The 72,089-nt window shown below is 37.8% G+C and overlaps 1 non-coding gene across 1 annotated transcript; it reads left to right on the top strand.

Annotated features, from left to right (window-relative positions):
• The first annotated feature begins 44,350 nt into the window (after positions 1-44,350).
• TRNAP-GGG (transfer RNA proline (anticodon GGG)) lies at positions 44,351-44,426 on the top strand. The gene has a single exon. It is a non-coding gene; the product is annotated as a tRNA-Pro (tRNA).
• The last annotated feature ends 27,663 nt before the right edge of the window (positions 44,427-72,089 follow it).

Raw genomic sequence — 72,089 nt, 5'->3', positions numbered from 1 at the left:
TGTCATTTTTGAATTAACTGTAGAGAGATTCTGATTTTATTCAGAGTTGTTAAAGGTACCAAAGGAGTTTATTCATTAATTTCTTTAACATGTGGGGCATTGAGTCCTTTGGGGAAAGTAAGTTCACAGTGAGTGTGCTGAATAAATTTCCAATTTACTTTGTTTTAATTTGCATTAAAAGACTCTACTCTTAAAGCACTGGATCATTAACTTTATATAATAATTAGATATACAAATTAGAAAAGGAAGATTAAGTATCACTTGGCCATTAACTTGCTCACCACATTCATATTGACGACTTAGAAGTGTGTTTTAATTAGTCAGATACACTTCTTGTGCATAACTGAAGAAGCCTATTACTATTAAAGAATATTTAATTCATTGACTATTTTTTCTAATAATAAGTACATTCACAGGATGACTGTTTCTCTCCCCATTTTATTTACTGGCTTTTTGCCATTGAGGGGAGTAAAAATAAAGGGGAAAAATAATCATAAAAACCCAATCTCTGAAATGATTTAATAGCTTAGGTCGTGCACACAAACAGCTATAGCAGGGGTCCCCAAACTACGGCCGCGGGCCGCATGCGGCCCCCTGCGGCCATTTATCCGGCCCCCCCCTCCCCCGCTGCACTTCCGGAAGGGGCACCTCTTTCATTGGTGGTCAGTGAGAGGAGCATAGTTCCCCTTGAAATACTGGTCAGTTTGTTGATTTAAATTTACTTGTTTTTTATTTTAAATATTGTATTTGTTCCCGTTTTTTTTTTTTTTTTTTTTTTTTTAATTTTAAAATAAGATATGTGCAGTGTGCATAGGGATTTGTTCATAGTTTTTTTTATAGTCTGGCCCTCCAATGGTCTGAGGGACAGTGAACTGGCCCCCTGTGTAAAAAGTTTGGGACCCCTGAGCTATAGTACACACTATTAAACATATTTTCCACATCTATTTAGAATACTATATATGATATATAGTACAATACAAAGAAAGTCTTCTCCATCATTTAGTGAAACTGATAAGATGGTTCACAAAGTAAGATTTCAGTAAGTCACTTCAAAAATTAAGAGAAATCAATAACCTTTGGTTACTTTTCTGATACGGAAAACAACTGGTATCTTTGCATTATTATTTTTAAGCCAAACTGACATTACTCAAGAAAGATTTGTTTTCACCCCACAATGGTGATACCTAGTTACAATTTTAGTAAAACAAGGCAATTCGGAGAGCAATCTGGCAGAGTCAGGTTTCACAGGTATATCCTCCTAATTCCCATTCAGGCCTCGATGCAGTACCCTTTGCCTCCACAGCCCTCACCCTGGTTTTAGGTATTCTTTACTAGAGGAGAGGTTTCACACATGTGTACTATTTATAGATGGCATCACTACAGAATGGAGAGCAGGTTCAAATCAGAGTTTTAAGGTCAGGAAATAAGTATCATTTAAATGAGTCACCACTGCCACTTTTAGAAACTCTCGCACTTCCTTTAAAAATCTCCCTTTCAAGAATATGTCTATTTTTATTTTGGTAAATCACAAATAAAAACTAAACATATGATAGTTATGATAATTACTCAGTGTACTGCTATTTTTTATTTAACGTTACAAACTTTACAGCACCATTCAGGATACATTAATCTAGCCACCATTTGTGACTGTTTATTCTTAGTAACTGACCTACTACAGTCCATTTCAAGAATTTTATGTTCTAGAACATATATATTTTATCATGTTGATATCAACAGAAAATTTCAAAATTATGTAAAGAAGAAAAACCACATGAAAGCAATTAGCAATGGTTTCTAATTTATTCATTTATCTTACTTAAGTGCACAATAACTTTTGTCTATGTAGTTATAGAATTGTAATACTGTACACTTAAAAGTTGGATATTTTTGTGAAATAAAAATTGCGTTCACATCTTTTTTCAAATATAAAGAGCATAAATTTGATGTTATTTTAAAATAGCTTTTTAGATTGTTACTATAGAACTATAGGGCCCAGGGCATAGTAAATAATAGGTATTAATTTCAAAATCACCAAAATATTTTCTGGAGATTTCTGTTAGTTGGTTTAAGAATAATTTACAAATTAAAATATTTTAATAAGCAATTACTTAAATGAAGGAAATGAAAAAATAGAAGTGGGAAATGGAAAATTTAGAGGTCAGTGAAGCAAGGGGGAGCACGTGAAATAAAACAGGTAAAGAATGTAAAGAAAGTGAAGGTCAAAGAACTAGGAAAAGTTTATCCATTTCTCCAAACTTATAGTCATTTACCCTGAGACACAGCTGAACTATTTGCTCTATGTGTTTTAAGTTTACCTATTAAAAAAACAGGCCATATTCTCAATTCCAGACCCCAGGGCCTAGCAGACAGAAAGCCCTTCTCCTCCCCACTCTGTTTCAGTGGTGGTCTACTAACCTCTCATGGTCCAGCATGAAAGAGTTCTTTTCACTTGATGGCTTCATGTATGAGGAAATTTAAGGCATTTCTGTATGCATCTCTCTCCATCTCAGCTAAGAAGAATGTTCAACTGTAGTTTGGTCAAATTTTAAATAGTGGTAAAGTCACACTGTTTCAATATACCCCTCTTATCAACATTATCAGTAGGTATTAAAGGGGAAACAGAAACTATACCTCCCACATTAATGACAATACTGCATGTTTAGAAGATACCATGCGGTAGAGGACAAAGGAGGCCATCTTCATCCCCTTTTAAACTGTCTCGTATTAAACAAATGTGCTGCCCTGGCCGGTTGGCTCAGCGGTAGAGCGTCGGCCTAGCGTGCGGAGGATCCGGGTTCAATTCCCGGCCAGGGCACACAGGAGAAGCGCCCATTTGCTTCTCCACCCCTCCGCCGCACTTTCCTCTCTGTCTCTCTCTTCCCCTCCCGCAGCCAAGGCTCCATTGGAGCAAAGATGGCCCGGGTGCTGGGGATGGCTCTGTGGCCTCTGCCCCAGGCGCTAGAGTGGCTCTGGTCGCAATATGGCGACGCCCCGGAGGGGCAGAGCATCGCCCCCTGGTGGGCAGAGCGTCGCCCCATGGTGGGCGTGCTGGGTGGATCCCGGTTGGGCGCATGCGGGAGTCTGTCTGACTGTCTCTCCCCGTTTCCAGCTTCAAAAAATGAAAAAAAAAAACAAAAAAAAAAAACAAAAAAAACAAATGTGCTGTAAGACAAATACAGATTTACAAAAAAAAAAAAAAGACAAGTCAGAATTAGGTCTTTCACAGAGATCGACAACAGGGATCTTTCAAAAATCTTAAGTTGCCTTCCATATATTTAGGATAGCATCTGATGCATATATTATTTTAAAGAGCTATGTCCTATTACATAAAGCAAAGTTAACAGTTCGATTGGATGGAGACTGTGTCCACAAATGCCTAAAATACTATTCTCAACAGCTAAAACAAGAACAAATAGATATTATAAGTAAGACTTAGTAAATATTAGTTTAAATTGAAAACTATTTTATTGAAAACTACTTTATTACTTAAAGACTGAACCTATAAGGTAATGAGAGGTTTAATCCATATAAAGTGAATTAATTCTTTACACTGCCCTTTATTTTTTTTCTTTTCAAATAATTTAGATTTCATTAATAGAAATTTTAGTGAATGGCTCTTTAAAAACACTATTTTGAAAGTATAGATAAATATAAAGAGCAGGAGAATACAAGTTTTAGGGTGATTTGTGAAATATTGCCTTAATATACTTTTTGTAAGAATAAAAAGACTATATTTCATTTCCTTTTTCCTTCAGAAATATTTTGCCCTTTTTTTTTGATACTGCAAGTTCTATACACATACAGAGCACTTCTCCTCCTGCCCTGATGAAGTCCTCTAAAAATGTACAGAAATTGTTTAAAAGTTATTTAATTTATACCATTTTCACCCAAGCTTTGTAAAAATGTATGCAAGAGAAAGGAAGGTATTCAGTTTTAGTTAACAAGATAATTGCTCCTAAGTCGCCTTGAAGACCGAGGCAGTAGGCAGCTGCAAACATCCGACTGAAAGCCCATCTGTGGCTTCACAGCTTCCAGTCGAGGATGTTTACAGTCGCTCACTGTCATCAGGGTTACACCTTCTCTCTGATGAACCTGAAGAAGGGTCCCTAGCAGGTGTTCCCCAGATGTACAGGTAGCAATTCTGTATATTATAAAGGCTCATTAAAATAGAAATAGTCTAGAAAATGTCTCACATTCAAAACAAAAAGCTTCATGAATGTCTATTATTCATGTTCCAAGTTCCTATAAAATTTTGTGACAAACTAAGATGACATATGCAAATTGCTTTTATCCATTACTGTTAGCTACAAGGAACAAATAGGCAAAGGCAGGGTTACTTAAAGTGATTCCAGCATATATTATGTAATTAAAATCCTTCTTTTAGTGAAAGTGACCACACGTGAAAATGAAATCATGTTAACAACATAAAGTGCACATTTAACATTCAATACTACATTTAAGTGAATGTAGTCTTTTAACAAAAACAAAACAGTTTATTTCAAACATTATAAATTCTGACAAAAAGAAAGAAGACTTACGTGCTGCTTTTATATATCACTTTTGCTCTGAAATCTGCTTCCAGAGATTTCACATAGACAGCTGGTTTTTGACAGAGTAAGCAACAATCAGGAGAGAAACAGAAAGGGATAACAAGGTCTGTAACAGGCATAGATCAGTTTGTGTATCAAAATTTCCCACTGGAAAAACACAGAACCTATCACTTGCAACAGAGTGACGCACACTAACTCCAAATTTGAATGTTTTGAATTCCACTCCCATTCTCTTATGAAAATAAATGAGGAAAACTGAAGGTTAGGCTCTATCAGCCACTACTTTCCTGAAGTAATTCAAAACCCTTCCTAGTCCAGTGAAAGATGAAGCTGATACAGAAAAGAGGGTGTGCCTTTCCCCCAGATTTGTTTTTAGATGAAGTTACCAGAAGGTTCTTAAGTTGCAGAAGTCTTAGTAGTTTGTGATACCAAACCCAAAACAAAAACAAAATCCACACAAACAGTGCCATGTTTACTGAAACTTACAAATGTGAAGAGCTCCATAAACTACTTTTTTCAAAGCAAAGTGTAACTCTATCCCACTAAGGTTAAGAAAGTTAATCTTTGTGGCAGCAGGTGAAAACAAGCTGAATTATGTTGTGGCCTTTTTCTTTATTAACTAAGGACTTTGAACTATTAAAACTTCCTAGGGAACCACATTTTCTCAATGGGTCAAGTCACATAGGGGAACAAAGCAAACTTTATCAGTGCTGTGCAATTCTACATTCCAGAAATTCTTAGTACTTGGCATTCATATACCACTGCTGACTAGAGCTTGAGTCAGTTCACCAAACTCAGCCACAGCTACCAACCTTATGAATTTCCCACCAAGACACCCACTCTTTTTAAGTTAGTCACAAATTGACAGGCAGGGTACTCTTTAATTAAAACAGATAAATAGCAAAACTTACACCCTGTGAAGACATTTGTATAGCAGTAGGTGTTTACAAAAAGAAAATATTTTCACTCCCATAAATTTTTCTCAAAGTGACAGATCCCCTACTCACCTTGGAATCATGGCACTTTTAAACAGTAATTTCAAATTAAAAGTGAAAAACCTAAGTGACTAGCACTGCATCCTAAGCAAACAATCTCAAAGAACAATTCTGTGAACATGAGAAAGAGATATTAAACCTTAGCACAACTTTGAAAATTTGGCCTTTTGCTCAGAGCTCTGAAATAAATATAAAAAAATTCTCCAATTAAAGTACAAAAGACCTTAAGATCTTAGTTACAAGAGTTAATAGAAGAGCATTTACTAAGCACCAGTATAGTACTTCAGAGCCTGTATATATAGGCTTCCTTCTTAGCAAGACATAGCTAGCTGAAATCTATGTTAAAGGTAAAGCAGATTCATCCCAACAAGGCCCTGCACAATTTTGCCAATTTAAGTGAGACTCAACGTAAAACTATTTGCTTGTTTTCTAGTCATTGAGCAGTAGCAGTTCCATTTGGAACAGCAATCTCCAAGATGAAAGTGTCACAATTCCAGGACAGTTTCTTCTAATCCCACATACCTGGACTGCCTCTTACTCCTTCCACTCTGCCATTCTTATTCAAATAGGGAGGAGCAGAGTATGAGGATTTTGCAAAATCTACTGTCCTGGCAGAGAGTCGCTAATTTAGAAATACAGAACTAAACAAATCTGCTTAAAATTAAAAAAATCTTGCCACTAACTGAGGAATGTGACCAGTGACTCTATTTTAAAAACCATGACTTAAAAATAAATGTGGCAGTATTAGATTATTCAATTGTATCCTACATAGTAGACTCTGCCCTTTCTTATATAAACCTGAAAATGCTCACAGAAACTCACTTAGTCCAAAACCGTATGAATGCTGGCTGTTAGATCCTGTTAGACAAGCTCCCTAAAAGTCTTTCCATCCATCCAAAGTACAGCTCTGGATGTCTATAATCCAGGTTTTAAAATCTTCCGCATATTACTTTGTTTTAACTGCTTGAAGGATTACTTCTGGCAGTAGGCAGTTTAAGACTGGCCCCAGCCTGGCCTGTGGTGGCGCAGTGGATAGAGTGTTGACCTGGAGTGCTGAGGTCGCTGGTTCGGAACCCCAATATGAGGAGTAACTACTACGAGTTGCTGCTTCTTAAGAAGGAAAAAAAAAAAAAGACTGGTCTCAGAATAAGTTTAAAAAATTTTCTTAGCTACCCTATTCAGTTTTGAACCCTCTTTATTGACTCTATTATCATGTTATTTTCCTAAATTCTGCATAATTAAGAACAGCTTAAAATATTACAGCCACTGAAGCTCCCCTTACCTCCCTCTATTCATATGCCCAATTCTCAGGATTTTAGGATACTGGAGTATTTAAACGGCCCATACCTGAATGGTGAGATTTTAGGCACTTATCAGCAGGTTGTAAAAGTTATCATTATTTTATTTATTGAGTTATTTATACTAGGTCTCTCCTTTAGTCATGAAAATGCAAAGGTGCATATAGGTGATCTAAAGCCACTAGAGAATGATGCTCAGCTCTCTGGTTCCACCCCTCTTTTCCGGTATGGCCACCTCACCTCCCCCACACTGGCCTCTGAATGTTTGCACTGGCACCCTAGCAATGGGAGTGGTTCGTGTCAGCACAGAGCCCAGTGTCCAGCCTCTGTTCTGCATCCTTCCATCCACTATCTCTCTGGGGCCAAGGTCACAGGCAAACTATATCAATAGTGCTAGGATTTGGCCCCTATCCCTTCCTTCCAAAAACCCACAAAAGGCAAGAAACACAAGCAGTCTCTGCTTCCTTCTGCGGAAAGCATATAATAAACTGTTCTAAAACAGAAGTAGAATAAATGTACAAACAAAACTCTACCCTTTAAAGTTAATCTTTACCTTCTTCTATACTTTACATTTTGTAGTTAGCCCACAGTGTTTTTAGCCTCAAAGACTTCTATTTCTCACTATATTTTTTGCTAGGAACAGTGATGATGAACTTTCCCTTGCCTTTTTTTAAACATTTATAATGAATAGAAATACAGACCTACCTGGTCATTGCCCTCTTGTAACTGGCCGTAGGCTGTAGGAATGTACTGGGAACATTTTCCCATGGATTGTGCATGTGCACACATGGAAAATTAAGAAACTCAAATTCTAGGAAGAAAAGCATTATCTTGGATAGTACAGAGCTTTCACTATAATTTAGGCATAAAAATTAATAAATAAAACTGTTAAAAGTAGAAACAAATATCCAGATCCTTCTGTAATAAAACAATTCATTCAAACACTCATTCACTCACCATATATTTTATTAATTTGCAAAATTGCCTTTAAAACAGTACTGATTTATAATGGAGACCAGGGTTCTACAGACCTGAGCTCTCCAAGTTTATCAGTTCTGTGGCTGTTATCATCCTATTCCCTCATCCGTCAGGGGCCCCTCCTCGCCTACTGTGCCTGGCATTCTCACTAGGGAGGGGGATTCCAGACCTCAGGCTAATAAGGGACTTTCCATCCTGCTCCTCCCAGGCTTTCTCCCTCCCTTCCTTCAGGCACTTTGCTGTCAGCAGTTCCACAGTGACAACCCTCAGACCACCTGCTGGCTCAGCTCTTCCCCACTCAGGGGTTCCTGCTCCCTGAGACTTCACACAAAGAGCAACTCTTATCTAGGAATATCCTCCCAGTTCTGCTGAAATATAAGGTCCTATTTCTAAAGGGACATTGGAAATTTAGATGAATTTCATTATAATAATCACATGGCAGAATTCCAAATTCAACAGTCCTTATTTTTTTTAAATCAAAGCTATTAAATTCCCCCAAATAGTAAAAATTCAACATGAGTTGTAATACCTTCTGAGTAATGAGAAATTATTTTGGAGCAGGGGTAGTCAACCTCTTTATACCTACCGTCCACTTTTGTATCTCTGTTAGTAGTAAAATTTTCTAACCACGCACTGGTTCCACAGTAATGGTGATTTATAAAGTAGGGAAGTAACTTTACTTTAAGCAGAGTTACAGCAAGTTAAAGCATATAACAATTACTTATCAAGTACTTTATGTCGGATTTTCGCTAAGTTTGGCAGAATAAATCTTTATAAAACAACTTACTATAGTTAAATCTATCTTTTTATTTATAAGATAGTTATAAATATATATATCTTTGGTTGCTCCACTACCGCTCACCATGAAAGCTGGAACGCCCACTAGTGGGCGGTAGGGACCAGGTTGACTACCACTGTTTTAGAGGAACACATTCTATAACAGAAACTGCTTTTAAAAAATACTTTTTAGCCTGACCAGGTAGTGGTACAGTGGATAGAACGTGGAACTAAGACGCGGAGGACTCAGGTTGAAAACCCCGAGGTTGCCAGGTTGAGTGTGGGCTCATGTGGTTTGAGCAAGGCTCACCAGCTTAAGCTCAAGGTCACTGACTTGAGCAAGGGGTCACTCAGTCTGCTGTAGCCCCATCCACTCCCCGTCAAGGCACATATGAGAAAGCAATCAACAACTAAGGAGCCGCAACGAAGAATTGATGCTTCTCATCTCTCTCCCTTCCTGTCTGTCTTTATCTGTCCCTCTGTCACAATACACACACACACACACACACACACACACACACATATATTTTATACATTTCACAATTTAAAAAAATTGTTTCTAATTTAGGGCAACTATACATAGTTGATATTTCTAAGGATATTTTCAGCAAGTTAAATGATTCTGATGGTCTTAAAGAAAGATTTGAAAGTAATTTGCCACTTAGTTCGCTTAAAAAGTACTTTTAGAGAGTATTTCTTAGTAGTAGCCAAGGTTAGTCTTTAATTATTTTGTGTAAAGTACATTAGTAAATGCCATAGAACAACAGCCAGATTATTGACATACTTAGAAACTGACCCCTTCCGGAATTATGTAATCAGTAGAAAAGGTTACAAAACTGTCGTGGTGCAGAACATTAGCTGTCCCATCAAGTACAAGAAAAGACTCTATGTATGATAGAAATAACACCATGTCAAAAATTTAGAATAGAAATGTTTTTCCTTCCTACTTTATTGTATTTTATGTGTTCTTTAATGTGTATACTTTAATATATTTAGAAAAAACTGATTGACCTATTTCAGATATAAGAATTAATATCTCCCATATCTCAAGGTATGTGAAGACAGTAGTAGACATTTCTAAAGAATAGTTCTCCATCTAGGTAAATCTTTGAAAAGAGAGGTTATATTTATATAAACCCTGAGGGGACGATTCTGTGTGTGTATATATATATTGTGACAGAGAGAGGGACAGATAGGACAGACAGACAGGAAGGGAGAGAGATGAGAAGCATCAATTCTTTGTTGTGGCTCCTTAGTTGTTCATTCAATTACTATTGGTCTACTGGAGCATACTGTGTCTTACACATAGTAGGTGCTCAAAGTATGTGGGCTGAATTTTTTAAATGTTGATAGAAGAGTCTTAAAACACAACTTATTTATAAATTATCCAGCATCTTTCTCTTGAAAATGTATGAGCTCATAGTTCTTTAAAAAAAAATGGGTTTTTTTCCCCTTTAAAAGTGATGAAGTAGACAAAAGTTAATAACTGGTCCATGTTTAGAGCCAGAGCTATAGATGAAGACGTGATTCCTATCCTGTGGTTCCCGAGGATTGTTTTGAGGCGAGCTGATACTTCTGCCAAAGTGTAAAGTCAGGGAACACTGGGCCCTTTTGATGACAACTGGCACAGTCAGGTCTCTGACTGTCACTAGATCTATTTTCTCTGTGAATGGAAACTACGACACTTACACTTCACAGACCTCCTCTGAGAAATGACTGAGATATGTACGGAAAAGCATCATGCACATGTTAGCTATTTTTCCTTATTATTACTTTCTGCTTATGAACATGTTACAGCAGATTAATCAGAACAGTGTTTACTAAAGGAAATAAACTACTAATGTCATTCAGGCTTTTAAACTTGCTACATGATCTCATTTGACCTCACTGGACATCAATGTCCTCAACTTTAATAAGAGGGTTAATCAGATTCCCTCTCAAATCCTTCCAGTTATAAAATCCTATGACTCTTAATTCCTTCAATTGCTTGATTTATAAGGTAGGGGGTAGGAAGTGGAGTGGGAGAGGGAAGAATTTTTAAAAAATTAAACATACACAAATCACCGACACAATCTTCCCTTACTAGTGTGATTTTTCTTAAAACAAAGAAGCACCAATAATCCTGACTTCATTCACCATCACCTTCCACACCCACACATTTTTCATAAAAGTAGGACTATATATAGTTTGAGAGTATATTTACAGACAGAGTAGTTAGTAGCTGACTTATGAAGCTTTCAACAGAACTTAATTATCTCCAATACTGTCCTGGCACGGGAACTGGGCTGTAAGTAGCAAAATAAAAGAGGATCATATATCTTTTACTTGTAGTGAACAGTGACATAGCATATAGAAAACAGGGACAAAACAAAATTCTTATTCAAAGTTGAATCTGGAAATCAGGTTGCAAGACCTCTACACCATTCCACATATAGAAAGGGCAACTTGAAATAGCTCACTGCATGCCCAAACCAAACACTTTGAGCAAAGTTTTACTACAAGTTAATGTTTGACTCACTGTTTTGGGCAAACAGCAGCTTAGTTGTTCATGTGAAGATTTTTCCAGATTTTCAACAAAATAACTGTAAACTCACAAATAAAAACCATACTTCAATTCAGAGAACAGTCATGAAAAAATTCATGTTATGATTCCATCCTATTATATTCACCTAATTAATGTGCTCAACAGCAGGTTTGTACTAAATTTGAACCACTAGGGATAACCGATGATAGAAATACAGTGTGACTGGCCCTAATTGCATTTGTACACTTAGGCAGTAAGAATGGAGTTACACAGTCAACCAAACAGGGCAGCCACAGAAGCAACAGTGACAAACCACGAACCACTGTTCTGCTCCTCTCTCCTCCAGGGAAAAAAGAGCGCCTAAAATACACGAGATGATTTCCATTAGCTTCTAAAGGTCCAGGTTCCATTTCTGCCTAAGGAAACTTGGTGTGGTAGTAATTCAGGATGTACAAATGGGGAACATGAACAATGGAGGAAAATGAAAAGTCCTGTAATTATAGAAAAGAATGGACCAGCGGTGGAAAAATGGATAAATGAAAAAAGAGCAAATGAGAAAGAAAAACTCCCTTTCCCCCTTCTAGTCCCTACGGGTAATTTATTGGTGATTCTGGAAATGTTTAAACAGCATGCGATCACCATGCAATGGTCAAGAAAAAAATGTACAGTTTACTCTTTGTTTTACAGGTAGAGATCTAATCAACCTTGTTAAGACTAGGCCCTTCCACCTAGAAAATAACTATTTAAAAATAAATTTCTTCAAACCAATACTTTTATCATTTAGATTAGCTCAATATTTTGTTCATTAAACTAAGTATATTTTTAAGAAATGCTACTGAGGCCCTGGCCGGTTGGCTCTGTGGTAGAGCTTAGGCCTGGCGTGTGGATGTCCAGGGTTCAATTCCCGGTCAGAGCACACAAGGGAAGCAACTATCTGCTTCTCCAGCCCTCCCCACCCCCCCTCCATAGCCATGGCTCAATTGGTTTGAGCTTATTAGACCCAAATGCTGAGGATGGCTCTGTGGAACTTTGCCTCAGGTGCTAAAAATAGCTCTGTTGTGAGAATGGCCCCAGATGAGCAGAGCATTGGCCCCAGAGGAGGGTTGCAGGGTGGATTCCAGTTGGGTCACATGTGAGAGTCTATCTACGTTCCTCTCCCTTGGAATAGAAGAAAAATAAAGAAATGTTACTGAATAATGGACCTTTTTACAGAAAGCCAGGAAATGGATAAGGAGAAAGACTTCAGGGGGCCCTAAAATGAATCACCAGAAAGTTTAAAGGTAAAATTGATCATATTATTTTGGATGTTTTGGAAGCATTACAATTTTAATGATTCTATCCAAACATAATCATAATAAAATGTTTATATTTTATAATCAGTATAAAATATTTTCAGACTAGTGATCTAACCAAGAAAAGTCATTAAACATGATTTAAGCAGTATCCCAAAACTTCTAAATTCCCTAAAGAATTAACCTTAGTTTTATATTTTATGGAATGAAAGTCCCATACTTTTATTTTACCTAAACTGTCGATTAAGAAAGGAGAATTTATATATAAAAAGAGTACTTTAAATCCATTTAAAAAAATAACTCATGACCTCATACATGTCAGAATGGCTATCATCAATAAATCAACAAACAACAACTGTTGGTGAGGATATGGAGAAGAACGAACCCTCATGCACTGTTGGTGGGAATGTAGATTGGTGCATACTGTGAAAAGCAGTATGGAGTTGCCTAAAAAAATTAAAAATGAAACTACCTATGACTTAGAGATTCTACTTCTGGGAATACATCTAAAGAAACACAAAACATTAATTTAAAAGAATATATACACTCAATGTTCACTGCAGTGTTATTTACAATAGCCAAGATGTGGAAGCAGCCCAAGTGTCCACCAGTAGATGAGTGGATTCAAAAGCTATAGCACACTTACACAACTGAATACTACTCTACTGTAAAAAAGGAAATCTTACCTTTTACAACAGCATGATGGACCTGGAGACTATTATGCTAAGTGAAATAAGCCAGTCAGAGAAAGACAAGTACCTTATGTTCTCCCTCATATGTGGAATCTAATGAACAAAATAAACAAATGTAATATAGTAGACTCACAGACACAGAAAACAGACTGACAGCTGTCAGGGGGGGAGGGGTTTGGGGGGCCAAGTGAAAATGGTGAAGGGATTGAAACAAAGAAATAAAGCTCACAGACACAGACAAAAGTTTAGTGATCACTAGATGGAAATGGGGGGTGGGTGGGAAGAGGTAGGAAAGGGTTTAAGGAGATAAATGGTGATGGAAGGAGACGTAACTTTGGGTGGTGAACACACAGTATACAGATGATGTATTATAGGATTGTACACCTGAAAGTTATATACTTTTATTAACCAATGTCACTCTAATAAATTGAATAAAAAATTTTAAAAAATTGATATAACTACCTTAATTTAGTCTTTGAAAACACTAATTTAAAAACAAAACAAACAAACAAAATTCTACCACGTTGGTTGGTATTCCAGAGCCTGACACTCTTCATTTTTCTTATTATTATTTTCTTTCTTTCTAAAGCACTTCTTAAAATTGGTCAGGGTGTTTTTTAATGCACTCAGAAGTCCTAGGGCTCTGGAAGTTTTTTAATTAGTAAAATAAACATAGCAATCGAGTACCTGCAGTTCTGCTAACAGTATTGTTTGTATTCCAAATCTCATCCACAAAGGCTACAGAGACAAATATCCAGTATAAACAAATATTACTTAGATACCAGTGGCATCTCAAAGCAGCACACCCAAGTATCAAAATGCAAAAGGGAGAAATTTTCCACTCCCAGAGGGCATAACTCCCTGGTGATCCTCATGTCAGGAAAAGAGGGAAACTGCTTTTACCGGGAGGTTGGAGGGGAGGTGTCAGTGTGAAGGAAATCAGTAATTCTCTTTCTACATTTTTTCACCATTTTTTCCCTCATTAAATCTCTTCTTTTCCATGATGTCCCCCTCCTTTCTCCACATTTTCTCCTCTTAGCTTTTCTTTCATCTTCTTCCATCCCAACAGAAATGATACTTTGTCTTTTAATCTTGTTGCTTAACATCTAAACTTCCCACAATACACAAACATAACCACCACTGAATAATGTTTCAAAGTAATACACAACTTAGGGCAAGAAGAGAGGATGAAGGAGGCTAAGGTTAAGACTGGGAAAAAACATTCTCCACTGGTATTTGTAATGCCCAAGCATCCAGGAGAGACAGAAGCTCAACTCTTTAGGGGAAAGAAGCTTGAATCCTGAGAAACGCTAGGTGGTTAAGGCATCAAGGTGCACACAGCTCTGGCCAATCACAAAATTCCCCCTCACCAAGCTGACTAGGCAGCTGAAACTCAAGGCACCTCCCAGGCTTTTCCCTCTATGGCCCCAAACTTAATATTATATTGAGTAAGGAAGACATGTTTGCTCTTTAAGACTGGGCCCAGGTGAGTCCCTGCTCCTTTCTGAATAGGCTAATTTTCCCAAAACTCCTGAATTTCTTGTTGATTCTTAGTACTACTGTGTTATCTACTCTGCCTTCACTTATTACTCTCCCCCACTTCAGGCTCTATGCTAAAATAAAACTTGGTGCCTTAATGTTCTCAATTGTAAAATGATAGTAACTATAACTATATAATAACTAACTATAGAGTTAAAATGAACTAATACTTGTAAAGTGTTTAGAACAGTTTGGTATATGAAAGGATAAGAATTAGTTAAATAAAATGAAAATAAATTAATATATCCAGATTCAAATAACAGAAAGCAATTTACAATGGCAAAACATACTTCAAATAGAAAAGAAGAGCAAATATACAATGTCAACATGTGTCTGTCCAGTCAAATTACCAAGAGAGATACCTAAGGAACCAGGTTTTAGCTTAACGTTCTGTATTTAACCAATTCTAGCCTGGCCCTGAGACATTTAATTATTGAGGAAGAAATAAATCTATCTGTTGAAACCATAGTTTACAAAATGGAAGTGTGGGAATTCACCCTTGGTCCGGGATATCCTGTATCTGACTATTCATCCCTAAAGTCATTTGCACTTTTATGTATTATTTAGATGTTATTTGGAAGCTTCATCATATATTCTAAAAAGGACAGAGTTTGAAGTTAAATATTTGGACTAAGGGAAAACGACTAATTTTCCTTTGAAGGTGGGGCCATAATGAGATGAAAAAGTAGCTGTAATTTGTAAACTTGGGAACAGAAAAAAGGCAGAAGAAAAGATAGGACAATATAGAAGAAGAGATGATGAGAAAGCCAGCTTCATGAAATTAGACCATGTACTGTGTTTATGTGTGAATAAATAAATTACATAATGACCTCAAACTTATCAACAGGGAACAAAATGCATCTCAAATATTAGGGCTACATATTTGAAAGTATAAAATTGCCACATGAAAATAAAAGCTCTCATTTAAACTTCATCTTCCCTATTTAAAAATTGCCTTCAATACAAAAATGTTTTTAAAAAGATGCCTGAAATCTCAAAGATCAATTACCCAAAATTGGTAATTATAAGTTTTTATTTTCTATTAACATTTAGCAAAAAGTGTAGCTACTTTTCCATGCTCGTTAGAAATATTAATTTTGGAACCTGTAAGACAGCTAATCGTATTCAAAATTATTTCCATATACTGGTTTTATAAGTTTAATACTTAGAAACTTTTAAACATTTCAGCAAATGTTCTCTAGGCGATAGCAATAAAATGTTAAGCTATGAAAAATAAATATATTTAACTTTAAAAAAAGAAATATGTCATTTGTAATAAAATCAAATTCCAATCACAGAAATTCAAGGAATATTAGAGATTGCTATGAAAACAGATCCTCTGAATCTTTGTTTAATAAAAAGTAATAGCACTGCCAAAAGATTTTTAAAAGTTTATGTTAGAGTACGTACTATCAAAGTATAATATTAAGCTTCTTTAAATTTTAGCATTATATCTGAAAAAGTTCTGACTGCTGCCAGAAGAAAAGCACACTTTAACCAAGCAAAGCTTTCTATTTCTGTTATATTAAGAAGCCACACCCCATACAACTAATGACAGGAAAACATTTCAATTCAAACCTTTAGCACTAACCAGCCTGAAGCAAAATTTCAAAATATATACAAAAATAAAATACAACTCACATCTTCAGAGAAGAAAAGGAAACTCTGGCTAAATAAGTAGCAATTATGTTGAAGAATTTATATGCTAGGCACGACTGAATGTAAAAACACCAGGCAGTCAACCATAGCGTTAGCACTTTGAGTATGATTAACAGAATGAACTTTCAAAGGTCAATTAAATGTCAACACACTCTAAAGAGATATTCTTCTTAAGAATGGTCAAGGTATAATAGCACCTCATAACTTAGGGATACCCTTCTTAACTCAAGGGTAATATGCATGTGATATATATGCAGACTTACAACATGTCACCAACCACATTACTATATAAAGTCCCCTATCATCAGTTTTTCAAGTTATGAAATGATTAAGAGGAAAATATAACTATTTATTATATAGCACTTTCCCAATGAAGATGAACTGCAAAGTACATTATAAATGCTAAGACTAAGGTTTATCCCAACAGCTGGCCCCATTTATTCTATTATAAGAAGTCATTCACAAAGATAACCCTTTATTTTCCCTAATATATCATCTTACTACCTAATACAGCCCCACTGACCTTCCCTGAATGCTTATGCTTGAAAAGATTACTAAAAATGGTACATGGTATTCAAAAATTGCCAAGTTTAACATTAGAATTATGTGGGATAGACCCAATCCTAAAAGCATTGAGTGCCATTCTGGCATATTTATCCAAGAACTCAATAAGGGTCCTAATCCCATTCCATATAAGGAAGGCGCAGTTATCCTAGAACAGTGGTCGGCAAACTGCGGCTTGCGAGCCACATGCAGCTCTCTGGCCCCTTGTGTGTGGCTCGTCCACAAACTACCACGTGCGGGCACTACCTCGATAAGGAATGTACCTACCTATATAGTTTAAGTTTAAAAAATTCGGCTCTCAAAAGAAATTTCAATCGTTGTACTGTTGATATTTGGCTCTGTTGACTGAGTTTGCCGACCACTGTTAGAACCTCAGAATGAGAAGAGACAATCAACATTATTTGGCCCAAACCGCTCCAGTCACAGCTCAAGAAAAGGTAGAAGCACAAAGGTTGAGCCACCTGGCTTAGCTGCCACAGCTCCTTAGTAGATGTGAACTCTTTACTTAGTCCAGTGCTTTTTCACTACATCAAATCTATCATATACTTTCTCTCCATTTAGACTTTAAGGCCAGATTATAGCTGATCAAATAGTTCCTCCTGCCAATGGAATTCAGTAGATAGAACCTTTACGGTGTTAATGATCGGGGAAGGCTCTAAAGAGGTGGGGACTGAAGAATGGGTAGGAACGGGTGGTTTAATGAGGACAGCAATATGGGCTCTAGAGTGAGTGGGCCATGCTCCAGGAACTATGGAGAGAAAGCTTTTAGAGTAAATAAAATAAGACCCTGGTTTCAAGACCACTACATAAGCCAGGCAGAGGAGGTGCAATTTGATTGGAGGACAAATAGAACAATTCAAGGATTCTAATTTTAGAAAACTGATGTGAAGACAGCAGAGACTAGCATAGCAATATGTTTGCAAGACAGAATGGAGGTGGGAAAAAGAGAAACATCTGTCTAGAAATAGTAATACTATTTTACAGGGTTATTGTAAGGAAAATGTGAGCTGATGTGAGAAATGGCATTCTGAAAAGTGTTAAGAGCTCTAGCAAGTAAAAGTATTTTTAAAAGTCGGGGCAAGGGTCTCTCTTATCATGACCCTACATCTTGATGGCATATATATCTCCAAAAAGGCAAATTTCAGAGAAGAGTTAAATTCTAGATATACACCTATGGGGTCAGAGGTAGAAATCGCTTCCCTTCAATAATCTTAAAACCTAGATCCCAAGAGGAAAGACAGCTTCCACCCCAAGCCCCTGCAAGTTCAAGGATCACTGATATTAAAATACAAAACCAGGATTAAAAATCTGAGGCAGACCACATAGTACCTCTCAGTGTGAGTCAAATATATATATATATATAGTGCTAAATAAGGTGGTACAAAAAGGAAGGAGGGGAGAGGAAACAGCAGCTGAGCCAGGGCGATACATGAAGAAACCCCGGTATTAGCTGGCACTGCAGTCTGCATCCTTCTCCTTTCCCTCTGCTCAACAGCTACGATTTAGTGTGACCTTCCCTTGTGTTCAGAGCTACTTATCTCCTCTTGCGTTGTCTTGCTCTCTTGTCCCTCTTCTACAGCAATTTTCCAGAACTAAAAAGAAATAAAAATTTTAAGTTATTATAATAAATTAAAAGCTACATATATAGAGTATATACTGAGTGATAGTTATTATGTCACTAATTTGTATCTTACATAATTTATGATCTTACGTAATTCCCAAAACAACTCCTATGAGACAAGTACTGTTATCCTCATTTACCAAGTAGGGGTGAAATGTTAGAGGGTCAAGGATGCAGCTCCACATCATCTAGGTAATAAATGGCAAAGGAAGGATTTCATCAGGTGTGGTGGACGCCTCAGCCTATGCTTTGAACCTCTCTCCTAAACTCTTCTATTTCAATAAACAAGAAAGTCTTCACTTATATGTCAGGGATTTTATGAATACAGATAAAGGTTATAGGATCCATTATATGTTTGTAGTCGGAAGTTTTGACAACAGGCTGCAAGGGGTTTGGGTTCAGCCACATACTAGAAAGTAAAAGTATTTTAGCCAAATTATCAGATTTAGGACTTAAATCTTCAAATGTTAAGTGTTGAACTATGTTGAGGAGATGGCTTTCCATTCAGCATTCTTGCTCTCTCTCAGGCCTTCTGTACCTTGAGATCAATTCCCAATTATTTGCTTGAAACCTTATCATCCTCGTAAAGAGGTGGTGGTGGCTGGGACTGCCACTCCGACAAATCACACACAGGCTAAGGGTGGTGGTGACAGTGTCCCACAGTAGGAGGGGGGTCACAAGAGTCATGTGCCCAAAGCAGCCATAACTCTGCTTGTAGGTGGTGTCTTGGTTTGTTTGCAGAAGCAGTTCACGAGGGGGTCCCTGGTCATAGGGCCCAACTAACAGATGAAGTCAACATGTCTGGTGCTGGAGGGGTAGTGATCAGGGCAGCGAGCATCTCAGAATGCTTTTTTAATGCTCTTAGATTAAAGCAACAGTCACCATTAAACATTGGCAAGAAAGTTCTAACACAATTTCTTAAGATTTAGTGTGATTTAGCAGAATTTTGTTACAAATAGAGATTCTAGGTTCTGCTAACAGAGATTCTGATTCTTTACATGTAGGAAGGTACTCAATAGTCTGAAGTTTTGAAAGTACTACAGAAGATCCTGATACAGGTGGTCCAAGGAGCACTCTTAGATCCACTGCTCTAATCCCCTACAAGGCTAACTAACCAGCACACCTGCTCTGAAGAGAACACATATTCTACAAAGTTCATTTGTTCAAATATCAATGCTAGGTTCTAGGTTGAATGGTCACTTTTAAATAAGGCCGTTAGACTTTCCAGAGGTTTCCAGGCTTACAAATGTTCAGGGCTTACTTTCTGATATCACTAAATAGACAGATCCCTTGGGAAAAACAAAATACGAATGATGCAGTCCATAAAGGATCTCTTCACACATACTGCTTGTCTAGTGAAGGCTTTCTTGGCAAGATGCTATTTTCAGTGATTATTTTATATTTGGTGTAAGATTGAAGATAATTTTCCCACTGCAAATTTAGTTGATTTCAAAGATACATTTTCCTTTATGCAACTGCATTGAAAGGCTTATTTCATGCTATTTTAAAAACAAGTTTAAAAATCATCTAAGTCTGAAGTGAAACATTATGATATGATTAGGCCATTTAGTCACAATGCAAACAGCTACTGATTATTTAAGAAACATACCTTTTTAAGGTTGTGTTCTTCAAAGAAAGCTAGTCATAATAGGTGTTATGTTAAATCGACTGCCTATCTTTCCAGGTTTCAGAAACCTTAACAATTCTTTGTCTCTTTTCAAATCTGAATCCTTATTTTAAGCTGTAAACTTTCAGGCTAGATACTAGAATTAAGTTCACTTTTTCTGCGAGTTCATTTTTTGATACCCTCTTTCTTTCCCCTAAAGCATGATAATGATTCTCTTTAAGGCTGGGCCAAAAATATATTTTAAATTATTTTTATCTGAGCACTACAACTTTTATTCAGCAAATATTTGTTGAATATATTTATGCACTTACATTTTGGGGGGGAAAATAATCACCTTTTGTTGTTATAAGTTCCATGAGAAGATAAAATGCCCAGTGGAGCACCTGCCATCTAGAAAGCACTCTCAGGAGTGGCAGGAAAACTGGGGGAACTTATATATATGAGAACAAAATAATTTCCTTTGTATTCAGTGCTGACAAGTAGATGTTTAATATTTGAGAAAATTTTGGTTAGGAAAAAATGTCTGCTTTCACTAATCATGGAAATAAATGCAAGTCATCAAAACCAAAAATTAACACTCTATTGTATTACAACACAACCTGTGATGACATTTCAATACTATTACCAGTCCAAAGCTTTAACATTAATAATTTATCAAAATTATACATGCCACTAACACATCCCAACAAAGATTATGTAAGTGAGCCATCTTGGCCGTCAGTGAAACTGAACACAGCAGCTATTTTCAATCCTTCATTAAAATTATATCAAGATGTACTTGCATTATGGGTTACTGTTCCTGTAAGGAAGATTTACATTAGTTTAAGATTTACTTTGGTTATAATTTTCCTTCTCTGTCAGAAGTTAGAACCCCATCCCCTACTGCTCCCCACCTCCACCCCGAGTTTTCACTAGAAAGAAGCAATACAGAAAAAATAACAAGGAAAAACCACCTGCCCTTTTTACTCTCTATGTATAATAATGTAATTAAATATATGTTCTCCCCCTAAACTGCGTCCAGAATTGATGAAGGGATCGCTTGAGGCTACCTGTCACTTCACCTTCAAGCTTGGTTCTCTGTTTCCAGGCCTGACCCCGGCCCCTAGAACTTTAATTGGTGCAGAAAAGTAGACAGCTATTGAGAAGCGTTTTAAAAATAAGTAATGGGTAATTTATTTTTTTAATGGGTAAGTGAAAAAAAAAAAATTCTTAGAATACTATTTGAAAACATCAGACTTAAAAGTTACTTCTCAGTAGAATGAAAGGTGAATCCAAGCACGTGTACACAACTCCTGTAATCTCCTTGAGGCCCAAGGAAAATCTCAAACCCAGATGTATTTTTAAAAAGCGAAGACATGTATCTCTGAGTCTAGCCTCATATATCACCCATGAGGATATCTAAGTGGTTAAGTCATTTGTCCAAGGTCAAGCAGAGCCAGTTAGTTGCAGGCAGGGCTGGGGCGCGACCTTCTCATTTTTCCACCCCCAGCCCCCACCCGCCCGCGCAGGCCCCGGGTCCTGAAGGGTTCCCACGGCGACGGTTCGGGAGTCGGTGGCATGTCAGCGCCTCTTAAGCCCTCGCACTTTCATTTGTTCTCCCCGCCTGCTCTAAAAAGTATTAAAGGCTCTCCGCACGTCTCTCCCCAAGCCGAGGTGCCTCAAACCACAGAAGCCCGTCGCGTCCGAAGACAATTTACCCGCAGCCGCAGGCACGGGCGCCCTCGGACCGCTCCGGCCCTCCCTGCAGTCCCCGCCGTCCGCGCCGCGGCCCGGGCTGCCGGCGAGTCCAGAAAGTCACCGGCGGTGACCGCGGACGCCAGGGGCGGGCCGCGCCGCCCCGCGGAGGCGCCGCAAACTTTTCCCGGCTCGCAAGTTGCCCGGCTCGGCGTCCGCGGACCGACTTCCTCCACCGGCCGCGAGGGCGAGGGGGCGCCTCTCTCCCGGGCGGGGCCGGACCGGCCGGGAGGGGGCCGGGCGCGCGGGGGCACCGTCAAGTGGCCGCCGGGGGAGCGCGGCCGCCGGCACCGAGCCCGGCCGCATTGTCTCCGCGGCCTCGGACCCAGCCCCGGCGGCGGGGGCGGCGGCACGAGCGGGCGCGGCCGAGAGTTGTCCCGAAATTGCCACCCCCTTTTCGCCGCCGCCGCCGCCGCTCACCGGGGTCTTTGTGTGTCTCTCGCCGCCCTCGGGGCGCTCCGCCGCTCGCCTGACAGCTGATGGGCTCGCCACGCCGGGTCCCGCGTCCCCCGCCGGCGGAGCCCGGCCCGGCCGAAGGAGGAGAGGAGGAGGGGCGAGCGTTGACAGATGCTGTCTCCGAACGGCCACCACCCGAGGAAAACCGGGACCGGCCTCGGGAGACGCGGCCAAACACCCACCTGAGCACCGTACTCGCCCTTAGAGACCCCTTCCGCGCCGGGTCCCTCGCCCACCCTCCGCCGCCATCCGCCAGCCCCGCTCCGGTCCGGCGCCCGGCGCTCAGCTCCGTCGCCGAGCGCGCTCGGTCAGGACTCCTGGGGAACCCGCTCCGCCCCCTGGCTCCAGCAGCCTCCAATGGTCTAGACCTACAGGGGCAGTTCTGTCCAATCAACTGTCGGAAAACCCGGCCAGTCTCCGAGAGTGTAGCCAATAGAAAGCGACTCCGGCAACACACCCCGCCCCGATCCACTGGGAACAAATCGCTCAGAGCTCTCGGTGGGACCCGGATCCCGGCGCCCTGAGCTAGTCAGGTCCGGCCGGGCTGTGTCACGCAGTGAGAGTCTGTCAAGGGAATTCCGGTACTTAAATTACTATGTTATAATATAAGGTGTGGACGAAAATGGGAACACAGGGCGCACCACTTTTGTAGGTCATCTAAATCCCTGCCTGAACTTAAACTGCGAAAAGTTCACACATAAAGGAAAGGTGCACGAACACGTTGTAGCACTATTAACTGTTGGAGGTAAAGACTTTCTGTTTAGAGCACTGCGTTAAAGTAACCAGGCAGCGCTCAGATTAATGCACCCGCCGTCCTGAGCATTTGTATTCTTAATAAATTTGCCTGAAAGTCAAGTATCTGAAACAGAGGTTTCTATCCTCCAAAACGCAGGCGGTCGTGGTACTGCCAACAATTTTTTTTTTTCTTTCTTCACTCAAGAATGAAAATACAGGAGTTTTAGATTCAACTCATCTTCATTGTGAACTTGATTTCTGCAATAAAGTCACACACTATCTTAAATAGAAGTTGGATGGAATAGCTGAGAGAGAGAAGACTTGACTAAATCATTGCCTATAAATGACTCTAGCTCTTAAAGTACCTTGCAAATAATAAGCACTCCATTTTATAGTTGTTTATTTTATATGAATAGAATAACTCATTTGTTGTTGGTCATATAAGATTTGTAAACTTTATTGACCTTCTTACTGAAAGTGGACTACACTTTGATGAAAACAACAAAAAATTTAACATATTTATATGTTAAAATCAAATCACACTTATCTGTATTTCAAATAGTTGTCACATTCACTTTGTTTCCTCTGACAATAAACTTTGCCTTTAAACATTTTTGTCCACATGTGACATGTTCTTTCTGCATAGATTATTTTGGCGACCAAATTTGTTTTAAAGATGATCTGTACAATGAACCAGAATAAAGTAAAAATAATAATAGAGATCAAACAAGAAAAAAAATGGCTTATATTACCATTTTGCTTTTACAGTTGAAACTCAATACACCTTATTAAATTAGCTTCAAGGGATAGCATGAACCCCAAGACTAAGTCTTGTCAAAAGATTCTAGATTGACCTTGAACAAATCTTTTAATGACTAATTCTGTTATGAAAGAACAATAAACTCATCAAGGTGCTGTGGATGCAACCAAGATAGTGATCATAAAGGATTTTGTTCACTTTAACACAGCCTTAAGTGTGTTATTCTCCTTCTCTGCTTTTCAACAGCAAGTATAAAGATATCCACTATCAGCCTAGCAATATTTTCTCTGATTGCATATTTTTTCAATCTGAAAGTTTTCCCTCCAATTAAATGTGAATGAAACTCCTGCCTCCTGATTCTTGAACAAAGCAATACTTCCAGGTTTTCTCCCTTATCTCTCTCCTTTTCTTTAAACTTTTTTTTTTTTAAATGGAGAAGGTGTTAAGAGAGAAATTTAATTAATGTTGCCTATGGCTGTCAATGTGCATAGTTTTACATGGAAGTTGTTAATGGCTGGGTCATATATATACCTATATAATCAAGTATTTTGCAGCCGTTTATCAGGGATTCACTTAAGGTATTTGTGCGTAATTTTGAAAGAGAAAGCAAATGTGTATTTTTAAATATATTTCCATGTGTCATAATAAATTAGTTTACTTTGTTCCAAAATATGCAGTCTATTACAGAAGTTTAATTATTACTTCAAACAAATGTACATATGGTAACACTAGAATGTGAAATTTGCAAAATTTAATTGAACCAGCAGTTGTTATTTTCAACTAATTACTGCACAGATTTTATTTTCTGAGTGAAAATTGTGGAAGAACTGATTATTATGAATCCAATATGCATGACTTAATCAGTGTATTTAAGTCAAAACCAGTATTTAATAATTGACATATTCACACCCATTTATTTCAAGGAATGAATATTTTATCAATTGTCTGGGTAATATGGTTGATTCCACTGTGGTGATGTTTTATTCACTAAGCAATATTTTCAAAGTTTCTCATCAATGATTTCTTTATCAGTTTTCAATATGGAAGAGGAGAACAGTCGCTTTTTTACAAAGCTATCAATTTTTTTTTAATTTATTTATTTATTTATTCATTTTTAGAGAGGACAGAGAGAGGGAGAGAGGGAGACAGAGAGAGAGAGAAGGGGGGAGGAGCTGGAAGCATCAACTCCCATATGTGCCTTGACCAGGCAAGCCCAGGGTTTCGAACCAGCGACCTCAGCATTTCCAGGTCGACGTTTTATCCACTGCGCCACCACAGGTCAGGCAAAGCTATCAATTTTAACACAAATGTTTACTGAAGGACTTTGGGAGTAGTTTTAGCATTTGTAAAGATAATTTTTTTTTAATACACAGACATAAAGTCTTTTATATGTTGAATCATATGATCTGACTATAATGACAATATTATTTTTTCTGAATTTTTACATTTAAGATACTTCATCTTAAAATTGCTTCATAAATGATTATAACAAATAACTGGACTCACATCTTCCAGATTCTGATCATTGATATGTCTCCGAATTTCTGTGTGTCTTGGACAAATCAAACTTCAATGTGACTTCTTTTCAGTTCACTAAATCCAATTCACTCATTTGAAAATGATGTTATTAGGAAGTGAAATAATACCTATTATAAAGAAAAGAAAAATAATCCACTCATTTTTCTATTCAGAAATTGATGAGGGAAAATTTCCTTTGTGAACCACATTAGAAAATTTAAAAAAAAAACCTCTCTTTTTACAAAACATGTATTTTTCTGATTTCTTGAAACTGACCATGGAGTATCCTCACTGTGGTGTATTTATGGCAAGAGTCTTTCATATGCATGTAAAGGAACAGAGAGAAAATTCCAAATACCACTGGTGATGGGCGCACTAAACTTCTCTTCTCATTTTATTTAGGGCCACTGTCTCAAAGAAAATTTCTTTTAGACATTAGCATTTGGAGAAATTTTTTCTCTCCTGAATTGACATCTTTGTAATGTCTCCTCTTTGTTTCCACTATTAGGCAACTCAGAACTAAATTTACAACTCAATTTAGGAAGATATTGTGGCCTGCCTCATGGTGACTTTTTTTATATATACACATATTTATTTACCTTGTCTTGCTTTATTTTTTACCTATACATTCCCAGCTCATATTTGTATATATGCATTTTATTTAAGTTATCTAAAATAGTTTCTGGCCCTACTTTGATAGTTTGGTTGATTGGAACGTTGTCCTGAAGCACAGAGATTGCTGGTTCGATTCCCAGTCAGGGCACATACAGGTACAGATCTATCGTCCTCTCTCTCTCTCTCTCTCTCTCTCTCTCACTTTCTATCTCCCTGTCCCCATCCTCTCTCTTTAAAAGCAATAAGCAGATAAATAAATAAATAAATAAATAAATAAATAAATAGAATAGTTCTGGAAATGAGGTGACATATAATTGCATGGAAAATATAGTTTGACCTGTACATAAACCCTGGGTATGATGAGCTGAGCAGTGAGGACAACCTGGAGGAGATTGCTATGGTTTTTCTTCACAGAGGAAGAGAAATATGTTTTACCAGGTATCTCAAAACCTTTTTTAAAAAGAAAGAAAAATACAGAGGTACATGATGGGGATAACATTATATTTATTTTTTAAAGTTAAGGTTATAGAAAACATACATTTATGAATGTTTTCTGCAGAATCTGGAGTTTCAAAAATAGAATATTTGATCTAAATTTAAACTGAAATAAATTAGTTTTGAATAATGGTCACTTCCCATTATACCCATCAGTAGCCGATATAGTTAAGACAATAACCCCTAGATTATGTTTCAAATGCAGTAAGTCTTTGCACGAGGATTACTATACACCTATTTCCTTCTATTTTAGTAGTCTGTTTTAGAAAATAAACAATATGTCCCCCTGTTTTCAAATAATATTCTACAATGGGTTTATTTTTAAAAGGATTTTCCTGAGTAAGATATTATCTTAGAACCATTGCAGAACTTCATCTTATTATTTTATTTTATTTTATGAGATATATTTTAATTAGCTATCACTTTCAGATTTAAAAAAAATCATATGTCCTTTTAAAATAGCGTCATTTACACAAAGTAGATGGTAGCATCTCCTATCCTGGCCAGCAGGTCAGCAGGTAGGAGGCGCTCAGGGAACTTAGGAGGCTTTCTGCTCTGAGTATCAAAAACTCAACCGACTTAAGTATTAAAACATTTTTATTAGCTCACATAATTAGCAATTCACTTTACAACCTTGATAAAGTCAAAGTCAAATTAACAAAAGCTGGCGCAGAATGGAGGCTGACCAGAGGCATTAATAGCCTAATTCCACATGGAGGGGTGTCAAGAAACTGACTCAAATTTATTGGACAGGAAACGGAAGTGTAAGTAGATATTTCTAAATTATAAGCAACCAAATTTAAAAAAATAATGTGATGATCAAAATAACAGGGTTGAGAAAAGAACTATAGGAAAGGCACTAAAATCTTTTATGTAGCTGAGGGTCAAGCACATAGGGATAGATAGATAAAAAGAAATGTATAAATACTTCAGTTATTTCATTAGTTAAGTTTCATGGTTTTTTTTTCAAATAAGTTTGTTGTTTAGTTTTCTAAAAGCATACCTGGTTAAAAGACTTTTTCTTTTGTGCAGGGGCTGGTGTTTCAATTGGGTGTGAGAAGGAGTGGTCATTTTAAACCAAGTGTGGATATTGTGATGAAGTTTTTCAATATTTATAAAAAGTCTTAGCATGAAATTTGTTAAAAATAAATATAGGGAATCAATATATGTTGGAAAACCACAACTATAAATATGTAAGGTAGTATAAAGAGAGGTTTGGAACCTCAGTGTGCTGAAATACCAACATTAATCAGCAAAATATATGGTTGTTTTAAGAAAGGAAATACACTAGAATATATTGTGCAATTGTTTTATTTCCTTCACGAACAATTCATAATATAGTAGATTATCTTTTTTGTGCTTGAGAACAACTGTGCCTTTGGATCCCACAGAGTCTAGTACAGATTAAGTATGGGGAGAGTGTCTGCTAAATGCCTGTTTTTGATGAAGTAATTGTTTCATTTGAAACTGTTTGACTCAGCACTCAGGAAAACTCAATAGAGTATGTGTTCAATTGTGAGCTGTATGTCTTGAGAAATGAATGAAAATTATGGAGAAAAGATTCTGTAGAAAGTTACCCAGAAAATTAGAAATCTGGAGCATAGAATATTTGAGTAATTAACATTTTTGAGCTTGTGGGGTTTCAGAATTTTTAGATATAACTCATTGTGAATTTTCTGTTCTAGTAAAGGAGTATATTGGGGCCACTGGGAAATGCTCCAGGAGATCTCTTAGAATCAGTTCATCTTGGATAAGAGGGAAATCAATCTCTTGGACTTGTAGTCTACATTGTAAATACTCAACGATAAGAGAAAAAAATCATTACCGGACACCATGGAGGAAGAAAAGGTGTGTGTGTGTGTGTGTGTGTGAGAGAGAGAGAGAGAGAGAGAGAGAGAGACAGACACTAGGCTGAATTAATTTTTGGATTACCTAACATTTGGGTCAGCTGCCAGTTGATAAGGAGCAGGATAAATCTAAAATGAAAATTCAGAAAAATTAAGAATTACGGTAAAATTAGAGAATTAGAATCAAGATGAACTGATTCTAAAAGACTGTCAGAATATAATGTTTTAATCCTAATATGTAATGTTTTATTTTATAATGTACAGTGCCATTTAGAAAGAATATTTGTGGAAACTACCTGAACTCTAACCAAAGCATTCTCATTAGGTGGTATCTCTCCAAACTTGTCTGAATATAAATACAGCAATAAGTGCTAGATTTCATTCACTTTTTTTTTTCAATTTGGAAAGAATCTTCACATATGTAATGCCATTAAATCTTCATCACTTTCCCTCCAGATTATGAGAAGGCAGTCTGGTACAGTATTTGGAATCAAAGACATTTTTAAGCTCTGCTACCTTGATGGGACTCAACCAGGTCATTAATCCCTCTGGGCCTATTATAAATGAGGATGATAATAATTATAGATGCTGTATCTCTCTCACTGGATTGTTCTGAGGATGGAAATGGCCAATTTGTTTGAATGTGCTTCGCAGACTGTTATGTGGGTCACCGATGTACTTACTAGCATAGGTTTTATTCCCATGTTATAGAGACTGGGAAAAAGACACAGTGATTGAGATACATCCTGTTATCCATTTAGATAAGACTGGTTTATGGCCCCAAGTCCCCAGCTCTCCTAATTACTTGCAAGTGTTCTCTTAACTACTATGAACTTGTGGTCATCAGATATAACATTAGAATCATCTGATGTTTCCTCAGTTTATTTTTTGGATTGAAGAGTTAGATTAATTGGTTACTAGGGCCTTTCTGAGTGGAAATCCTACAATAATCAAGAACTTGGTTTTTCAACTCTGTTAGGGCTCCCCATTGACTTAGAGGGGACTCAGGGAAACAAGGTGGTGGATAAAGAGCTTTGTGTAGAAAACAGAGGACATTTTCCTATGCTCTTGAGAGAAGAAAAGGGGTACAAAGAACCAGGGACATGGTGTGAGTTGGGAACTACAAAGGTTAAACCAGTTACTGAAGATTCCTGAATGTGGGGATAGAAGGAATGTGAGAAAGGATTTCTAATGTTTCTAAGGAAAAAATGTGTAGTGATAGCTTCTAAACACATTAAATGCTCTTGTTTTGTTTCAATTGATCTGTATGGAACAGAGGTTACCATGATAATGTAAGATACTCTCTCTCTTCCCCTAGAATTCTCAGAAAAATTGGTAGGGCTTTGGGTATTTATAGCTATATTGCACATAGCATAGATTAAAAAAAAAAAGAAGATAAAACCTACTTGCCTGGTGAGTATTATGCTAAGTGAAATAAGCCAGTTAGGAAAAGACAAGTGCCATATGCTTTCTCTTATATGTGGAATCTAATGAGCAAAATAAACTAACAAACAAAATAGAAACAGACTCACAGATATGGAGAAAATATTGACAGCAGTCAGAGGGAATGAGGTTGGGAGTTAAAGGGATAAAGCAAAGAAAAATAACCCATAGACATAGGCATCAGTATGATGATTTCAAGAGGGAAATGGGGAGGTGAGAGGTTAAAAAAGGCAAAGGGAATAAATGGTGATGGAAGGGGACTTGACTTGGGGTGGTGAACACACAATACAATATACAGATGACATGTTATAGAATTGTATATCTGAAACCTATATAATTTTATTAACCAATGTCACTGCAATAAATTTAATTTTTTTATTAAAAATAAAATGAACCTTAGTTGTATTTGAGTGCCCACTTCTCTTATTATTGTTAAAGTCTGTGGGTTAGAGAAACAGAAAGGAAAATTGTAGCATGTGGACATTATTGCTTCAAGTAGATAACCCAACATTGTGTGCTTTACTGCTACAAAAAAATGAGTTGTTTGAGAAAGCTAAGTATATTTACCATAACAAATTTGCCCTGTTGTCCAGAAAATATTATGTTTAATTCACATAAGGTAGAATATAAATTGTGATCTTCTGAGGATATAGCACACAATATATGAATAGAATAACATCTAGAAAGATCAATACCTAAATGTGGTTATATCTGTGTAGTAGGACTACGGAGATCTACATACTTTTCTGTATTTTCTGAATATTTTTCAGTAAACATGTGCCAATTAAAATTATTTAAAAAATTTAAATATATAATTGATACAGAAACTTACTTTTTCATTGCTATATTAGTTACCAAGTTTTTGAATAAAAAGAGAAGTGTATGCATTATATGAATAATATTACATTATATTAAATTATCTGTTTCTTATTTAAAATCTTCTTACTTGGACTTATGAACCAAAAGTTTGAGTATTCATTGTGATAAAATAATTTAGATAGTTTTTATGACTAAGTAAAAATAAGGAAACTATATAAAGAGAAGTGAAATAAATGTTCAGTGTAACAGTTTTCTCTAACATCTAATTTTGGTTATTTTGGTCAGCTGTCTTTCTGATATGGAAATTCTTAGTGGCTCATTAGTTCACTTTAGGTAAAATATTTAAAAACTGGTAAAATATAAGAGTTGCAAGAAGTCTCAGCCTTTCAGACAGGAATTTTTACTTTTTGAAGACTTTGTAGTAGATAGCCTAATTCTTGGTTCTCTGTGAATGATACCATTTAGACCAGAATTCTCAACCAGGAGCTATTTGTCCCCTGGAGAATTTTGGCAATGTTTGGAGACTTTTATGATTGTGACATCTCGGGGTTAGAGGTGCTTTTGGCATCTAGTGGGTAGAGGCTATGAATGCTGCTATACATGCTGCAGTGTGCAAGACAGACCCCCAAAACAAAGAGTTGTTAACCTTAAAAATGTCAATAGTACAGAGACTAAGAAACCTTTCTTTAGATTCCATTTTACTGATAAACAAAATGATACCATACCATCAACTTCAAAACTTACAAAAAAAACCCCAACAGTTTTCATTTATGTTTTTTTTTTCAAACAATGGAAAATAGAAGTGATATTTCCCTTCCCCGAAAGTCAAAAGTAGAAACATTTCTAGTACATTTTTGTGTTATAAAATAATACTTAAAAGTCAAGAAACCTAAGGTAACTATTCACAGTGTTGGAGAAAGCTGAATCGGAATAGTACAACTCATGGAAAATGTGCTATGGCAAGTTAGTTGAGAATGGCTCTTTTTTTTTTAACATTCCTCAAAGACTCTTTTAGGTAGTAATTCAAAATGGTTGGGAAAGTGAATCCAATGATATGTCAAGAACATACATTAATAATGACTGCTGTTCTCCCAAGAAATAAATGAAAACACAAAATGCACTTAGTACAATGTTTTATGCGCCCTTCAGAATGATGGGGTATTAGAAAGGCAGTTCTGGGACAAGATGCATGGGTACGGGCAGAACCGTTCCTCTACCACACCAATGTGAAACTTGTGTTCTCATCGGAAGGTTCTTGGGTTAAGAAAACACAATGACAACAACAGGAAGTTTGGCAGCACTTTGTATTGTGTTAACCCCACAACCCTGAATCATTTTTTTCAGGGCATTTTAAAATACACTTCATTTGGTTAGTGCATGAAGTTCAGTGAAGGTCACTGCGTGCTTTTTAATTTTTCTCCCTAGAGAAGGCATTAACTTAGTTCCCTATAAATAAGTATGAAGATGCTTAACTAAAGTACACCCATTTGATCATAATTACTCTTTTCCACAAAGAACAGGACACATTTTCATGAAGGATTAAATGGGATGTCATGAATATATTTTGTTTTAGTTTTTAATTGAGTGTGTAATGCTTAAGGAGCCACAAAATTGGCTTTGGCAGGTTAGATGAAGACGTGCTGAGGATCAAGTTCCTTGATGCCCTCAAAGCCTTTCTTTTTAGTATAGAATAGAATTGATTCTATGACTTTAATCAGAAAGACATAGCTCCCCGTCTGTAAATATTTATTATGGTTTTTGTTTGTTTGTTTGTTTGTTTTTTGTATTTTTCTGAAGTTGGAAATGGGGAGGCAGTCAGACAGACTCCTGCATGCACCCGACCAGGATCTACCTGGCACGCCCACCAGGGGGCGATGCTCTGCCCATCTGGGGCGTTGCTCTGTTGTAACCAGAGCCATTCTAGCGCCTGAGGCAGAGGCCACAGAGCCATCCTCAGCGCCCGGGCCAACTTTACTCCAATGGAGCCTTGGCTGCGGGAGGGGGAGAGAGAGATAGAGAGGAATGAGAGAGGGAGGGGTGGAGAAGCAGATGGGCGCTTCTCCTGTGTGCCCTGGCCGGGAATCGAACCTGGGACTCCTGCACACCAGGCCAACACTGTACCACTGAGCCAACCGGCCAGGGCTAATATTTATTATGTTTTAATTGATATAGTGATTATGAAGGAAAAAGGATTACAGAATTACTTCGTAAATGTTTTGTTCTTTATAATTTTGCAATATTTTTGGTGAATAATTATTTTCTGGTCATAAAATGCTACTTAATATTTGGAAAATTCAGGAAAGCATAAAAATAAAAATACCACCAAAGATCCTCCAGTTCCAACGCAATCACCTTCCTTTCAATTCTTCCATCATACAGTTCTGCCATCTGCAGTGAACATCTACCCATCTCATGAAACTTCTTTCAAAAAACAGTTTATAATGTCTGTATCAAACATTTAAATGGCTGCCCCTAAATCAGTCTAATAAGTGGTGAATTTTTTCTTCTCTGTAACACACAAAGATGTATAATTGTTCAGAAACCAGTGAATTCTGATATTCACATGGATAACAAAGGCTGGCTTATGCTGATTTTCCTGGGCATTTGCCATTGCTCTGTTCCTATGAGTAAGAGTAACATTACAGGCCCTGCCCAGTTGGCTCAATAGTAGAGCATCAGCCAGGTGTGTGGAAGTCCCGGGTTCAACTCCTGGTCAGAGCACACAGAAGAAGTGATGATCTGCTTCTCCACCCGTCCTCCTTTCCCTTTTCTCTCTCCTCCCACAGCCATGGCTCAATTGGCTTGAGCACATTGGCCCAGGCACGGAAGATGGCTCCCTGGAGCCTCTGCCTCAGGTGTTAAAAATAGCTCAGTTGTGAGCATGGCCCCAGATGGGCAGAGCATTGGCCCCAGATGGGCATCACTGGGTGGATCCCAGGTCGGGGCACATGTGGTAGTCTGTTTCTTTATCTCCTCTCCTCTCACTTGGAAAAGAAGAGAGAGAGAAAGAGAAAAAAAAAGGGTAACATTACAGAAATAACCTTGACTGTACTCTAACTTATTAAATAGTGTTTAAAGTTTGGTACTTTTACTATTAATAGTAACAAATTACTCTTAGCACCCCTCACAACTGATGTGAATATTTTGGGACATCTCAGTTGATTAACACTAAATTTAACTACTACACGTGAATGCCTCTACCCTCAAATGTTCCCAACTTATTTCGAGATGAATTTCTAAAAGTGGAGTTATTCAATCTAAGAGTATTAATTCTTGATATAGATCATCAAATTTGTCTTTCAGAAAAGTAATTCCAATTTCTAATCTCACATTCAACAATTCTGGGCTATAGGATTAAATTAGTTTTGCTAATCTGTTATGTGAAAAATACAGCCTTTAAAACAAGAGTATTTGAAATTAAATAATCTTTTCTTTCATGTTTAGTTTTTCCCTTTTTCTTTACTTGTCCCTGCTTTATTTATTTATTTATTATTATCATTATTTTTTTTAAGTGAGAGGAGGAGATAGATAGGCAGATTCCTGCATGCACTCCAAACAGGATCCACCCAGCAATCCCTGTCTGGGGCTGATACTTGAATCAACTGAACTATCCTCAGCGCCTGAGTCTGACACTTGGATGAACCAAGCTATCTTCAGCACACTCGGCCAATGTTTGAACCAATCGAGCCCATGGCTGCAAGAGAGGAAGTGAGAGGAAAGAGGTAGAGGGAGGGGAAGAGAAGCAGATGGTCGGGGATCAAAACTGGTATGTTTGCATGCCGGGTTGATGCTCTATCCATGGAGCCAAATGGCCAGGGCTACCTGTCCCTGCTTTATATATATGATATATAATTGAACTATTGTTTTCTTGTGATATGTATCTTTATCAGTAAGTAATGACTCTTTTTTTTTTAGTAAGAGAGATTGAGAGACAGAGACAGGAACGGAAAGAGATGAGAAGCATCAGCTTGTAGTTGTGACACTTTTAGTTGTTTATTGATTGCTTCTTATATGTGCCTTGACTGGGGGGCTCCAGCTGAGCCATGGACTCCTTGATTAAGCCAGTAACCTTGAGCTCAAGCCAGAGACCTTGGGCTTCAAGCCAGTGACCTTTGGGCTCAAGCCAATGACCTTTGGGTTCAAGTTGGAGGCCTTGGGGTTTTGAACTTGGGACCTCAGCATCACAAGGTTGATGCTCTATCCACTGTGCCACCACTAGTCAGGCTGTGATGACTCTTTGGTCACCTTTAATATCTTTTGCTCTTCCTGAAATGAGTATTTCCTGTTTTCTTTTGTGACTGTCTAATATTTGCCCAGTCTTTTATTTGCACTTTGTCTGAATCAGTTTGTTTTAGGGTCTCTCTTATAAGTTTCCTGAGGTTCAATGTTTTTAAACTAGATAGGTATTGTTTTTGCCTTTTCTTAAGGAGTTTTCGAGTATTCAAATCATTATTATAACTGGTATGTTTATTTTTCTTTTGTCTTGATTTGTGATTTTCTCATATGTTTTTAGTAATATTCTTAGTCACAAGCTTTTATACTCTCTAGCATTTGTTTATTAATTGTATAGAGATTACCTTTGGATTTTTCAAAATTGTACTTTAACTCATATTTTTCATTAACAAGATAATAAAAGAAAAGATTGATTTTGACTCCCTTCATACAAAATGAGAAATTTAGCTCAGTTTCCTTCTTAGGATTGTGGTTACCTCACTTCTGTATTTCCCTTGCTATAACCTATAAGATTATACCCATATAATTATCATTAAATGAATTTTTTTACTCTGTTTTGTAACAAAATTAGCAATAGTTCTTGTGGCTCACCTTTTGTCAAACTAGTTTGATATATTCTGTGACTTTCTTTGCTTGAAGTGTTTAGTAGGATTCATCTCTAGGTCAACAGGAATACAACTTTACCTTTTCAAGAATCACACATGGATAGTTATTTTTTAAATTCTTGAAAACCTGAGAATACTTTTCTTTTTCCTTCATACCTGAAGACAATATTCTCTGGGAACACAATTCTTGAAACTTTTATTGTCACATTTTTATTCTTCAGAGATGTTGCTGCATTGATTTTCATAATTTTGTTTGAGGAAAATAAAGATTTATAGATAACATATGGTTCAATTTTATTAGAAGTCATTAATATTTTTTCTCTTGGATGCTTAAAATAAACTTTCTTGCCTGACCAGGCGGTGGTGCAGTGGATAGAGCATCAGAATGGGATGCAGAGGACGCAGGTTCAAAACCACAAGGTTGCTGGCTTGAGCATGGGCTCATCTGGCTTGAGCATGGGGTCACTGGCTTGACCGTGGGATCATAGACATGATCCCATGGTCACTGGCTGGAGACCAAAGGTCACTGGCTTGAAGCCCAGGGTCACTGGCTTAAGCCCAAGGTCACTGGCTTGAGCAAAGAGTTCCTCACTCTGTTGTAGCCCTCTGGTCAAGGCACATATGGGAAAGCAATCAATGCACAACTGAGGTGACGCAATGAAGAACTGATGCTTCTCATCTCTCTCCCTTCCTGTCTGTCTGTCCCTACCTGTCTCTATCTCTGTCTCTCTCTCTCTGTCTCTGTCACAAAAACAAAAAACTTTCTTAATCTTTTAATTTAAAGGTTTTTTTTTTCCCTAGAACAAAACTCAATGTAGTTCTATTTCATTTTTTAATGAATATTTATTTGCCTTAGCTTGACCAGGCAGTGGCGCAGTGGGTAGAGCATCAGACTGGGATGCAGAGGACCCAGGTTCAAGACCCCGAGTTCGCCAGCTTGAGTAGGGGCTCATCTGGTTTGAGTAAAGCTCACCAGCTTGGACCCAAGGTCGCTGGCTTGAGCAAGGGGTTGCTCGGTCTGCTGTAGCCCCACGGTCAAGGCACATATGAGAGCAATCAATAAACAACTAAGTGCCACAAAGAAAAACTGATGATTGATGCTTCTCATCTCTCTGCGTTCCAGTCTGTCTGTCTCTATCTATCCCTCTCTCTGACTCTCACTCTGTCTCTGAAAAAAAATAAATGAAAATAAAAATATTTATTTGCCTTAAATATGGTGAATACTTTTGATCTCAATATTCAAGTCCTTTAATGGTGTCATTCATGTAAAGTTTTGATTTTTCTCTCCTCTCTGAGGCATCTTTCATGATCCCATGTACTCCAATTGTTTTTTCTTTTTCTTGAGATTACCTATAACTTTAGGGTTGAATTTTGTTTTTTGATTTTCCACGACTACCCTCTGCTTTTTTAGCATTTTCATCTTTTCATAATTTTTTTTTTTGCTTTCTAAAAAAAACTCAAGTTTATCCTTAAGATCCTTGATTTGATTTTAGATAGTGCAAATTCTGGGATTTATTGCTTTTGTTGTGGATTTAATTTAACTAGTGAAAAACATATTTATTTCTTTTTAGCAAGAGAGACAAAGAGAGGGACAAACAGGGACAGACAGGCAGGAAGAGAGAGAGATGAGAAGCATCAATTCTTTGTTGCAGTAGCTTAGTTGTTTATAGATTGCTTTTTCATATGTGCCTTGACCAGTGGGCTCCAGCCAAACCAGTGACCCCTTGCTCAAGCCAGTGACCTTGGTTGGGCTCAAGCCAGTAACCATGGACTTCAAGCTAGTGACCTTTGGGCTCCTGCCGGCAACCATGGGGTCATGTCGGTGATCCCATGCTCAAGCCAGCGACCCCACACTCAAGATGGTTATCTCACACTCAAGCCGGTGAGCCCATGCTCAAGCTGGTTACCTCAGGGTTTTGAACCTGGGTCCTCTGCATCCTAGGTTGACCCTCTATCCACTGTACCACCACCTCATTAGGCTAACTAGTGAATATTTTAAATATTTGAAAATATATTTACTTAACCATTGTTTCACTGATAGACATTAGGGTTGTTGTCAGATTTTTGTTATTACAAATTACTATATGATAAACATTCACATATATAACTTCTGGTACACCTATTAAGAATCTCTCTAGGGTTATGTATATGTCTATGAGTAGAATTTCTAGTTACAATTGCGTTTTTAGTTTTCTTCTATGTATTGTTTGTTACTCATGTCCCTTTTAATTTTATCATATTCTCTTTCATTCTCAAAACTTTCTGTTTCTCTTTCACAGAGAAAATATTTTCTTGCATCTTATAAAAGATGACAAACATCATTCTAAAGTAGTTAAAGTAACTTTGAAAGGTCTATATTTATATATTTACACATATATATTTGTGTTCCTTTTCCCTTTTGCTTCAATTACACCATTTTCAATGTATTGTGGCTTTTAGATTTTTTTGTCTTTACTCATACTCAAATAACCATACATTTTATGTAAATGGTATGTCAGTAGAGTTTAACACCATCATTTTCTATTGTTAGACTTATATCCACCTCTTAGAACAATTATTACCATATGTTCTAATTGACAGTTCTGTTGGCTTATGATGGAGTCTTCTTCCTAAACCTCAACTCTTGAATTTTTGCCGTCTTGAAAGGTGTAGTACATGAAACACTAAAATTTCCAGCATGCCCTGTTATTAGGGCTGTTCTCTCTCTGTCTAGTTGTTTGACATTCCTGGAAATCCCTCCCAAATTCTGGCACAGATGTTCCTAGGAGTCTTAGTTCTCTGGCATTACTTTTTCATCTTTTCCTTTGACTTTAAACAAATTTGGGTGAGAAGTTAGGAAAAGCTTCATCTGGGCTCTTTAAAACAGACAGACCCTTCTAAGCCAGAGAGACTTGTTGTCTTAGTATCTTGAGTTCTGGAGGGCACTTTGGATTTTTGTATATATATTACTCAATTAAGCAATCAATGATGAGCATGAATAATTCAAAGAATTGATCATCACACATATGCTAGTTTTTTTTTTTTCCAGCTTGGTACTACTTCCTGCTGACCTACTTCTTTATGAAATAGCACAACAATTAGCTGCTGATCTTACTGAAACTAACAGAGAGTGCCATCTGTTGATGCACATGGTATACTCTCTAAAATCAGTCCTTGTACTGTGGAATTCAAAGCACTTCACAGTTTTATTTTGTTTTTAATCTTTTACAATGTCTCAGGGTCTCTGTAAGGAAAAAGTAAAATTCCCATCTTACGGATGACCAACATGATGCAAAAGAGCAAGGGAAAAGTGTTAGAAAGTCGCTCTAAAAACTAATAGTGTAATCCAAGTCACATGATTTCTGGGTAGATGGTTTTTTCCATTCCTAAGCATTGATCAGCTTTTCCTTTTATAACAGGTACTTAAGACAGTGTGTGGAGTACATCTCTGACCACTGCTATTCCCTTTGGAAAAGTGGTTCCCTCTGCAAAGTGCACCCTTGCAAGCATGCCTTGAGGAGCAGTGAGGAGGTAAGGGTTACTTGTCCAGCTAAGGGTGACACCCTCACATTTACTGTTTTAAGACTAATCAGTAATATTGATGAAATATTTTTATTCAATAAGCTAGCAGCTATTTTATTGATCTTAACATATCTTTGATGGGAGAATTACTTATTGTTTGCACTTAGAGCAACCTGGCTCACCCAGAAAATTACAGAGGTCTTAATGGAGATGTGTCATCTCAGAGAAAAGAAACTGTGCAAAACTGTCTGACTTTCTATTACATTTCTAAAACTTTTAGTATTTTTTTTAGTGATGTATGCTTTGGAGAGATATATGTATCTTTAGTAGTTTGTGGCTCACACATTCTTAGGCTTCATGAACAAAAGGGTATCCTTTCCTATTAAGGAATAATAAAAGGTGACATAAGAAAACCCAAGGGTAAAATAACAACAACAACAACAACAGTAGCAGTAGTAATGGAAACAACTCAAGTTTTCTGTGTGATTACTATGTGTCAGGTCTTTTCAAAATACATTGAAACTCATTAAACCTTCAGTACCCCATACGAGATAGTTAACATTATCACCTTCATTTTACAGATGAGAGAAATGACGATAAGAAACCCTCTGAAGACCTTACGGCAAGGGTAATGTGGAGCCAGAAGTCACACCCAAGCAGTCTTAGACCAGAGCTCGCACTCTTCCCCTCCATGCCATCCTTCTAGCACAGAGCGAGCCAAGAGATTTTCCAAACTTGTTTTAATAAGCCAAGTAATCCTTGGTGGATGAAACAGCGCTCAGTTCATACGGGAGAAATTAGCAAACAAACCATGTCCCAAAAGGACAAATTCAAGAAAAATAATTGTGCTAAAGGGCACATGCTTATGGAGATTAACTTAAAAGAACTGTCTCTTTGAGACATCTCTCCACATTCTTTCATTTATTTCACTCCGCTGGGATTTACCCAGCCTCCAGCTTAACCTCAGCGTCCCTGGCTTACTTAGTAGTCTCAAAAGTTGGAAACATTATGAAAAGAAGCACAAGTGTTAGAGCTGCCAGCTGGCAGAGGGACATTCCAGTCATGTTGTGCATCCCCTTGCGAGCTTTTTATTTCAGTTGTTCTTTGGCACACACAAGTCAAATGCTCAGCTGCCTGTCTGCTTCTCGTGGGATGACAACTCTGCAATATTCCAAATGTCCCAAACAATTACCCAGATCGTGTCTTCATGGACTTTGAGCAAACTTTAGTGAGTGAAAAAATTATATGCCAGTGCTTGGGTCATAGGTTGTTGAGACATAATTACAAGAATAGAAAAGAACAATATTTTCTTCTGTGGCGTTGGGTCTTTATTAGGCTAAAGGGCTGAGAAACAAGTCCCTAAAAAAATAGCCCTATTGTATCATTACCATGCTCAGAACTCTCTGGCTCAGTGGGGCTTCGAGAAAAAAGTCAAGGCACGTTGCTTGGCATTTGAGGCGTCCTGGGCTCTGGCTACAGCCTCCTATGCAGTCTAGTCCCTTCAACATGCCAAATGACTATTCAGCAGCTGCACAACTGTCACAGCTATGCGTTGTCTGCATACGTCACGCATTCTGATTTGTCAGTGTTGATGGCTTGGTAAGTGTTAAATCTTTTTTTGTTGTTGTTATTGTTAAATCTTTTTGATATCACCCCTTACTCGTGTATGTTTTATATACAGTACTTTAAAAAATGAAATCCTGTTCATTTCTTCTACCAGATGGTATGCTTCTTAAGACCCCCGAGCCTTTCTTATTCTATTTTATATTTACTATAACGCCTAACACTTTCTGGGCCCAGAGTAAGTGCTAAAGAGATTTGTGGTATGAGTAAAAGAATGAAGCCTGCTGGGAGAATATACTTCTGTGTTTCTTATCTTGCCCTGAGAAGGGCAAACAGTCGTGGGTGGGCTAGCTGGGGAAAAAGGCATGTATACATCTCCTGGTTCTGTTGGCACAGATGTTCCTGAAGCTTATAGGAACTCAGGGAGAAATTGTGAAACCGTGCTCTGTTTCTCTGCAGGGAGAAGAGAGCATTTCCTCAGAAGATCAGATACTTTCTGCGTAAGGGGAAAATGCTGGGCTGATAGACGAGGTACAGGAAAGGAAAAATAAAGAGTTGCCATGCCTTTCACTCAAGGAGGGCACTCTGAGAGCCATAGCTCTTACTTGCCACGACAGCGGGCACTGTTGTCTGCCCAGGCACCAAAAGATGGAAGGAACTACCAATTATTCAGTGTCTATTAGAGCCTATTAGAGTTATTTTAAAAAATCAATCTCAAACTTAATTGTCTAGCTACTTGGATTCAAATTCTGTTTCTGTCATTCACTGGCTACATTACCTTGTGTCTCCACTGCCTTACAAGTTCATTTGGAATAATAGTAGTATCTACCTCATAGGATGATCATTATCGTTATAAAATCAATACTTACAGAGTACTGAAAATACAGGCTAGTATGTAGCATACATCTTGTAAGCACTTATTAAATAGAAAATATGAATACATTATTTTCCAAGAACCGTTATTTTATATGATAGTTTATTATAATTTTATAGGCACTAGAATGTTCATAGTAATACTATCATAGTAGCTCCAAACTAAAAACTACTCAGTTGCCCCTAACATTAGTGTGGAAAAATAAAACAAATTGTGGTATATATTCACTCAACAGCTTGCCATTGAATAATGAAAACTAAAGACCTATTACTACTTGCGAGAGTAAGGATAACTCCCACAAACATTATATTAAATGAAAGAAAGCCAGATATATCAAAGAATACCTACTGCATGATTGCATTTATTTAAAGTAGAAAAACTGGCCAAGCTATTCTGTGCTGTTCTACATCAGGAGAAGTGTTCCCGTTGCGTACAAGAAGGCTACTGGGATGCTGGCAATATTCTGTTCCTCAGTCTGGGTGCTGATTACACAGGTGTGTTCATTTTGTAAAAATTCACCAAGTAATTGGTTTATAATACATGTACTTTTTGTATAAATATTGCATATTGCACTTCAGTAAAAAGTTTTAAACATGATGTTATAGTGAAACAGAAGTAGAACTTACTGTAGGAATCTATGAGTTGATACATGATCGTGGGTTAATATAGCAACTAGGAAGGTAATTAGATAATCAATAAAATCTTTTGAGTATGCAGATGGAGACCTGCTAGTGGATTGGATCAACCAAAGAAGAATTTTGCAAGCTTAATTATAACAAAACCTATAGCTGACCCATTAGGTGAGTTCGCCTTCACTCCTTTGTAGCCATCTCAAATTTGTATCACTTTTACTTCCCTTGAACATTTTAATTTTACTTCACATAAATTCAGGGGGAATAGTGGCACTGGAGAAGGTATCATCCTGTCTCAACTTTCTTCTACTTCCTTGTCTTCTCCCCACTCACCACCTGCACAGCCCACCTCTCAGTGCTCACAGTTACATCTCTCTCATCTCCTGACATTGTCTTCCCTGCCTCTTCTTGCTGTAGCAGGGGCCTTTTAGCACAGCAATGCCCATGTCCAGTCCATGGCCGTTCTACATTTTTGTAGTTATTATTGCCTTCAATAGAAAAATAACTATAGTTACGGAGCTCCTATTCATTTTCACAAAAGCAACGAAATAACTTTCATGTTACATACAGAATTATCTCACAATGAGAGGGTTAATAGGTTGTCTCTCTTTTTTTAAAAAAGAAGTGCCCTTGATTATCAATGCAAATGACACAGATACCCTGAAAATATTAATTGGTAAAGTTATTCTGGTAATTATACAACTTATTAATACAGGTATTGATCGACTTCCGACCCATGCAACTTACGGCCATTCGACTTTATCACCACAATCACTAGCCACAACTGCTCCGCGTCTGGCAGCACAAGCGTTGCCCAGCTGGGTGTATGACAGTGCGGACCAGCTTCTGGCAGCACTACCATCTCCGCGTGCACCATTTCAACTGTTATCCCAGACTTGGTACAATAATGAAAGAAAATGATGATAAAATCTGATTTAAAGATTTTTATAACATCATTTCACAGTACTGTACCTATAGCCTACTCAACTTACGACCAAATTGTGTTATGACCAGTCTGTCGGAACCAATAATGGTCATAAGTCGAGCACTAGCTGTATGTTTCAGAAAGTATTTGTTTATGAAGGAGTGACTTTAGGGATTCCAAAATATTGTGTGATTAGATAAAAGAGTGATAAGGAAAGTTTGTTAGTTTTGCACAGAAGTTAGATTTCTTGGGGAAGCTGGTAATTCAGAAGAGGCTTAAGTGGGGGAAGGCAGTTGGGTGATGGAAAGAAGTGGAGATGAAAGACCCCTGGTTTGTGTGATGCTTGTTTCTTTAGTGATCAATAGAGGAGTAATTAAAATCTATTTGGCTTTTGATAATTCTTTAATTGAATAAATGAATACATAATTGAATGAATGGAAGGAATAGGTTCTTTTAAAACAAAGACTTTGAGGCCCTAGCCGGTTGGCTCAGTGGTAGAGCGTCAGCCTGGCGTGCAGAAGTCCTGGGTTCGATTCCCGGCCAGGGCACACAGGAGAAGCGCCCATCTGCTTCTCCACCCCTCCCCCTCTTCTTCCTCTCTGTCTCTCTCTTCCCCTCCCGCAGCCAAGGCTCCATTGGAGCAAAGATGGTCTGGGCGCTGGGGATGGCTCCTTGGCCTCTGCCCCAGGTGCTAGAGTGGCTCTGGTCCGGCAGAGCGATGCCCCGGAGGGGCAGAGCATCGCCCCCTGGTGGGCAGAGCATTGCCCCTGGTGGGCGTGCTGGGTGGATCCCGGTCGGGCGCATATACAAAAAACAAAACAAAAACAAAAACAAAGACTTTGAATGATCTTATATTCTAATCTATTGTGTGTGAGTGGGTCAGGAAGTCTTCAGGAAGCTAAACTAAGAACCCATTATTTTCTGTATTCTAGATTTTCAGTCAAGGTGGTGCTCAGTATTTCACAAGTCTCGGAAGTCTTGTGAAGTGCAGTGTACATTCTTGTAGGTAGATGTGGGTACATCTAGATGAAAATTCATATACATAACATTTAAACCAATTTATAGCTTCAATGAAATTTAATTGTGAGCACAAATTTTAGGTATAATTAGAACAAAATAGTTTATCATTTTAAGGAATTTTTTTTTTCAAGAGATTAAGTATCTAATTAAAGACTTATTTCAGTCCTTTCCACTAACAACATTTCAGAAAAGGTTTAAAAGATCTGTAAAATTTTTGAAAAATTGACAAGCTCATTATCAGTTTATCTGTAGAGAAAACATTTATTATGTTATGTTATTATTATTTACTTATGCTTTATATATTTAAGCAATTCTTTTTACCTATTGTCGGTAGGTATTATGATATCTGTTTTACAGATGAGAATACTGAGATTCACAGAGTAACTTGACCAGGTCACAGTATGTAAGTGAAAGAAGTAGAATTAAAGCGGATTATTCTGTTTTCAAAATTTGCTTCAGGCCCTGGCCGGTTGGTTCAGTGGTAGAGCGTCTGCCTGGGGTGCAGAAGTCCCGGGTTCGATTCCCGGCCAGGGCACACAGGAGAAGCGCTCATCTGCTTCTCCACCCCTCCCCCTCTCCTTCCTCTCTGTCTCTCTCTTCCCCTCCCGCAGCCAAGGCTCCATTGGAGCAAAGATGGCCCAGGCGCTGGGGATGGCTCCTTGGCCTCTGCCCCAGGTGCTAGAGTGGCTCTGTTCGCAACAGAGCAACACCCCGGAGGGGCAGAGCATCGCCCCCTGGTGGGCAGAGCGTCGCCCCCTGGTGGGCATGCCGGGTGGATCCCAGTCGGGCGCATGCAGGAGTCTGTCTGACTATCTCTCCCCATTTCCAGCTTCAGAAAAAAAAAAAAAGAAAAGAAAAAAAAATTTGCTTCATTTATACTGTGCAATGCTGTTTCTAGAAAAAGCCAAATAAGTGTCAGATGAAGAAAGATACACACACACACACACACACACAGCATAAATATTAAATTTCTCTCTTTCTACCCTAATCCAAAGCCTTGTATTAGCATCAAAAGCATACAGGTGCTATAATAATTATATAGATAAAAAGAGTGACATAAGCATATTCTGAATTTAATAGAACACGGTTTACTTCTATTATCACTTAACTGAATATAGTCTCTTCATTGTTTCAGGTTGTAATTGAAGCACAGTAGAAGGTTAGAAATTTTATGGTTGATGGTTTCTTTGGCTTGCCTCTTCCTTTATAAATGTCACTGGGGTCTAGGAATCAACACACTCCGAAGGATTCCCTAGTTTCATGCCCCAGTTTCTCTAACACCGTGTTTATTACCATGATGACAAAGGTGGGGGGCACTTGGTGAGCCCCTGTGGCGCTGGTACGTGTCAATGGAATTTAAGAGAACAACTTCTCTCAGGCTTCTTCAAGCACCATTTCTCCATTTCAAACTGCTACCAAGTAAGTCAATACTAAATTGAAATTTCTAGGGAAAGAAATAAACCATATGTTACTTTTCCCTTTAGCATATTTTAACCATATGGTCCTGGAAATGGGAATGTAACAGTGCTAGTAATTTAGACTGCCCATGCTGTCAACACCGCCATTCCCTAGCTAGTTTAGAAAGAATCCTTATAACTGGCCAGGAAAAATTGTCTTTGCCAAATAATTAAGAAGCAGGGTTGGGAGAGAAAATGTAACTGAAAGGTGCACTTATGAAGAAGTGGCCTGGGCCTGAGGACACCACTCAAGACCTTAGTTTACACAACACACTAAACTCCTGTGAGAATTCTCTTGGTTTGTAGTGCATCCTGGCACGGAACAGAGCTCCTGGGTTGTCACTGATACACTTCTCATTGTTGTTAACATAAGGGCTAAGCCTGTAGCATTGTATTTCATTTGATTTACATTTACTGAATTCTTCAGAAGTGAGAGGCGTTATTCTGGGTAACACTATAAAATGTTTCAACAGTGAAAGAATGGCAACAAATACTTTTGACATAAAACTAATAGGATTTTAAGTTTTTTTAAAAGTATAGGTGAAATAAAACTTTGTTAAGGTTATAAACTAGAAAAATTAGGGAATAAGTCATGTAGCGATACAATTTCCATTGGTCAAATACAGTTATTATTAATAGATTTTTAAAAGATCAAATATGACATGAAAGTCATGTTTTTTAAATACATATATTTATATATGAAATAGCTTAATTATACTTGCTTGCATTTTGTTTAGTGTTTTGCATCTATGTTTATAAGTGAATTTGATCTATACTTGACTTTTCTTATATCGTCCTTGTCTGATATGGGTTTTTATTTTGTTGCTATTATTTCTGTGATTTTCTGCAACAGATTATCTAAAACAATAATTTTTTTTTCCCTTGGAGTCAGATTACTTTGAAGGTTACCTGGATTTTAAATCCTCTGTGGAATCTAACAATAATCTAGTAATAATCTAATTTTTAAAGGTTCAATGCCTTATTGTGGTTTTCCACAAAAAGGTTTATCTTGAGTTTTTCTTAGTGATTTATATTTTTTCTAAATATTACCATTTTGGCCCTTGCTAGTTAGCTCAGTCTGTTAGTGTGTCATCTCCAAACAACAAAGTTGCGGGTTCGATCCCTGGTCAGGGCACAAAGGTAAAACAATCAATGAGTTCATGACTAGTGGAACAACAAATGAATGCTTGTCTCTCTCTGTCTCTGTCTCTTTCTCTCTCTCTCTGTCTGTCTTTCTAAATTCAGTCAACAAATAATAATAAAAAAAATAAATATTACCATTTCATCAAATTTATAAACTTTATTAGCAAAAAACATTCTTCTAGTATATCCTATGACTTTTTAGAGTTTTTCTGGTATCTGTAATTCATTCTATTTTAATTTCTAATGTTTTCTTTATATCAACTCTCTCTGTTTCTTGAATAGAATTTCTGGAAGTTCTAGCTGGTTTTCTTGATCCACTATATTGTTTCTTAGATTCCCGTGTTATTAATTTTTCCCTTCTTTTCCTTTCTTTCTTTTTTTTTGTGACAGAGTCAGAGAGAGAGAGGCAGAGAGTAGGGCAGTTAGGGACAGACAGACAGGAAGGGAGAGAGATGAGAAGCATCAATTCTTTGTTGAGGATCCTTAGTTGTTCATTGATTGTTCACTGATTGCTTTCTCATATGTGCCTTGACCAGGGGCTTCAGCAGAGTGAGTGACCCCTTGCTCAAGCCAATGACCAGGGGGTCATGTCTATGACCCCATGTAAAAGCCAACAACCCTGCACTTAAGCTGGCAACCCTGCACTTAAGCTGGTTTCAAACCCTGTGTCCTAGTCCAATGCTGTATCCACTGCGCCACCACCTGGTGAAGCTTCTTTTTCTTTTCTTTTACTTTCTTTAGGTCGACTTTACTATACATTTTTAGTTTTTTAAGTTGAATATAGTGCATATTTTTAAATTCCTTTTTTTCAATACATGCACTTACTGTAAATACACTTTATCATACATTTTTATATGTAGTATGTGGAAAAATTACTCTAAATATTTTATAATTTTCATTACTGTTTCCTCAATTCAAAGATTATTTGAGAGTTTTTAGGTTCTATCTATGCATAAATATTTTACTATATTTTATTGGTAATTTCTAACTTAGGTTAATTATCTTCTGCAAACATGTTACGTATAATATACTTTACTTACAGTTCATTAAAACTAACTTTGTGGACAATATTCTTTCTTGTGTACCAAAAGTTTCTTTTTCCTTTTTGGCATATATATCTATTACATATATAAAATGTGTATTTTTCTCAATATTATATATATATTAGATCAATATTGTAAATATTGTTTTTCAAATCTTTTATACATTTACTATTTTTTTGGTCTACTCAATCCCTCAGTTTCTAATAAAAGTATGCTGAACTCTTAACATATTTGTGATTTTGTGAGTTTCTCCTTGTTAGTCTTCTTCTTTAGTTGTCCTATTGTCTTTGAGAATTCTCGTCTATAATTCAGAGCATGATCAGAGAATCGGTACCACTGTGAGCAACGTTGCAGAAGGGATTTAGTATAGGGGTTCGATGGAATGTAACTGCGGACTCTGGTTAAACTGTCTGTGCTGCTTCTTGTCTGTTGTTGGGCTCGAGGACAGCAGGGGGGAAAATGGGCATGAAGTAAGCAGAGCAGGAAAAACTGAAACCCATGAGACAAGCTGAAAACCTGGAAGACAAACTGGAACTCGTGTCTGTATCTTACTGCCTTCAAGCCTTCACCTTTGATGATGCAGGTGACCCGCAGGAGAAGCTGGTACCCTTTGCCACAGGATTGTGTACACTGGGCAGACAGCAAAGCTTCTGGGGGTGACTCAGGAGGAGTCAGAGTTGCTCTCAGGGGCTGCCCCAGGTACTGCAACTGCTGAGAGCACAGAAGTGGCTGTTACTTAATAACTGCTGCCCTCAAATTTCATGCAAATTTTTATTGGGGCCAATCCTAACCTGGATACCTACTAGAAGGGTAATTATGGGAAGCCTACTTCCAGTTCAGCTAAACTGACACATGGGATTCTTTTATTACACTTTCTTTCTTTATTCCTTTAAATGCTATTAGCCTTTAACGTATTATGTCTGATATTCTTCTTCTTCTTCTTTTTATTTAGGTTTTGCTTGATAGAAATTCCCCATCTCATTGTATGTAATTTTCTGTTTGTGGTAGCCATGAAAATGCATGGCTTAGCTCTCCTGATCAGGAACTGTAATTGACCAGGTGCTCCCGTTATTACCGCTCTCTGGACCCACCACCATACTAATGATAAGCCAAATTTGCCACAGACACTCCCAGTGGAAGACAGCATATGGGGAGAACTAATGCAGGTCCATTTCTGGGACATGTACAACTCCTTGACTAGATGGCTTTGACTCAAGGACTACCTATTAGGGTGTTAAAAAATTTCTTGGAACTGCATGGCTGTCCAAGACTCTTTGTACTTGGTTCTCCCTTCCTCCTGTCCTTTACAGCAGTGGTCCCCAACCTTTTTTGGGCCACGGACCGGTTTAATGTCAGAAAATATTTTCACAGACCGGCCTTTAGGGTGAGACGGATAAATGTATCACGTGACCGAGACAAGCATCAAGAGTGAGTCTTAGATGGATGTAACAGAGGGAATCTGGTCATTTTTAAAAAATAAAACATCATTCAGACAAATATAAATAAAACAAAAATAATGTAAGTTATTTATTCTTTCTCAGCGGACCGGTACCAAATGGCCCACAGACCAGTCCGTGGCTCGGGGGTTAGGGACCACTGCTTTGCAGGGTTCAGACCTGTGTCATAGGTGTTTTCTCCAATAAATGTCCTACATATCTAATCCTGTCTTAGTTTCTGCTTCTTGGAAAATGTGAATTGATGCATTGTGTATGTGCGTGGTTTTAGTATGTTTCTAAGAAGCATATAATTGCAATCCACAAAATCTATCTTTTAATAAATAAGTTTAATTTACTTAAATTTTAGTATGATGTATAACATATTTAATCTTAAATTGTATTGTTTTTTGTTTGCCAGCCTTTTTCTTTATCTTTAATTTCTCCCCTTTTATGGTTTCAATTTGACTGCTAAAGCCTATCATTCAGAAAAAGCTTCAGATACTGGAATAACACACCCAAACTTTTGGTGGCTTCAAATCAAGATTATTTCTCACTCATTCTATATAATCATTGTGGGTTGGCTTATTTAGTCACTCAGAAACCCAAACCGATGCAGGTTCCATCTCAACACATGTTTCCATAAAAGAGGAAGAGGAAAGAGAATATGACAAACACCCACTTGTCTCATAAAGCTGCCATCTACAAGTGACACAGGTCATTTCCACCACCATTTCATTAACCTAAAGAAGTTATTTGGGCACATCTGAATTCAAACAGGTAGGGAATAGGATGTTTGTATATAGACCTATTAACTCTCTCCTGTTTATCTCCTTCTGCTGGGTTGGAAGCTATAAAACATGTTCTTATTATTTTAATGGTTATTCTTAAGTGTTTTTTAAACATACTTAATTTTACTTACTCTCCTGATAGTCTAAAATGCATGTGATCTTTTTATCTTCTACCCAAATTCAGCAAAAGCCTTAAAGGTCTTTAGCTATGTATTTTTATGCTTTATTAAAAAACCCAATTTATCAATTATTTTTTTATTTTGACCATTGTTCTGTATCAATGACTATAGTTTTTATTTTAAGATTTCTAATTGTGTTTTATTTCTCATATCTAGCAGTTATTTTTACATTCCTGCCTATTCTTGTTTCACAATTAATACGTGTCTTTAAGTCAGGAATCAGCAGCTCTCGTTCATGGTCCATCTCTGCTTTGCTGTCATTTCTATAAATAAAGTCTGATTGGAGCACAGCCACAACCATTCATGTAGATATTGCATACGGCTGTTTTCTCCCTATAACAACAGAACTGCGTAGTTACAGAAGAGACAATAAGACCAGCAAAACCAAAAAATACTTATTACCTGGCATTTTATTTAAAAAATAATTTTGCAGACTTCCTGCTTTAAACAGATAATAGGACTTTATTGTTTATTTATTATTCAACTGTTATAACAATGACGGTGATGGAGTCATTACAAGACAAAGTAAATAAATGCAAGTAAATTTTCTTGTGGGGTACATCACATTTTGAAAATAGGAAGTTTTAAATAAAATTGCTAAAATAAAGTGGTTCTTTAATTCAGCAAATAAATACTGTCTTAAAACACAATATAAAATTTATTTCAACAGAGAATCTTAGCTCTGCATTTGAAAATGACAAAATAAAAATAAATTGAGTTAGTAGAGCTGTAAGTTTTTCATCAGGGCAGAAAGCAAAGGCAATTACATAGAGAAAGAGGAACTCATGAACTATGATGCTAGTAATATCTATTAATTGTTTTCATTTCATCCAAAAACTTTTCTCTTTTCTTTTAGGACTTACTAATAACTGTTAGTTATTGCTTAAGAACTAACGAAACAAAGGAAGTGATAATTCTTTTTCTTTTAAGATTAGATTTAATTGCCTTATATAATCTATTTTTTTCTTCTTATTTTCCTGTTGAACCCTGAATATCATATTTTGAAGGACCACAAGGTATTAGGAGGCTGGGTCCCTCAGTCACTGACCGACTAGGAGCAACACTGTAGAGTCAACCTGGTCGCTACCGCCCACTAGTGGGCGTTCCAGCTTTCATGGTGGGCGGTAGCGGAGCAACCAAAGTATAAATAAAAAGATAGATTTAACTATAGTAAGTTGTTTTATAAAAATTTATTCTGCCAAACTTAGCAAAAATCCAACATAAAGTACTTGGTAAGTAATTATTATTATATGCTTTAACTTGCTGTAACTCTGCTTTATAAATTTTATAAAGTAAAGTTACTTCCCTACTTTATAAATCACCATTACTGTGGAACCAGAGAGTGGTTAGAAAATTTTACTACTAACAGAGATACGAAAGTGGGCGGTAGGTATAAAAAGGTTGACTACCCCTGCTTAGATGAGTGAGAGATAAACTTGTGTTGCACCACTAAGATCTGGTGGCTTATCTGTTACTGTAGTAAGTAACAGCTTAAGCTGCCATCATACACCCATTCTTCCTGCCATTTTTTTTAAGTGTTTTTAGTCTGAAGACAGGATTTTCTATAGCTCAAAATTCTCTTTCAGAGGAAAGCAGGCAAAATTTGCCTTATATTTATGAAAGTTATTTCTACGTAACCAACTCATGAGTTCTTACTATTGAAAACAAGCTACACTTAGGCAATGATATTTTACTTTCCACTTAAGCAAAATAAGACATTTTATTCATTTAGTAAGTGAGTCTTGAGGATCTCTTTCTGTTACATGCTTGCTTATTTAATTATTTAAAATTAAACTGATTCTGAAAAACTAAAATGGGGTTTAAATAAAGTCAATAGGATTTTAAAAGTTATCATTGCGATGGCTATGCTACATAGCATCCTAAATCCTTGATAACCAAGAACTGGACTTGCCTGGTGAAGCTCGAGAAAGACTATTTTAGAACCAATAAAATAAAGGAGTCTCAAAACTTATGTAAACAATTTGCACTACACTCACTTGAAATTGCTTATCTACTTCTCCTAACAGATATTTATAGAGCCATTGCCATGTATGAACTACTGTATCATGCTGGGTCCTGCAGGCTGTGAAAAAGAAATATGAGTCCCTGTCTCATAGCCTCTGCCCTCCAGGTTCTTAAATTTTGGGAGCAAGATGTAATCAAATAGGAAATAGTGTATGATGAATGCCAAGAGTTAGAGAGCAATAAGCGATACAGGGACTTAATCCAGAGAAGGGATACAAAACCTTTTCTATGTCTGCAGTGAATTTGTTTCATCTCCTTCTGTGACCATGGATTTGGGTTTCTTCTCTCTTAGGCAAGGTTCTTCCCTTTTGGAATTTAATTTATTTATATTTCTCTTTATCTCCAACTCCTTGATGGAAAAAACTCCCACAAGGGTTAGGAGCTTAAGAAGATACATTGGTAAACAAAACACAATAGTCTGTTTTGTGTTTTTATTTTAGAGGAGGAACAGTGGTCTTTTGACTTTATACATCCTAAACAGAAGCAGCTATAGCCTTATAATCAACTATTTATTTGCTTTAAATATCAATAGAATTATTTTTGATGTTTATAAATAAGGACTGAACTGATATTATTCATCATGTATTAATAAACAGAAACATGTAACTTAATCATAATTCATAAATTGAATTATCAAATCATTTAGCCTGACCTGTGGTGGCACAGTGGATAAAGCATCCACCCGGAATGCTGAGGTTGCCAGATCCAATCCCAGACTTGCCTGGGTCAAAGCACATGTGAGAAGCAACTACCACGAGTTGATGCTTCCTGCTCCTTTACCTTCTCCTTCTCTTTTACCCTCCTCTCTCTAAAAATCAATAAATAAAATCTTTAAAAATATTATTTAAGTTTAGGTAACATTTAAATAATTAATATAGGAAATTACAGTAATAAATAAAAAAATATAAATATGACTACAAAATCTTAAATCTTTTGTTTCAACAAAATTTAATTTCTTTTGATTCTTTCCTGAAGCAAGATTTAAAGAAATATAACTTATGGGCAGCTTTCTTCTTTCTTTTTCACCCATCCTCCCTCCCTCCCTCCCTCCCTCCCTCCCTCCTTCCCTTCCTCCCTTCCTTCCTTCCTTCCTTCCTTCCTTCCTTCCTTCCTTCCTTCCTTCCTTCCTTCCTTCCTTCCTTCCTTCCTTCCTTCCTCCCTTCCTTCTGTGAGAGGAGGGAAGATAGAAAGACAGACTTCTGCAGGCACCTTGATCAGGATCTACCCAGTAGCCCCCATCTGGGGATGATGCTCTGCCCATCTTGGGCCGATGATCTACCCATCTGAGGTCACTCACAACCGAGCTATTTTTAGTGCCTGAGGTGGAAGCTCCACAGATCCATCCTAGCACCAGGCTGACATGCTCAAATCAATCAAGCCATGGCTGCAGGAACGGAGGAGAGAGAGGGGGACGGCAGGGGAGGGTTAAAGAAGCAGGTGGTCACGTTTCCTGTGTGCCTTGACCAGAAATCCAACCCAGAACATCCACAAGCCCAGTCAGTGCTCTACCACTGAGCTAACCAGCCAGGGCTGGTAGCCTTCTTTATAAATACATGGATATAATCTTTTTATATAGCTCCAGATTTTTATTTACTATATATATTCAGTGGTACCTTGAGATACGAACAGACCAACAATTTTTTTTAAGATACGAGCTGCGACTGGGTTCGTATTTTTGTTTGAGATCCGAGTGAAATTCCGAGATACAAGTCATAATTCGGAAAGCTGCCACTAGTTGGCGCGTTCGTGCATGGGTCCAGTATCAGGGGTTTGATATATGAGTTGACTGACTTACAAGCTCGGTTACAGAATGAATTAAATTCGTATCTCAAGGTACCACTGTATATTAATATATAATATGTAATATTTTATAAACATATATTTTGAAGTGACTAATCATTTTTTCTGCCTCTTTTCTGGGACCTCTATAGTTTCTTATAATTCTATGATCATAGGGAGACCAAAATGAGATGTTGTGTTTAAGAGCAAGAGAGAGAGACCGAAGAAATGCAATATATTTACTAGTTTTATTGTCCTTTATAAAACTGCTTCTATTTCTTTAAGGAATCACTGTATATTCCACAGACAAGAATGTTTCTAGGTTACCAAATATGTGTAGGAATTTCCCAGCCTTAACCTTTCTAGGTGGCTACAGTGCACTTATCCAATGTAACAGTGCATTTTATTTATTAAATAAAATATTTGAAATACCTACATGCAGAACTGTTTTACTGTTTAGTTAAATCACTGAAATAGTTTAAAATATAATTTCAGAAATGTTTGAATAGTCTCTTTCTTTTTGTTTTGTTTTATTGTTGGCCAATTACCTAATGGTGATAGACCTTCTGCCCATTGCTATTGTGGTTTGTTTACCAATGTATCTTCTTAAGCCCCTAATTCTTCTACTCTTCAGTGTATTCATCAGCCTCTATCATGCCCAAATCCTGTTTTCTCTACATGAGACACACTTCACAGTTGATAGGAATGGCCCTATCAGTAATTGAGAGAATTGGTTTACCATTTGTTCCACATAGAGAGACTGTGCTTCAGACTCGGAGGGGTCTGAAGTGAAGGACATGAATCATGGAATCAGAACTAAATTTGGTAGATTGTATTAATGTCAAAATTTGCTGCCTGGACTGACCAGGTGGTGGCGCAGTGGATAGAGTGTCGGACTGGGATGCAGAGGGCCCAGGTTCTAGACCCCAAGGTCGCCAGCTTGAGCACAGGATCATTGGGTTTGAGCAAAGCTCACCAGCTTGGACCCAAGGTCACTGGCTCAAGCAAGGGGTTACTTGGTCTGCTGTAGCCCCACGGTCAAGGGACATATAAGAAAGCAATCAATGAACAACTAAGGTGTCGCATGGAAAAATTAATGATTGATGCTTCTCATCTTTCTCCATTCCTGTCTATCTGTTTCTATCTATTCCTCTCTCTGACTCTCTCTGTCTCTGTCACTGTGGAAAAAAAAATTGCTGCTTGTTCCTTATTGGACACTACTATGAGCCGCACATGTGTGAAGATATGCTTCTTTGATATCCGGTTTTAGCATATGCCTTGCTTAGGCTAATGAAACATGAATAGCAATGGCATGAGTCAGTTCTGGACAGATATGTGAAAGTCATTGCATGGTTCTGCCATTATTCTCTTCCCTCTACTTTAAGAGTAGCAATGTCCCAGCAGTGTCCCATTAGCCTGTAGCAGAAAAAAGAAGACACATGAGCAGTCTCTGTGTAGAATGAGCTAGAGAAACTATTTTTACTGTTGAAATCTGGACATTGTTTCTTACTGTGAAATAAAAAAAATTCAATTTAACTCTTATGGTATTTTGGAGGTTTAGAATTCTATGCTGTTTTATGGCTTGCTTTATAAGAGCAAGGATAGAAATAAAATACTTCTGGAAGTGTGTGAAATATTTATATATGTTCATTCATGAAAAATATTTCTCATAAGATTAGAGATGGTAACTTCTTTAAGAATTTTTCCTAACTTCCCTGTGTCCTCTACATGATCTTTTTCTTTAACATACAGAGCTAACATGTAAATATTGGTTTGTTTAAGTGTTTCATCAGCTAGACTATATGCCCCTTGGGGGAGGGATTTTTGTCATATTTGATTTTGGGCACAGCACATCTAGCACAGTACCCAGACCGTGCACAAGTCCACAACCTCATAAAGCCAAAGTGTCTAATTTGCACCAAAACTTGACCTGATCTGAACTCATTTGTCAAGAAAACTTGATCCAAATGGACACAAAATTTATAGTATTATCCCACACAGAATGGACACTTATAAATTTGGCTGAAGAAATATTAAACATTTCATTGTAGGGTGCTGTTTAGACCTCCAAGGTACCTGATATATGGTATATGTACTAGATTACCTCTCCAAAGTCCCCCAAATTCTGGTTCCTAAATATATCTCTGGCTCCAAGAGTTTAACATAAGAGACTGCGGACTTATGTTGGCAAATAAACATTTTCTGGACTGTGACCAACCCTTTTTCTTCTATAGTTATATCACATCCTTTTGTCCTTTATTAGATAAATGCTTGTTTTTAAATTTTTTTCATAGCTATCTTAAATTCATTTCTAACTTTCAAATTTATACAAAGATGTGGAGAAAAGGGGACCCTCATATATTGTTGGTGGGATTGTGAACTGGTGCAGCCACTATGAAAAGCAGTATGAAGCTTCCTCAAAAAAAAAAAAAAAATTAAAAATAGAACTGTGGTAGGACTCAGCAATTCAACTTCTGGGTATTTATCTGAAGAGATCCAAAACATGAATTCAAAAAGATATATGCACCCTTATTTCCTTACAACATTATCTGCAATTACCAAAATATGAAAAAACCTAAGTGTTCATAGATAGACAAATGGATAAAGAAGTTGTAGTGCATATATGCAATGGAGTGTCACTCAGCTATCAAAAAGAATGAAATCTTAACATTTGCAACATCATGAATTGGCCCAGACGGTATTACACTAAGTGAAAATAAGTCAGTCAGAAAAAGACAAGTATCATATAGTTTCACTTATATGTGGAATCTAAAAAACAAAGTAAATAAACAAACAAAATACAAACAAACTCAGATACAGAGAACAAATTGGTGGTTGCCAATGCGAGGAGGGTTGGTAGGTTGGATGAAAAAGTAGTAGAAGTGATTAAGAAATACAGATTTGGCCCTGGCCGGTTGGCTCAGTGGTAGAGCGTCGGCCTGGCGTGTAGGAGTCCTGGGTTCGATTTCCGGCCAGGGCACACAGGAGAAGCGCCCTTCTGCTTCTCCACCCCTCCTCCTCTCCTTCTTCTCTGTCTCTCTCTTCCCCTCCCACAGCCAAGGCTCCATTGGAGTAAAGATGGCCCGGGCGCTGGGGATGGCTCTGTGGCCTCTCCCTCAGGCACTAGAGTGGCTCTGGATGCAACAGAGCGACACCCCAGAGGGGCAGAGCATCGCCCCCTGGTGGGCGTGCCGGGTGGATCCCGGTCGGGCGCATGCGGGAGTCTGTCTGACTGCCTCCCCGTTTCCAGCTTCGGAAAAATGGAAAAAAAAATAAATAAATAAAGATTGTCAGTGATAAAAATAGTTATGGGGATAAAAGTACAGCATAGGGGCTATAGTCAACACTATCACAATAACTATAGATGGTGCCAGGTGAGGACTAGACTTAACAGGGGATCACTTTGGAAATGATACAAATTTCTAACCACTAAGCTATATGCTTGAAAGTAATATAATTATTAAGTGTCAATTGTAATTGAAAAGTAAGTTAAGAATACAGAATTTAGCACCCGACTACATGTGAAGAGCATGCTTGCAATTTCAGCATCCACTGTTTGATGATGTGACTAACAGTTAGATATAAATGTTGAAGGCTCTTGTTTATAAGGCCTGTCACACTAGCATAAGGAACACCTGTAAATACCAAAATACTTCTAATCTCTAGAATAATTTCACTGAGTGGAAGTAATTATGTAATAGAAGACTTAACTGTTAACAAATATGTGCTTCTAGTGACTTTACTTATGTAAGAAATAAAAAGTCATCCTCGGCCAGGAATTCATCACCAATATAACATCACATGGTGGGCAGACGAGCACACGCACACACATTGGACCAGCGCTATCGAAGAGTGCAGATCGAGGCTGAGCCTTTCAGTTTGTAATTATACGATTCCAATTTTTTTCTTATCTATTAATAGCACTCATAGGTAAATACTGGTCATGCTTAGATCTATAGCACTACTATATTTTGTATAAAATCTTATTTAATTATAGGTAAAATGGTAGTAAAATACACACTAGAATTTTATGCAGTCTTGTGCCATTTGTTGCTTTTTTGATATAAACTGCTTTATATTCTGATTATGTTGCTGCTATAAAATGAACAAAGAGTAACGGGATTTGATAAAGACAAGAAAACTTTTATTAAACTTTTACAACAGTGAAATAAATTATTCATGCAATTGCATGAATAATGGCATCCATACTGATTAAATCAGCCGAGAGGAGGTACAATATTCACGTGCTTGGCATGAGTTCCATTTTCAAACAGTTCTGAAATGAAAATGTAATATAAAACAACACAGTAGTCGGTCCCTGAAGATAGAAAGAAAAAAAAAGGTGGAGCACAGTATTAATTCAAAAGAGGAAGGAAAAGTTTGAAGTACTTGCATTTCTGAAATCCACTATCCAGAAGGAATTTTCAAAGACAGAAAAAGTAATCCACCAGTTCAAAGGGCTTTAATGAACGAGAGAAATAGCAAAGATGACCAGGGTTCAAGAAGGCCAAACCTGGGGCTTAGCAGAGGGAGAGAACAGGCATTGACGCAGTGAATCGTTGTATAGCTTATTCCGTTGGGTGCTTGAATAAAACAGCAGTCTCCAAATTGAACTGTTGGGCACATGCCAGCATTTGGAGATGATCTGAGAGAGGAGCTGCTGCTGGTAATAAATAAGGTATCTTCCACATCTCCTCTGCCACTTGCTTTAAGATTTGTGACTGTCGCTTCTCCTGTCATCGAAATGTTCACAAAAAGAAAGTGTCAAAGTTCATATTCTTCCCTTTCCACACCACCGAGCACATGAAATGGAGGAGAAAACCCCGGCCACCCACAGAATTCCAAAGAGCTGAGTGCACGCTGCAGAACGCACTGAAAAAGGAGGAGGAGAGGAAGGTCCAGACTCGAGCCTCACAAAGAAGGGAGGAGGGAATAAAGGGCATATGGGGGAAGAAGACAGCCCGAGTGGTCGAATTCCTAACCAACCATGCACACATCCACCTTCGGAAAAATTCTTCACTGCAGTCAGGATGCTTTTCATTATGCGGCAGTCTCTCCGATGAGAGCCAGGGCGTCTGTGCGAATCTGCAGAGCAGGGAGGGCTGGAGACTCCTGGGGTTTGCGGGCCTCAGCTAGCTCTTAGCCAGCCTGCACGGCCTTCCTGCCTGCTCGCCGCTCTGGCCATTCTGATTGGTTTGTTCATCTGTTCATCTATCTCTTTGGTCAGAGCTGGTGCCCTGTTACCTGTTTGCCACCATCACCCCTGTTCTTAATCCAGACGTCTGAGAGCACCCTGACCTCTTCTCTCACCTAGGGGAACTCTTCCATTTTCTCCTCTGCTGCCTCCCGCTCCTGAGGCTGAGGATTTTTTTTTTTTTTGGTCTAAAAGGCCTTTTATTAGATCTAGATGTAAAGACTGATAGGTTACCCATCCTTACTGGCAACCCTTGGCTGCTCAGGAGAGACATTGTAACATATGCCAATTTTAGTCTTAAACTTTTTTGAAAAAGCCCAAACTTTTGTTAACCCCAGTGCCCATAGTTTCTTCAGTGTTTCAAGGGTTCTTGTTTCTTTGAAGAGTCAAACGACAACCAGCCAAGTTCCCAGCCGGCCTGCCTGAAGGGAGTCTCGCGTTATCAGACATTCCTGAGCACCCGGAGTAGGGGTCTCAATGCTGCATGCTGCTATTCTGGCTTCTGCTGGGCACTTGTTCACCAGGCACCGTTGCTCCAAGCCACGCCCTACCACTGCCACTGTCCCTCTATCCCCAAAGCTATCATGATGGACAGAATGAATTAAGCCTTGTAGATCACAAAAGAGGACTTATAATACAGAATAAGGAATCCTTTTAGACTATCGCTTTCAGAGTTTATGTACTACGTATCTTTCAAAGGACCCCTTCAATCTCACTTTCTTCTTACCCTTGAGAGCTGCCACATGCAGTGCCCTGATCTATGGTTATTCTTAGGCTCTTTCTTCTTAGAACATAGAGGTCCAACCCCTTATCTCCTGGTCTATAAAAGGAAGCAAAAACATTATTGAATTCCAGCAGTATGATGATGGTACCTTCCAAGAAAGCAACTAATACTTTTTTAAAAAATAGAATATTGTGGCCCTGGCCAGTTGTCTCAGTGGTAAAGCGTCACCTTGGCTATTGGATGTCCTGAGTTCGATTCTTGGTCAAGGCACACAGGAGAGGTGACCATCTGCTTCTCTTCCCCTCCCCCTTGTCAATCTCTCTCTCTCTTTCCCTCCCACAGCTATGGCTCAATTGCTTTGAGCTCATTGGCCAAGAATGGGTTTGTGGAGCCTCCACCTCAGGCACTAAAAATAGCTCAGTTGTGAGCATCAGTCTCATATGGGCACAGCATTGGCCCCAGATGGGGGTGGCTGGGTGGATCCCAGTCGGGTCACATGTGGCAGTCTGTCTCTCTATCTCCCCTCCTCTCACTTAAATAAAAAAATAGAATATTTTATGTGTAAGTCCTATTCCAAAATGAGCATTTAGATGTTTTGCTAGTTGGGACTTCCCGAAGAGCAGTGGTTTAGTAAATCCATTACATGTGTATGATTTTAAAAGGCTCAGCAAAGTGATTTCTTTCACACAAAGCAAGAGTTTACACCAAAGACAAATTTCAGTTGGACCCTGTGAGCCACTGAAAGTGGGTTTTTCATTGCTGACACTGAGAGAATATGAGAAAAATCCTATTAAATGAATACTGTGTAACATAATGCTGAAACATTATTAGACTACTTAAAGTAATCCCATTTCTCTTTATACACTCAACTGTGCTTCCGCTGGTCGTGGCTTTCTTGTGTAATGATGCTGCCTTTAAGAACAAAGAATAGCCTTTCCCAAATCAGAAAGCTTGAACCAGGCTTTATTCTTGCATGGAATGATGTTGTACCTAGTGAACATGATAAGAGCAAACTGTCAACAATATTTCTTAAATCCTCTATGTGCTAGACATTGGGTTTGGTGTTCAGGATGAAACAATGATTAAATTGTGGTCCTTCATAAAAAAGAAGTGCAGTGGTTACTAGAGGGTTAGGGAAGGGGGAAAAGGGTGGGGTGGGATGTAAAGAGGGACTAATATAAGGTGATGGAGGATGATTTGACTTTGGGTGATGGATATACAACATAATCAACTGTACAAATGATGTGGAGATGTTTGCCCAAAATCTATGTACTCAGTTGACCAATATCACCTTGTTAAATTTAATCATCTTAATAAAAAATAAAAATTGTGGTCCTTGCCCTGAAACTGCTTCTAGTCTAATAGGAGAAGTAGACTTATAAATACATAGTGCCTAATAGACAGTAATAAAAATTTATTTAGTTACTATGACTGCGTGGTCAATCCTAGCAGAGACCAGGAGAGAAGAGGAAGAAAGTTCTCCAATAAGTAGTAGGTCATGCGTGAGTTGAATCTTGACAATGAGTGTCATTTTCCAGGCAGACGCAGTTGGGGGTGGTGGTGAATTTTCATTTATATCTAGTGTGAGAGTGTGACAATGATGCAGATAAGCCCTTGCCTAATTGTCTCAGACAACTTTCTCTGCATACCATGTTACTGGGACTCTTTCTTATTGTAACTAATAATATTTCAAAAATAAAATAAGATAGAGGAGTGAATACCTTGCTAAAATAAAATGAATCAGCTTCAGGGTTCAATGATACATTTCTGCAGCATATAAAGTAATTCCTCCATTTTTCTATACCCAGAGTCAACTTTATTGTATTCTACACACTACTCGCTCTAAATGTTATCAGTAAAAACATCAAATCTATGACCAAGGTGGGAGAAAATGAAGACGGAGTAATTATGTCAGTGATCAATCTATATTTATTCAGGAAAGCCATGACTGGACTAAATTATGAGTCTTGTCTGTCTAACTGCACAATATATAGTCAAGTTGTTGATGGCAAGATTTATAAATATGTGCTGTTTTTATATGTGAGCATGATCATAGAAGGGAATTTGAGGAGTTCACCCCAGTATACATTTATAACTGCTATACAGTTTGAAACATATTTCTGTCAGGTAAACACAATTTATGAAGAAAAACTAGTTGAAATATGTTTAATGTATTGAAGTTCAAATGTTTCTTGTCCTTTGGTAGAAAGCTGCAGGAAATTCTGGACTTTGCATTTGCATGGGCAGGGGAAGACGGCACTCCCTCCACCCTCTGCCACAACTAAACTAACTGGTTTCTCTTACCCTTGCTAGATTTTCCCGTTGCGAGCAGGGAAGAAATAGATATTGCCTCAAAAACTCAACTGTGTATAAGCTGAATTTTCTGAGTGCCTATTTTCGGTAGTGAGCATATGTTTAGGTGAGAAGTCACCTACATTTAACTGTAATCGTAGGAGAAGATTATAGAAAGCAGTAAAGGATGGGATTGCCGCCTTTACAATTAACCAACAACAATATATTGGTAGTCTTTTTATTCTCAGTACTTCTCTAGTCCTCTGAGAGAGGAAAGAGAAAAAACTAGTGAAATGATGGGTCATTCTTCTGTCCAAATCCCTTCAATGCATTCCCAACTCTTTCAGTAAAAATCAAAGGCTAGAAAGCCCTGCACAGTCCATGTTCCAACCTCTGAATCTCAGCTGGACCCCATCTCCTTTCACTGTTCCTCTAACTCCCTGGACTCTAGCCACACCAGGGCCTTTGCTGTCCTTGAACATGAGGACATTCTTCTGTTACACGCCTATGGCACCTGCTGTCTCTTCATCTCTAGACTCTTTCACTAGACATCCTCATGGTTCACTCTTAGTTCCTATTCCTAACATCATCTTCTTAGTGAGGTGACTCATCTGCATATTTAAAATCTCAACCCAGTGCTCCTAGCTCTTTCACTCTGCACTTCCTTTCTCCATCCCTTGCTTATAAATTTCTTTATCATCTTTTTTATTCTGTCATATTAAGTATTTTGAATTTTGTATATAGTCTGTTCCTAGGATGTAAGACAGGAATCTCCCCCCCGCCCTGCCTGGTTGGTACCCTGAAAAACATCTGGTTTATAGTAGGAGCTCAATAAATTGTTTAATGAATGGATAAATTTCGTTGTTGCTCTCAAGAAGTGTTGTATAAGGCCTATAAAGCTCAATATTATGTGCTACCTTGACATCTGATAAAATTGGGAAAATCCCAAATGGCTTACCCATAAGTTTCTCTTCCTACTCTCCTCCAGTGGACAAGAACCCCTAGTCAGACAGTCCTCTGAGTCAAACAGATCAAGTGAGTAGTGGATTTCAGTTTCTTGACAGCCTGCAGAATTATTAAAAAAGCCAATCAATCATATCCTCCTGTGGGAACCAGGCCGATACTACAAAGCCTGCCTTTCACAGTCCTGGCTGTAAACTCTGTTCCAAATGCAGCCCCTGTGTGGCCTTGTCTGGCATGGTGCCCTCCTTCCCTAAAATGGGCATATGTGACTTAGGAACAATTGCTGAGTGCATCTGTCCAGTGTCGGGTGTTATGTGCTTGGCTATCCTCATAATCCTAGGTTAGGGCGGGAATCCTTCCCTCACCAATAGGGTGAATAGGAGGCAATTAAAAACAAGGAGTTGCAGCAAGGCAAGACATCCTTAAGAACCAGTAATGGATCAAAGACTTAAATATAAGATCTGAAACAATAAATTACATAGAAGAAAACATAGGTACTAAACTCATGGACCTTGGCCAGAGAGAACATTTTATGAATTTGACCCCAAAAGCAAGGGAAGTAAAGGCAAAGATAAATGAATGGGACTACATCAAACTAAGAAGCTTCTGCACAGCAAAAGAAACTGTCAACAAAACAAATAGGCAACCAACTAAATTGGAGATGATATTTTCAAACAACAGCTAAGATAAAGAGCTAATATCCAAAATATATAAAGAACTCACAAAACTCAGCAACAAACAAACAATCCAGTAAAAAAATGGGAAGAGGACACGAACAGACACTTCTCCCAAGAAGAAATACAAACGTCTAACAGATATATGAAAAAATGCTCATCATCACTAACTATTTGAGAAATGCAAATCAAAACTACAATGAGATACCACCTCACAACTGTTAGATTAGCTATTATCAACAAGAGAGGTAATAACAAGTGCTGGAGAGGCTGTGGAGAAAAAGGAACCCTCATTCACTGTCGGTGGGAATGTAGATTAGTACAACCATTATGGAAGAAAGTATGGTGGTTCTTCAAAAAATTAAGAATAGCCTTGGCTGGTTGGCTCAGTGGTAGAGCATCGGCCTGGTGTGCTGGAGCCCCGGGTTTGATTCCCGGCCAGGGCACACAGGAGAAGCGCCCTTCTGCTTCTTCACCCCTCCCCCTCTCCTTCCTCTCTGTCTCTTTCTTCCCCTCCCGCAGTCAAGGCTCCATTGGAGCAAAGTTGGCCCGGGCGCTGAGGTTGGCTCTGTGACCTCTGCCTCAGGTGCTAGAATGGCTCTGGTTGCAACAGAGTGACGCCCCAGATGGGCAGAGCATCGCCCCCTAGTGGGCGTGCCAGGTGGATCCCGGTCGGGCGCATGTGGGAGTCTGTCTGACTGCCTCCCCATTTCCACCTTCAGAAAAATACAAAAGAAAAAAAAATTAAGAATAGAACTACCATATGACCTAGCAATCCCTCTACTGGGTACAATACTCAAAAACAAAAAACCCCCAAACTCAAAAACATGGGTACAATAAAGACACATGTATCCCCATGTTCATGGTGGCCAAGACATGGAAACAGCTGAAATGCCCTTCAATAGAGGATTGAATAAAGAAGATGTGGTACATATATACAATGGAATACTACTCAGCCATAAGAAATGATTACATAGTATCATTTATGACAACATGGATGAACCTTCATAACATTGTACTGAGTGAAATAAGTAAATCAGAAAAAGCTAAGAACTATATGATTCCGTACATAGGTGGAACACAAAATTGAGACTCATGGACATAGATAAAAATGCAATGGTTATCAGGGTGAGGGGAAGGGAGGAAAAGAAGGGGGATGGGAGAAGGGGAAGGGCTTAAAGAGAAACAAAATATAGGGTAACAGATGGTAATATGACTTTGGGTGATGGGTATACAGCATCATTGGCTGTCCAAATGATGTGAAGATGTTTTCTCTAAATCTATGTATTCTGTTTGACCAATATCACCCTGTTAAATTTAATTGTCTAAATTAAAAAAAAGAAAAAGAAAGAATCAGTAATTTAATTGGTGCTGCCTATGAAAATGGTAAATTTGATGATGTTGAGTGGAAGTACGATGGAATTTCAGAAATATTTGAGTTCATAAGTACTTTTCATTTAGTAAACAGTTTTTAAATAAAATATTCCAGTGAAGACTTTGAAATTGGAATAAAAACGACTAGCAAGTGTCCTGTTTAGTGCACACTTTTGGTTTTTCACTGCTTTATTGTTTTTGAGCTATTTTACAACTCTGTAAATTCCAGAAAACTGGTACTAATGCAAATGATTCTTGTTCATGTAATAAAAAATAATTGTGTCCGGTAAAATGTCATTGACTATTATTTTGTGGCTAGAACCCCTCTTCATCTCTTTGTACTTTCACTTAAAAAATATATATATATATATTATATACATCCATATATGGTTCTTAGAAATCTTCTTTGAACCAGTGGAACATTTCATAGTTTTCCTAATTATTTAATGAGTTAAATGAAACATGTGATGTGTGTTTATTTTATACTTGTATTAGAGACATAATTTCATTCCTTAAAAATTATTTAACAATATAATTTTTACTAAAACATGAAAAACAACTTATATTGTCCTATCCTTATTCTTGTCATATGCCACTTTAAATTTTGAACAGCATGATACATTATAATAAAATCAGACATGTGAGATTATTACTATGTTTACCTGAAAGTAAACATCTGGAGGAAATGTAAAAATTTTAGGCAGCCAAAATCCAGATACTTGCCTCTGAATAGATAAAACATCTGGAGTTTCTGAATTGATTAATTTCCACCCACCTCTACTATTTTGCCTTTATTCAGAAACAACCTTAGTTCTGACCCATACCTCTTCCGAGCACTGCACAAACTACCTGTTGTGTAGAAATGATTTATATTTATTTTTCTACATTTCTCCACTCCTTCACATAATAGATTCTATTTTTACTTAATTGTTACTTAAACCATTGCTAAAGGCTATCATTAAGGACAAAGGAAAATAAGACTTGTTTATATTTAGTGTACCTGAAAAACACTTTTTATTCTGGTTTTTGGCTAGGCAATTGCAGGAAGATCATTTCACTTATTTTCACATAATTTGGTAGATTCTCTTTCATGAGAGCTATTTCTGCTAAATATTTCACAATACAACCCATATACAAACAAAAATAATTGTATCTGTCCGTTTTGTATTCAGCATCACATTCTTGCAAAGAGAATAATAAAGGGGAAAATCATTGAAGACCCATGACGTGCTTTAGAAAGTACTTCACCCAAACTCAAGGCCATGACAAGGCAGGAAGGTAGTAGAGACAAGAATATATCTGGACCTGAAAGTACAATGTGACATTCACTTCAATACCTTGAAAAATGGTCAAAGCCAAATTGTGAAATCAATGACTTTCATTCTTATTTTTTTTATTACAGATTTACCACATGGCAATTCTTACAACAACAACAACAGCAACAAAATCTCAAAGAAGGTAGAAGGAACTAGTGCAGTGGGTTGTCCCAGTTTATATTCAGTTCCAGTTTCTGTTCAGTTTTTGTCCATTTGACCTTCACAGGTCTGTAATTATTGTAATCACAGCCTGCCGAACATGCTAACAATCAAAGCATCCCAATTTGAACAGCTCAACAATAGCCTTCTTAATAGGGAGAAACTATGCTGGAAAGACTGGCTGCTTTACTTCCAGCCTTTTCTGAAGACACTGGATAACAGGGAACAGGTATCAAACAATTGATCTCTTAGAAAACAGGTTGTACAGAGAGTAACCCCAACTCTGTTCAAGAGAATCACTATGTGGTAAAGAGATGGTTGCCAGCACCCTTTTGTGGCTCTGGTTCTTCCTAATATTGCCTGACGATGTGGACAAAATATTACCTCCTTTTAGGACCTTCGCTTTGAACACCCAATGGTGCCTTCGACATTTTCAAAGGTCGAAAAGAATTAGTGAAATAGGTAAATGTGAGAGAGTCCAGAATGCGTTCATTGTATTAGGAACGATTTTCCTCCTGAGTTATAGTGAGAATAATACTGATTTACAAGCATGCTAACCTCATCTTGCACTGCATTTTTAATTGTTTCCTTCAACTAATTGCCATTGATTTACTGTGACTTATCTATGGAATCCTCAATACTATGTGGATCAAAATAGATATTTCTGACTAACGATAGAATAGTCTTTTTAAAATTAATTTTAATGGGGTGACATTGATCAATCAGGGTACATAGGTTCAGAGAAAACATCTCCAGATTATTTTGATGTTTGATCATAAAACTAGATTTATGGTTCATGATTTTGTGGTTGCTTTGTGTTTGCTAACTGGTTCTTACATGAATTCTAACCTATAGACCTATATACTCATACAATTATAAGCCATCAAGGCTCAAAGAAAATTTTAAAAATATCTATTTTATACTTTTTTTTGCCAAGAAAGTTTTTTTTTTTTGTTTGTTTGTTTGTTTTTTTACTTTTAGATAGAGGAGAGAGAGAAAGAGGGGGAGAAAGAAGGAAGTATCAACTCATAGTAGTTGCTTCCCATATGTGCCTTGACCAGACAAGCCTAAAGTTTCGAACCAGAAACCTCAACATTTCAGGTTGACGCTTCATCCACTGTGCCACCACAGATCAGGCAAGAGAGGGGTTTTTTTTTAAACAAGTTAAATCAGTCTATAAAATCAGAGCTTCTCTGAGCTTAAATACCCCCCCAAAAAAAACCCCACCTGCTAAGTGTCTCTTTTATCAACTGTCTCCAGTTCCCAGCAAAGCAGACCTTCAAGACTCCATACTCCATGGAACATAGTTTAGAACCTGTGATTTAATCTCAGTATACAAAGCCTGAGAGATAAAATGACTTAGCTAAGGTCATTCCTTACTCCTGAAGTCACCTTTCTCTGACCAGTTGAGTCAACCACAAATAAACATTAAAAAATATTCTGGCATGCCTGACCTGTGGTGGCGCAGTGATTAAAGCGACAACCTGGAAATGCTGAGGTCGCTGGTTCACAACCTTGGGCTTGCCTGGTCAAGGCACATATGGGAGCTGGTGCTTCCTTCTCTTCCACTCCAAGAGGCAATCACTGGTACTTCCTCAGTGACTTTGGTTCCAGTGGCAGCTAAACTAGACAGGTCAGCAGTGTGGGCTAGAGTTCACCTTTCAGAACCAGCCTTGGTTAGAAAAGAAAGGGGATGTTCATCCAATTGATGGCACTAAAAACAAGAACCAGTTTTCATTGAGGGTACTCAGTGCAGACACCCTGCGGGACGCACATCCAGATTAAGAAATAACCTCTCCAAAGCCTGGCCTCATTCACTGCCAAAGTGCGTGGTGTGCTGGGCGAACGAGAACATCACACACTTTATCTCCACATCTCCACTGTCACTGTCAGAGGACATGGAAAATTACCCTGCTTGCTTGGGCAGCTCACATTGTTAAACAATCTCACAGGCACTTCAGAGAGTGGCCAGAGAGTAAATTCACTGGAGATCCTTGCACTGTTAATAGGATTCATTCCATATTTCTTATTTAGAAAGATAATAGTTAGCTCACTTGCACATTAAGGTTATATCTCAGACCACTTCTGAGTTCAGGAGAGCCATTAAAGTAGAAGCAGATCAGACTAAATTGAATGCAAAATGTCAGGCTGAAGAGGACACGTAGGAGAAAGAAGCAAAAATAATACTTACTGAGCAACTACTATGCAACATTTACTCTGCTAGGTCCTCTCTCAACACACTTATGAGTAGAGCAAGCCAGCAGGAGGGTCATATTGGCCCTATGACACACAAGGATCACAGAGGAAAGTTCACCTAACTCCCTGGTCCCTGGGTCTGTCTGGCAACACTCGCTGTAGTCTTCACAGAATTATGATCCGAGGAAGTTGAGTAATGTCAGTTATTTTGAGATTCACAATTCAGAGGCTATAAAGAAAAATAAAAAGTTTCCAGGGCAGCTTTGTCATATTCCTCAAGAACATTGCAATTAAATTAAAGGCAAAAGAGCCTGACACCTTCAAGTCTCAATTTGCTAATGTATTGTTTTAATAAGTTACTCTCATTTAACCTTTGAGGACTAACCAGAACATGCTATTTGTAAGCCAAATATAGCACTTTTTAATTTTAGGATGAGTGAGTCAATAAAGATAAATTGGTAATTGGAATAAATGAAAGCTTCCATATTTCTAAAATATTATTAAGAGTTATAAAAAATTAAATGATATTACTTATTCTGAGTAAATAATATACTTTAGTTATCAAACAAACCATTCTTTAAGTATCTAGTAACCATTGTATCCAAGGGTAGCAAAGTTATGAATATTGTATGTAATGTTCTAACTTCTGACATTCGAAAGTCCTTATATTAATCACTATTTTGCACTGCTTTGTATATCTACATTTTCTTGGAGTGGTGGAAAAGTGGTCTGAAAGTGTGAGGAAAGCTGATGTACAAAGTGAGGAAGGACAATTTAAATACAAAGCAATTTCACTAATGAAATGCTCAAGCAGTCTAGAGTAATTCGGGTGCTTGGTGAATCATTGCTTAGCAATTCATGAACACTGTGGGTGCTTGGAATTCTATTCCATTGTCCTTTATCTGAATTGCTTTGAAAAAAGGTCACATGAGAAGGAAAGGAAGTTTTGACTTTCACATGCCTGTTATTGCTAAGGAAACCACTTCCTCAGTACTCACATATTCAGCATGTCTCCAGTATGACTTCCAGACAAATTATATCTCGGTACTGTGTTAAGAAACAAACAAGGGTGGAAAATATTTTTTAAAAACTCATGTTCACCGAACAAAAAGAGAACCCTTTTCAGATGCCCCATTCTTTTCTGAAGCACTCTAGGTATGCCAGCATGGAGCCTACAAGCTAACAGGATGTCTAGGGTACGAGGGAAGTGGCTTGTGATCTGCCAGTAAACAAATGGGAAGCGAGTAGGGCTCTGTTGTATTTTCTGATGTGCGGCGGCTCTGAACCATCTCCTACTTGTAGCTGCGGACAAAGAAACAGGAGATGAATTACCACGTCCTAGGACTAAGTGTTCCTTTTCATTTCAAATTGCAATAAGAAATAAAAATGGTTGGTGTTTTAGTGCGTAGATTATATAACTTTTCTCTTGTTTGTTTTGTTTTGTTTTGGTTTGGATATTGTCTCTCAAGAAGAAAAAAAGGAATAAAATAAAGAGATCCTTTAGAATGACTGGGGCCATCAGTGGGCCTTACAGTGAAAAGTGGCTATTTTTATTCAAGTGGATCTTAACTATTTGGTGGTTTCTTTGCTTTTAAGTATATATCTTTTACCCAAGTAGAAAGATCATGCATAAATTATCCATTGTGGAAATCCAACTATTAGTAATTCATCCTGCTGCTGAAAAGTCATGAATAAGACCTAGAATATCACAGATATCAGAAGTCTGGGGACCATCCATTTGAATATTCTGATTCTGTCTTCCAGCACCAGGATTTATGATTCATCTTTTGCCTTGTTCATGAATCATAAATTCAGAACTAAACTGCTTTGTTATTAATAGCAATCTGTAAGCAGCTACTCCGTAGTGAACTTAGAAAAGTGCTCATTTGATATTACATAGTGGCAACATTGTAAAGGCAACTCTTAATTATAATAAAACTGAAGGCGTAGCAACACTGAGCATTTGAGAAATTTTGTACCAACAAACAATAGACTTAATATCAGTAGTACATTAAATATGTAAAATGCATTGCTTTGTAGAGACTAAAATGGTGGTTACCAGGGTCTGAGGCAGGTGGAGGATTGGGAGAGATTGTTTAAGGGTACACAGTTGCAACTACTAGCTATTAGCTAAATAACTCCTGGTGACACAGTACAGTGATTATAGATACAAACTGTATTGTAAACAGTAAACTTACTAAAAGACTAGACCTTAATTGTTCCCAACACTAGAGGAAATAATCATTATGTGACTTGATAGAGATGTTAGCTCATGCTACGGTGGCACCATATTGCAATATAAATGTACCACCAAATCATTATGTTGTACACATTAGATGTATCAAATGTTCTTTATCAAATCTTAAAAATGCATTGTTTTATAACAGTCAAAAACTTCATTGTTTTAGAAATCATGGAGTTAATTTTTATTTTTAGCATATAAGAAGCTAAATATTTTTGATTGACAGAGAAAATCCAGAAAGGATATAGTTTCAATCAGAAAATACAACCAAGTCCTGTTAGTTTCTCATGCTTCTTGCTTACTTCATCTCTGCACACACACACCAGAGATTGTTCTAAAACACTCTATTTCTAGGTTGACATTATAAAAGAATTGTAAGCACTATAGTATGCTTAGGATTTTAAATAACTGGGATGATGATAATGATAACAATAACAACAATAATAGAAATAGCTAATTTATATTGAGAATTTAAAAAAATGTTTATTGTGTTAATTTTAGAGAGAAAGGAAGGAAGAGAGAGACAGACAGACAGACATATAGGAACATGGAGCTGCAGCTACTCAACTGTATGTGCCCTGGCTGGGGATCAAACCAGCCACCTCGGCGCTTTGGAGCAATGCTCTAACAGTTCGAACCAACTGAACTATTCGGCAGGGTGATGCATTGAGAATTTAATAAATACCAATCACTGGGATTAAGTATTATACACATATTACCTCAGTTAATCTTCACAACAACCCTGTGAAATTGATACTGTTATTATCCTTAATCTTCATATGAAGAACCGAGACTCAGAGGTTAAGTAAATGCTTAAGTGCAACTCATTGAGGAAGCAGCAGGCTATGATTTGAAAATTAGAAGTCTTTCCCCAGAAACTGAGCTCTTAATCAGAATCTGAGTCTCTAGAGAGAAAGACTTTAACATAGACTGCTTTGAGATGCCAAATGGTTAGAGTTAGAAAAGGACCCCACCCCGTCCTGCCCCAGCATGTGTATGTGTACAGCCTGTGCGTGCCTCTTTGAAACTTAAAGTGGTGGATGGCACGGTCTTCTGAACAGGTTGGGTTCATCCTTAGCTTTAATATCCAGGAAAGACCTTATACAAGAAAAAGAGGGAAATTTGGGCAGCAGACTAGATGAGAGTAGCTAAGGTCTTAGGGTGGGTACTTGGGTATGGGCATGCTAAGGGAACAGTGACTCCCACTATCCCCA

This window comes from Saccopteryx leptura, chromosome 1 (genome assembly GCF_036850995.1).
Source record: "Saccopteryx leptura isolate mSacLep1 chromosome 1, mSacLep1_pri_phased_curated, whole genome shotgun sequence".
NCBI lineage: Eukaryota > Metazoa > Chordata > Mammalia > Chiroptera > Emballonuridae > Saccopteryx > Saccopteryx leptura.
The sequence above is the reverse complement of the archived record's forward strand: the minus strand, read 5'-3'. Positions and strand labels throughout refer to the sequence as shown.